This window comes from Amborella trichopoda, chromosome 9 (genome assembly GCF_054954075.1).
Source record: "Amborella trichopoda isolate Santa Cruz 75 chromosome 9, AtrichopodaSantaCruz75HAP2 v2.0, whole genome shotgun sequence".
Lineage (NCBI taxonomy): Eukaryota > Viridiplantae > Streptophyta > Magnoliopsida > Amborellales > Amborellaceae > Amborella > Amborella trichopoda.
The window spans coordinates 34,011,701-34,083,789 of record NC_142344.1 but is presented as its reverse complement, the minus strand read 5'-3'; the positions used below and the strand labels follow the sequence as shown (position 1 = coordinate 34,083,789).

The 72,089-nt window shown below is 35.2% G+C and overlaps 1 protein-coding gene and 4 long non-coding RNA genes across 12 annotated transcripts; 2 read left to right on the top strand and 3 right to left on the bottom strand.

Annotated features, from left to right (window-relative positions):
- Positions 1-23,166: 23,166 nt before the first annotated feature.
- LOC148780492 (uncharacterized) lies at positions 23,167-32,288 on the bottom strand. Its single transcript, XR_016041685.1, has 2 exons — positions 31,902-32,288; positions 23,167-23,544 (listed from the first exon to the last, which is right to left on the bottom strand). It is a non-coding gene; the product is annotated as an uncharacterized LOC148780492 (long non-coding RNA).
- On the top strand, positions 25,605-31,003 carry LOC148780493 (uncharacterized). Its single transcript, XR_016041687.1, has 2 exons — positions 25,605-25,967; positions 30,840-31,003. It is a non-coding gene; the product is annotated as an uncharacterized LOC148780493 (long non-coding RNA).
- Positions 29,780-30,270, top strand: LOC148780494 (uncharacterized). The gene is made up of 2 exons (XR_016041686.1): positions 29,780-29,910; positions 29,997-30,270. It is a non-coding gene; the product is annotated as an uncharacterized LOC148780494 (long non-coding RNA).
- Positions 32,289-35,303: 3,015 nt separating the features above from the next.
- MCM10 (minichromosome maintenance 10) lies at positions 35,304-53,098 on the bottom strand. Of its 8 annotated transcripts, none has more exons than XR_016041683.1 (12): positions 52,889-53,098; positions 52,645-52,810; positions 52,486-52,560; positions 52,060-52,297; positions 51,795-51,919; positions 46,750-46,783; positions 46,613-46,655; positions 45,717-45,857; positions 36,672-36,736; positions 36,500-36,575; positions 36,169-36,386; positions 35,304-35,569 (listed from the first exon to the last, which is right to left on the bottom strand). XR_016041683.1 is itself a non-coding variant. In XM_088848457.1 (11 exons), exons 1-11 carry the CDS (start codon positions 52,995-52,997, stop codon positions 36,245-36,247), a joined length of 1,215 nt encoding a protein of 404 aa, XP_088704583.1. In that variant the 5' UTR covers positions 52,998-53,095; the 3' UTR covers positions 35,873-36,244. The 8 variants fall into 8 exon arrangements, 3 of the variants coding, with proteins under 3 accessions (XP_088704583.1, XP_020518198.1, XP_088704584.1); XR_016041680.1 differs by having other exon boundaries at positions 46,609-46,655; positions 52,889-53,093; XR_016041684.1 differs by having other exon boundaries at positions 35,464-35,834.
- A 14,001-nt stretch (positions 53,099-67,099) lies between these two features.
- Positions 67,100-69,663, bottom strand: LOC148780491 (uncharacterized). Its single transcript, XR_016041560.1, has 2 exons — positions 69,543-69,663; positions 67,100-67,340 (listed from the first exon to the last, which is right to left on the bottom strand). It is a non-coding gene; the product is annotated as an uncharacterized LOC148780491 (long non-coding RNA).
- Between the last annotated feature and the right edge of the window lie 2,426 nt (positions 69,664-72,089).

Genomic DNA, 72,089 nt, shown 5'->3' with positions numbered 1-72,089 from the left:
ATAATTTACAAAATAATATTGATCAAAATACTCCTGAAATCTTTCAGAGGTATTTTGATCAATTTTTTTCATGTAAAATATGTTTTTGATATTTTTCTTAAATTCGCCTATTTTTTATGAATACATGTTTCAAATTTTAGGTCATTCCGATTTGTAGAAAAAAATTGAAAAATAAAACACTATCGGACAATCGTAACCGTACAATAAACTTTGGACGGTGATGAGGGTAGGCGAAAATGGCGAAATCACTGTTCATTTTCGCCTATTGGCTTTGTAGTATCTTCCTATATATATATGTGGGGAATGATTTCATGCAGTGGTTGTATAGTAGTATAATGCAACCATCTTCAAAAATCGTGTTAAAGACATTTGTTTGAAACGAATTTTTAAATATACACTCTTTTAATTCTAAATAACAATCAAAAAAAAGAAAATTTTGAAAAAATGCTCTAGAAAGTTTTTATTCTTGCCCAATTAATATAAGTCGCCTATTTTATTAAGATGGTTAGATATAGGCCTCAAAAGGAGTTTTTTATTCCCAAAATTTCTATATAGTGTTATCATCATTAGATTAATAATGCTAAAAAAGAAAAAAAGTGATTTTGAATTTATTAAGCCTAGATCTTGAAATTCACCAAATGGATAGTCGAGATTCATTGTCGAATGGGTACTATTTTTTACCATATCTAAGGTACAAATTGACTTTTTTTTCCATAGGATTGATTATGAGGATGAAGAGAATGTGTGCAAAATTTGGAGTCATATATATATATATATATATATATATATGGAATGATTTCATGCAACAATCGTATAGTAATAGAATGCAACAACCTTCAAAAACTATATTCTTGCCATTTGTTTGATCTCAATTTTTAAATGTATTCCCTTTTCATTTCATTGAACAATCACAAAAAAAACAAAATTGAAAATACACCCTAGAAAGTGTTATTTTTTCCCAATCAACATAAGCCATCAATTTTCTCAAGGCTCTTAGATATAGGCCTTAAAAGGATTTTTTTCTCCTTTCAAAATTTTGAGATAGCTTTGTTTTCATTAGATAAAAAATGTTGAGAAAGGAAAAAAATGGTTTGAGTTCATAAAGGCTTAGATCTTGCAATTGACCAAATGGATGGTTTAGATTCATTAGTGAGAGCACTCATTTTAACCATATTTATCATGCAAATTCAATTTTTATTTTTTGACAATTGACTATTGGGATGAAGAGAGGGTATGTGCAATTTTTGGGGTTATACAAATGCTACAAAAATGGTTTTTTAGAAGTGTAGTTGCATCATATTATTATACAACCGTTACATGAAATCACTGCCATATATATATATATATATATATATATATATATATATATATATATATATATATATATATATATATATATATATATATATATATATATATATATATATATATATATATATATATATATATATATATATATATAGTTTTTGTATTGATAGAATTTTTTGTTGTATTGAAGGCATTTGTATTTGGTCTTCAATGATTTTATATTTAACTTCTTGTTTAAGAGTACAAAGAAATTTTTTTTTGTCTTGTAATTGCCTTTTGACATTATTTAATTCTTTTAATTTAGGTTTATGTATGAAATTGAAATGTATTGGAATATTTTGAATTGTTGATGAAATTCCGTTTTCATCAATGGTTATAGGATAAAGCAATGTTAGGAATGGGACTCCTAAAATTACTGATTGGCTTAATCCTTTAACCATAATAAATGGTGTATCAATACACGATTTTGACTTGGACAAACCATTTTTGTACAACTATTTTATTTATCAAATTAACCGAAGGATTTGGTATTGTTGGTACTTCTGAGGAATCAATAGTTTCTATTGGATCAATAGTTTCTATTGGGTTATCTGTTATCAGGTCATTGAATTCTATTTCATCTGTCTCAGAATCTTGTTGAGACATTTGTTGTAATTCTAATATTTGAATTCTTCCTTTCAATTGTACGATTTCAGTTTTTATTTCTTTAATCTCTTTTTTGAGATCAGAGATTGTAGGTTCTTTTTGAGAAGTGTGTTGATCACTTACTCTTTTGATTATAGCAGAGAAATTATATTCATCTGGATTTTTGATAATAGGTGATTTTGATTTATTTTTGGTAATATTAATATATTGAGTAATGATAGCTCTTTTTTCATCAGGATCAGTTATTTTATCTATAATATCTAGTAAATATGGGCTCCCGAGGCAATACTCGCCGGGGAAAGCAACACATGCACTCTTTAGTTCCATATGAAAGGGAACCTTCACCCCTGAATATTCGTTCACCATCTCAATCCCCAGTTCATCAAATTACATACCCAGAAGCTCGAACTTCAACTCTTACATTTTCACCTGCCCAATCCAAGTCCACTCTTCCTACCAATATTCCAAGATCAGAATATATCGAAAGGGCCTTTCTAATGGATATTACCATTGATGAACATCAGGTTCACATGGATCCAAGCAAGCTTGCACCATTATACCTATTAAATCATCTTAATCCTATCAATGGGGTTAAGACCAGAGAGACTTATGAAGCCATTCTAATGGAAACAGGGTCCATCTCTATTGTCCACTACTTTCAACAAAATACCCGAATCATAGCCTATTCAAAGGTACAGATAAAAAAGCTTCTTCCTTATACTGAGTGGGGTTCTAATCCCGCACAAGGGAAGAAATTACAAAATCCTGAATTTTCTTATAAATATTTCAAATATGCTGAGTATATAGAAGCTTGGCACAGATTTTTCTACTATCAAAACCTTAACAATACTCATAGCTGGTATTTACAGTTCCGGCTACCAATTTTTGAAAGGTTCCCCACTTGGTTTCAAAACTGGTATTTCGTGTGGGGATCAACTGCTATGATTTTACCTCCTGCTTTTAAGGAGCTGCAGGAGCAATTTATACAATACAATAATATCAATAATACAGTTGACACTCACCTTTACTTTATGGCTTTATACCAAATCCCTTGGATTATGAAATGGGATTATACCATCTCACCCAATATCATCAGAATCAGTTATTTTATTTATAATATATAGTATAAAATTATCTTCCTGAGTGAGTGTATGAACATTATGCTGAGGTAACGGACAACTACAGTCTTCTGATGATTCTGTAGTAGTTTCAGTATAAGAACTATCGGATCCTATAAGATCAAGATCATTACTATCTATTTATTAATATTACCAAAAATAATCAAAATCACCTATTATCAAAAATCCAGATGAATATAATTTCTCTGCTATAATCAAAAGAGTAAGTGATCAACACACTTCTCAAAAAGAACCTACAATCTCTGATCTCAAAAAAGAGATTAAAGAAATAAAAACTGAAATCGTACAATTGAAAGGAAGAATTCAAATATTAGAATTACAACAAATGTCTCAACAAGATTATGAGACAGATGAAATAGAATTCATTGACCTGATAACAGATAACCCAATAGAAACTATTGATCCAATAGAAACTATTGATTCCTCAGAAGTACCAACAATACCAAATCCTTCGGTTAATTTGATAAATAAAATAGTTGTACAAAAATGGTTTGTCCAAGTCAAAATCATTGTTGCCAAAAATTATAGTTTTGAAACATCAGCCCTTATCGATTCAGGAGCTGACCTCAATTGCATAAATGAAGGACTTGTACCTTCAAAATATTTCGATAAAACTACTCAGATATTAAATACGGCCGATGGCAGTAGATTATTTATTAAATATAAATTATCTAATGCTTCTGTATGTAATAATCACCAATGTATTGATACACCATTTATTATGGTTAAAGGATTAAGCCAATCAGTAATTTTAGGAGTCTCATTCCTAACATTGCTTTATCCTATAACCATTGATGAAAAAGGAATTTCATCAACAATTCAAAATATTCCAATACATTTCAATTTCATACATAAACCTAAATTAAAAGAATTAAATAATCTCAAAAGCCAATTACAAGACAAAGAAAAATTTCTTTGTACTCTTAAACAAGAAGTTAAATATAAAATCATTGAAGACCAAATACAAATGCCTTCAATACAACAAAAAATTCTATCAATACAAAAACAAATAGAAACATCAATATGTAGCGAACATCCCAATGCTTTTTGGGATAGGAAAAAACATAGTATCAGCCTACCATATGAATCAAACTTCAATGAAAACCAAATCCCTACTAAAGCTAGACCAATACAGATGAATACTGTTTTGTTGGAAATATGTAGAAAAGAAATAGCAGAACTCCTACAGAGAAAGCTCATACGACCAAGTTCTTCACCTTGGAGTTGTGCAGCTTTTTATGTCAATAAAAATGCTGAAAAAGAACGAGGGGTTCCTTGACTGGTTATAAATTATAAGCCATTATGTGTTCTTCAAGTTGTAATGTACAAACTTGGAAGTCTTGTAATTCTTCTATACTGGGTTCAGTATTAGAAGTTGTAGGATGAGATGATGTATATGTTGGAATTACAATATTATCTTTGGTTCTATGTGTTCCTTGAAATTGTATATCTGAATTGGATGAAGAAGGATGACTATGACTAGGAGGAGGTGGTGATATAATAACATTTGGGTTATGAGAAATTGATTTCCTACTTGGTATGTTTTGTTTAGTATTTCTCTTCCTATTGATGTCAATATCATCTTGGACTTGTAAATTTGTATTTTGAAATTGTATTTCGACATTTCCATCAGTATGTTCTATTATATGATTGGGAATATGATGTTGAGGAATTTCTCGTGGTTGATTGACATTTTGTAATGCCCATGATTGAGGTAGAATTATATCTGACCATTTTATGGTTTTTGGAACTATCATATTAGATTTTTCAATATTTGTCTGGAACAAAATTGTTTGATCCTTTTGATCAAGTTTTAAGGTATTGGGACTTAGTGTATTCATGACTTTATAGTATATTCTATAGATTATAGCAAGATTTTGTGAACCATGGACCATATTGAATCCATGTGTTTTGAGATTTATTGTCAGTATATCTAAAATATTTGGATCGTTTAAAGAAACAGAAAAATTGGGAAAACAGTTAAAATAAATTGGACCGCTACAGAGGCTGGATTCAACCATGCCTAGTAGAGAGTCAGTGAATATATTGTGTCTTGTATCTCTTAGGCATACAAGCACAGAAGTGTTCAACCCTGGTCGGGTCAAAGGTTTTACGGCTATTTGAATGAGGCCAATGTGTAAATATTTGTAATTATTTTCTCTATGTTTTTCTATGACTTTTTTCGAGAGTAGGTGAAAGTCTTCTTGATTTTGCGTGACTGATAGACTTTCTTCTACAATCTTGATGGCATAACCCATCTTAAGTTTAAATGATCCTTTATTATAAACATCATGAATTGGTATCTTTGGAATATTCCAGTTTTGAATATTTTCTTCAATATCATTTATGATAATTTGTTCTTTATTCTTAACCCTATGTTTTGAAGATGAAGGTACAGTTTTACCAGTAAGATTTCTTATGAGATTTGCCATCCGTAGGTTGCGGATAATGACAACCTGGACATTCAGTGGCCTTAGCTTTTTTCCCTAAGCGGCTCTCTTGGCCTTGGCGGTACTTTTCGCATCGGCGTTCACTTGTCTCTTATCTTAACTCTCGGACCAACTTTCTTGGTGGTCAATCTCACTTAATTTCTTATGGTAGAATGTATCTTTATCTTTAACTTATAAAGTAGAAAGAACAGTTTTACAAATTCTACAGGTGTAACTGTTTGCACAGTTCCACTGTGGAATAGTTCTACTGTTGTAATTTGTCAGACAGTGTATCACTGTATGGCTCTGATACCACTTTGCGCCAGGATCTACAGCACTGTCTTTTTGATTTGTTTTGACTAAGTTTTATTTATTGGATTTTATGTTTCAGGTGTTGAAGTTTATTTGGAAGCGATTTTCAAGTCTTATAACAAGTATGTGAACAGTAAGCTGTTGTAAGTTACTATTGATTGCAATAACAGAATAATAGAATTCCTATGAACGGAACTATTGATATATCAAGTACTATCCACTGTGCGTAACTAGTGTTACCTATCTTAATATTGAATAAAATTTTAAACTGCATAACGAGTAAGCATGGAATTTTACAGAAAATCACACTAGCATCTTATTTATATTCACATGTGCTTACAACAGGGAAATATTACAGAGGAAAGAAAGATATGAAATATTACAGAGGAAAGAAAGATATGAAAGTAAAACAAGATATTGCCTGGAAATATTATAGAGGAAAGATGAAAACAGGAGATGAAAAACAGGAAATAAAACTGAGAGTTGACAAAGAGATAACCGGAAGGATAAACAAAAAGATGAAGAACTTACTGAGCACACATACAGTAACTGGAAAACAGTTTCCAGTGATGAGGGCAGTATGATGGTAAATTTGTGAGATTACAATCACACATAACTACAGAGTGAGGTAAAGAGAGAACCTGTTTTGAGCTATGAGGGCGAAGGATAGCTTCAAAGATTGCTGTGATGATGATGAGTATGAATTCAGATCTGGGTGCAGAGGTTCAAGTCTGGGTACAGAGGTTCAAGTCTGGGTACAGATGTTCGGATCTGGGTACAGAGGTTCAGGTGCAGAGGTCTGAGGTTCAAGGTAAATTGCAGAGGTCTGAGGTCTGAGATCTAAGATCGGAGGTCTGAGGTATGAGTTCTGAGATCTTAGGTTCAAGGTAATTAGCAGAGATAGACTGCAGAGGTTTCGGGTAGAGGCTCAGTGGTTTTCAAGTAAGGGCTCAGAGGTAGAGGCTCAGAGGTTTCCGGTAAAGGCTGCAGAGGCTTAGGAATGTTAGGATAGGAGAAGAGGAGAGAAGAGGCCCTCCTCCAGATGAGGGAGGAGCCTTTCTTTTATAGGAGTTGAGGCCTTCGAAAGGCATCTCCATTATGGGCCAGCTGGCACGCATTAAGAAGAGAGGACAAGAGAGAGAGGTGGCAGATGTGGACAAGAGAGAGCGTCGGCACATATGGACAAGAGAGAGAGGTGGCAGATGTGGACAAGAGAGAGTGTCGGCACATATGGACAAGAGAGCGTCGGCACGTCTGGACAAAAGAGAGGGGCCTAGGTGTCGGCAAATGCGACAAGAGGGAGTGTCGGTGGAATACGACAAGAGAGAGAGAGATGCTAGTGGACAAAACATACGAGCATAGGGGGATGCTCTTTCTACAAAAAAATAAAAATAAAAAGTAAAGCATCTAGGCTCTTTTGGCCTTATTACAATGAGTGCAGTGTTTGCTGTCTGTGATGGAAGCTTGCTATTGTCGTTATCATTATTGCTCCTGGATGGTGATGGATGATCAGTTCATGGTCTCTGGCTGAATTCGTCTGGATCATCTTCTTCTGGATCCGTTTCGTCTGGATCTGTTTCTTCTGGATCCTTCTGGCTGAGTTGGAGGTATCTATTGATGTGTAGTGGAGAAGACTGGACTGTTTCTTCGGAAGAGGTGGGTTTTCTTCCTGCTTCAGCAAAGATCTCTTTCATCTGTTTTTCCAGTTCTTCCTTGGAAGCATGTGGGTTGGTTTGAAGCATATTTCTCAGGTAGGTAGGAAAATCAAAAGAAGTGTTTGGAGTATTTGGGTTTTCCTGGTATATAGGTGCTTTGGGCGGTATTCTTTTTGGAGTGGCTTTGGTGAGATCCATTTGGAAGATATCCCACCATTTTACAGATATGGTTTTTCCCAAACGAAGGATGTATGTATAATCGTTGGAAGTATTGGGTGAGATGGTATAATCCCATTTCATAATCCAAGGGATTTGGTATAAAGCCATAAAGTAAAGGTGAGTGTCAACTGTATTATTGATATTATTGTATTGTATAAATTGCTCCTGCAGCTCCTTAAAAGCAGGAGGTAAAATCATAGCAGTTGATCCCCACACGAAATACCAGTTTTGAAACCAAGTGGGGAACCTTTCAAAAATTGGTAGCCGGAACTGTAAATACCAGCTATGAGTATTGTTAGGGTTTTGATAATAGATAAATTTGTGCCAAGCTTCTATATACTCAGCATATTTGAAATATTTATAAGAAAATTCAGGATTTTGTAATTTCTTCCCTTGTGCAGGATTAGAACCCCACTCAGTATAAGGAAGAAGCTTTTTTATCTGTACCTTTGAATAGGCTATGATTCGGGTATTTTGTTGAAAGTAGTGGACAACAGAGATGGACCCTGTTTCCATTAGAATGGCTTCATAATACTCTCTGGTCTTAACCCCATTGATAGGATTAAGATGATTTAATAGGTATAATGGTGCAAGCTTGCTTGGATCCATGTGAACCTGATGTTCATCAATGGTAATATCCATTAGAAAGGCCCTTTCGATATATTCTGATCTTGGAATATTGGTAGGAAGAGTGGACTTGGATTGGACAGGTGAAAATGTAGGAGTTGAAGTTCGAGCTTCTGGGTATGTAATTTGATGAACTGGGGATTGAGATGGTGAACGAATATTCAGGGGTGAAGGTTCCCCTTCATATGGAACTAAAGAGTGCATGGGTTGTTTTCCCCGGCGAGTATTGCCTCGGGAGCCCATATTTAAGGATGAAAGATCCTTATCAGAAAGATTATCTTGGAATAATTGAAGTGCAAGTGAAGTGAGACAAGATTCTGAGACAGATGAAATAGAATTCAATGACCTGATAACAGATAACCCAATAGAAACTATTGATCCAATAGAAACTATTGATTCCTCAGAAGTACCAACAATACCAAATCCTTCGGTTAATTTGATAAATAAAATAGTTGTACAAAAATGGTTTGTCCAAGTCAAAATCATTGTTGCCAAAAATTATAGTTTTGAAACATCAGCCCTTATCGATTCAGGAGCTGACCTCAATTGCATAAATGAAGGACTTGTACCTTCAAAATATTTCGATAAAACTACTCAGATATTAAATACGGCCGATGGCAGTAGATTATTTATTAAATATAAATTATCTAATGCTTCTGTATGTAATAATCACCAATGTATTGATACACCATTTATTATGGTTAAAGGATTAAGCCAATCAGTAATTTTAGGAGTCCCATTCCTAACATTGCTTTATCCTATAACCATTGATGAAAAAGGAATTTCATCAACAATTCAAAATATTCCAATACATTTCAATTTCATACATAAACCTAAATTAAAAGAATTAAATAATCTCAAAAGCCAATTACAAGACAAAGAAAAATTTCTTTGTACTCTTAAACAAGAAGTTAAATATAAAATCATTGAAGACCAAATACAAATGCCTTCAATACAACAAAAAATTCTATCAATACAAAAACAAATAGAAACATCAATATGTAGCGAACATCCCAATGCTTTTTGGGATAGGAAAAAACATAGTATCAGCCTACCATATGAATCAAACTTCAATGAAAACCAAATCCCTACTAAAGCTAGACCAATACAGATGAATACTGTTTTGTTGGAAATGTGTAGAAAAGAAATAGCAGAACTCCTACAGAGAAAGCTCATACGACCAAGTTCTTCACCTTGGAGTTGTGCAGCTTTTTATGTCAATAAAAATGCTGAAAAAGAACGAAGGGTTCCTCGACTGGTTATAAATTATAAGCCATTAAATAAAGTGTTAAAATGGATAAGATACCCAATTCCAAATAAAAAAGATTTATTGGACAGAGTTGCTCAAGCATGTATATTTTCAAAATTTGATATGAAATCAGGATACTGGCAAATCCAGATCCAAGAGCAAGATAAATACAAGACCGCATTCAACGTTCCCTTTGGACAATACGAACATTATGCTGAGGTAACGGACAACTACAGTCTTCTGATGATTCTGTAGTAGTTTCAGTATAAGAACTATCGGATCCTATAAGATCAAGATCATTACTATCTATTTCTTCAGTATAAGAATCACTAGAAGCAGAAGAGGAAGAATCATATGATATTATACTTTTTAATTTTGATTTGGTTGTATCATCTAGATTCAATGAGTCTATTTTCTTTTTTAATTTACATTGGTGTTTATAATGTCCTATTTTACCACACTTATAGCATACTGGGAGTTTTTTCCTTTTCTTTGTATTTGGGGAAAATTTATTGATTAATTTTCTCTTTGACTTTTTATAATATTCTTTATCCTTATTCTTCTTTTTGGTTTTAATATATTTTTCTTTTTTGTATTTTTTCTTCTTCTTTTTTACGTAGTCAGGCATATTTTTTCTGTCTCGGTAATAGCCAAATTGCTCACAGAAATCTCCAAGTTCTTTTTTCTTTGTGAGCTTTTGCTTATCTATTTGTCTTTTTAATTTCATGTCAGTGCATAGGGCTAAGCCTTCTGCACATATTTCTGCGGAGAGTTCTCCGAGTGTATATGATGAATATACTATTATTCCATTAATCTCAAAAAAGAGATTAAAGAAATAAAAACTGAAATTGTACAATTGAAAGGAAGAATTCAAATATTAGAATTACAACAAATGTCTCAACAAGATTCTGAGACAGATGAAATAGAATTCAATGACCTGATAACAGATAACCCAATAGAAACTATTGATCCAATAGAAACTATTGATTCCTCAGAAGTACCAACAATACCAAATCCTTCGGTTAATTTGATAAATAAAATAGTTGTACAAAAATGGTTTGTCCAAGTCAAAATCATTGTTGCCAAAAATTATAGTTTTGAAACATCAGCCCTTATCGATTCAGGAGCTGACCTCAATTGCATAAATGAAGGACTTGTACCTTCAAAATATTTCGATAAAACTACTCAGATATTAAATACGGCCGATGGCAGTAGATTATTTATTAAATATAAATTATCTAATGCTTCTGTATGTAATAATCACCAATGTATTGATACACCATTTATTATGGACTGATAATACTCATTATTCAGATGAATATATAGCATCCTATCTAGCAGCCAAGCTAGAACGGAAACAAAGGAAATTAAATAAAGCCTTTATTAAAAAAGACTATTTATCAGAAGAAAATAAAGATATCCGAGAATGGTATTTAAAAAGATTTCAGCCACCTAGACTTTTGGAATTACTACATAAAAAATATAATAAATTTTTACATAAAGAAAGACTAAATATAGGATTTTTTCACTGGCTAAGAGATCTATGTTTGGAAAGAAACATTACTATTCCTTCATTTGAGAAAAATATTCAAACAATAGAAGAAAAGACATATATAAGTACTGATGGTACTACAACAGCTAGTACACATCCACCTGAAAAAAGTATTATACTTAAAGCAGGCATTCCAAAAAAGAATGAGCATGTACATTCCTTATCCTTTTATGATATAGTGGCTACACCATATAAAGCCATACCCAAGGAGATAAATAAAAAACAAGAATACATACCTCATATTGTAGAACAGAATAATTATACCAACCTATATCTACAATCGCTTGGAAAGCAAACTGAAAGAATAGAGAGAATAGTATCCAAGGAAACACCTACTATATCTCCCATTCCTAAATCAGTATTATTCAAACCACCTCCTGAGTTAAATAAGAATAAATTCCACATTGGAGAAAATAATAAATCCCTTATGGATCAATTAATCTCCAAATTATCCCAACTAGATCTTAAAGGAGTACCTTCACCTCAAATCAATATTCCTCCACCAACCATCACTTCTCAAATACCTGAGTCATCTGACAAAGGCAAAGCTGTCATACCTGAGCATGAAACCATGATGCTCACAGAGGAAGAACCCATAATAGAGGATACAATCCAAAATCAGGAAAAAGCTTTTATGGATACTACACCTCTAATGGATACCATCAATAAAATAGCTTATGGGAAATATTGGAAACCCATAACAGCCTTACCATATCATAAGAGACCTACTCCTGTTGATATTCAAATGGAAGAAGATTCAATACAACAGGCAGTATCTTATTCTGGAAGATCAATAGTTAATTGGCAAATAGATGGTCTATCAGAATTAAAAATATTAGATGTCATGAGACATATGACCATGTATGCCTCTGCAAATAAAATGGCAGGCAACCATGATCAAGAAGTTGCCAAAGCAATAGTAAATGGATTTACAGGATGGTTAAGAGGATGGTGGGATTTTTATGTGGACGATGATACCAAACAAAGAATTTTAAACAATACTAGACAATGGACAGGAAGGAATGAACAAAATCAAGAAGTTATCTATACAGAAAGCGATGCTGTCAATACCTTAATATACACAATCACTTTACATTTTGTAAGCAGTACTTCATTACTAGCAGCAAGATCAGAAGACTTGCTATCTAATTTACGCTGTCCTACTCTTTCTCATTATAAATGGATAAAGATGTATTCTTTTCAAGACTATTAATACGTGAAGATTGCCAGCTAGACCATTGGAAGGAAAAATTCATAGCTGGTCTTCCATATCTATTTGCAGAAAAAGTCAAGGAAAGACTTCGCAAAAAACATAATGGAATAATAGTATATTCATCATATACACTCGGAGAACTCTCCGCAGAAATATGTGCAGAAGGCTTAGCCCTATGCACTGACATGAAATTAAAAAGACAAATAGATAAGCAAAAGCTCACAAAGAAAAAAGAAATTGGAGATTTCTGTGAGCAATTTGGCTATTACCTAGACAGAAAAAATATACCTGACTACGTAAAAAAGAAGAAGAAAAAATACAAAAAAAAAAAATATATTAAAACCAAAAAGAAGAATAAGGATAAAGAATATTATAAAAAGTCAAAGAGAAAATTAATCAATAAATTTTCCCCAAATACAAAGAAAAGGAAAAAACTCCCAGTATGCTATAAGTGTGGTAAAATAGGACATTATAAACACCAATGTAAATTAAAAAAGAAAATAGACTCATTGAATCTAGATGATACAACCAAATCAAAATTAAAAAGTATAATATCATATGATTCTTCCTCTTCTGCTTCTAGTGATTCTTATACTGAAGAAATAGATAGTAATGATCTTGATCTTATAGGATCCGATAGTTCTTATACTGAAACTACTACAGAATCATCAGAAGACTGTAGTTGTCCGTTACCTCAGCATAATGTTCATACACTCACTCAGGAAGATCAATATTCCTCCACCAACCATCACTTCTCAAATACCTGAGTCATCTGACAAAGGCAAAGCTGTCATACCTGAGCATGAAACCATGATGCTCACAGAGGAAGAACCCATAATAGAGGATACAATCCAAAATCAAGAAAAAGCTTTTATGGATACTACACCTCTAATAGATACCATCAATAAAATAGCTTATGGGAAATATTGGAAACCCATAACAGCCTTACCATATCATAAGAGACCTACTCCTGTTGATATTCAAATGGAAGAAGATTCAATACAACAGGCAGTATCTTATTCTGGAAGATCAATAGTTAATTGACAAATAGATGGTCTATCAGAATTAAAAATATTAGATGTCATGTGACATATGACCATGTAAGCTGCACAACTCCAAGGTGAAGAACTTGGTCGTATGAGCTTTCTCTGTAGGAGTTCTGCTATTTCTTTTCTACACATTTCCAACAAAACAGTATTCATCTGTATTGGTCTAGCTTTAGTAGGGATTTGGTTTTCATTGAAGTTTGATTCATATGGTAGGCTGATACTATGTTTTTTCCTATCCCAAAAAGCATTGGGATGTTCGCTACAGTATAGCATCCTATCTAGCAGCCAAGCTAGAACGGAAACAAAGGAAATTAAATAAAGCCTTTATTAAAAAAGACTATTTATCAGAAGAAAATAAAGATATCCGAGAATGGTATTTAAAGAGATTTCAGCCACCTAGACTTTTGGAATTACTACATAAAAAATATAATAAATTTTTACATAAAGAAAGACTAAATATAGGATTTTTTCACTGGCTAAGAGATCTATGTTTGGAAAGAAACATTACTATTCCTTCATTTGAGAAAAAAATTCAAACAATAGAAGAAAAGACATAATATATATATATATATATATATATATATATATATATATATATATATATATATATATATATATATATATATTATACAACTGTTATATGCGAATTATTTTTTTTATATTTTTATTAGATTATACTATTCTTGAAGAATAGACACTCCAAATTTCAAGTAATTTGGATTTACAAAAAAAAAATTAAAATACAATTGTGATCATATGATCAGTCCAGATTCAACCTGGGCAGTTGGACTTACATTGTTCCATGAGCCCATGGGTCGGCAGGAGCTTTATATATATATATATATATATATATATATATATATATATATATATATATATATATATATATATATATATATATATATATATATATATATATATATATATATATATATCAAGTTTTCTTCTTTTCCTTTCCAATTTGGCTGCCAAGTATGTTGCCATATATTCATCAGAATATTGATCATATAGATTTATTTCTTCTTCTATATCATCTTCAATTTGTAATGTTAATATTTGAAATTCTTCTATACTAGGTTCAGGAGTGTAAGCTATATTTGATTCAGGGGTATATGTAGGAATGACAACATGATCAGTTGTTCTTCTTGCTACCTGTAATTTTAAATCTGAACGAGATATTGATTGTGAAGAAGATTGGGAAGGAGGAGGTAGTATAATAACATCAGGGGTAGTAGAATAAGATTTTCTACTAGGTATTAATGGTTTTTTATTCTTTTTTTGATTAATATTTATATCATCCTGTACTTCCAATTGTTGGAACTTTATTTCAATATTTCCTTCTGGATGTTCTATTATTTGATTTGGAATACTATTTCTTGGAATTTCTTGGGGCTGATTTGCACGTTGCAATGCCCATGACTGTGGTAGGATAATATCTGACCACTTAATTGTTTTAGGTACTATTGTATTTGACTTTTCCATATTTGTTTGAAATAATATGGTTTGGTCTTTTTGATCTATTCTCATGATATTTGGACATAAGGTATTCATAACTTTATAATATATTATGTATACTATGGCTAAATTTTGAGAACCTTGGATCATATTGAAACCATGTGTTTTGAGATTTATTGTTAATATATCTAGGATATTTGGGTCAGTTAAAGAAACTGAAAAATTTGAAAAACAGTTAAAATATATTGGACCACTACAAAGGCTTGATTCAACCATGCCAAGTAGTGAATCTGTGAAAATATTGTGTCTTGTATCTCTTAGGCATACAAGCACAGAGGTGTTCAACCCTAATCGGGTCAAAGGTTTCACTGCTATTTGGATTAAACTAATGTGCAAATATTTGTAATTATTTTCTTTATGTTTTTCAATAACTTTTCTGGATAGTAGTTGAAAGTCTTCTTGATTTTGAGTTACAGATAAACTTTCTTCTACTGTCTTGATGGCATAACCCATCTTGAATTTAAATGATCCCTTATGATAAATGTCATGTATTGGTACCTTTGGTATATTTCAATTTGAAATATGATCTTCAATATCATTTATTATAATTTGTTCCTTATTTTCACTCTAAGTGTTTGAGATGAAGTTGTACTGTTACTTTTAAGATTCCGAATTAAATTTGCAATCTGTAGGTTGCGGATAATGACAATCTGGACGATCAAGGATCCAGCGTTTTCCCTAAGCGGCTCTTCCTGGCCTTGGCGGTACTTTGCAATAGACTCATTTTGTCTCTTGTCTTAACTCTCGGACCAACTTTCTTAGTGGTAAATTTAAATAGGTTTCCCTAGTAATAGTATAACTTGTACTCTAACCGGACTAGTGAACTATTGGGACAGGTTATAGTTTACTTGTTCATGTACTATATAAACAGTTTCCTGTTTGCACAGTTTTTACTGTATGGCTCTGATACCACAAACAAACGCCCAGGATCTACAGTATGATCCTATTTATCGTATTTTTGCAGGTGATAATTGAATCTAAAGTAGATATGTAAATATGAGACTATTGTATTTAATTAATTCTTGCAGAATTCTATAGTAATTAAGAAGGAACAAGATTAAGCAAATAAGAGGGATAACTGAGACATCTATAACTAACCATTGAGCATAAGTGAAATCTCTAATTTTTATGCTAAATAGTATTTTAAATTGCATCGTACAATTTATATCATTCTAAAAACAAACTTTATTACAATCAAGCATTGTTACAAGACAGGATAATTTGTAGCACACTATTACAAACTTGTTTACAGAAAACAGAAAGCAAAAAGCAGAAAACAGAAAACAGAAAACAGAAAAAAGAAAACAGGAAGCAGAAATCAGAACGACTTACTGGGTGCATATATAGTAACTGGAAAATAATTTCAAGTGATGCGGGCAGTATGATGGAAGAGAGGTAATATTGCAGTAACACATTTAAATATAGATAGAGAAGAGATTGAACCTGATGATTGAAGGTTATTGAAGCTATGAGGTCAGGATAGCTTGTATTGCTTAGAAGATGAGGGTCTGAGTATTGGGCTCGACTCGAAAAGAGAGAGAGGTGGAACAGAGAAGCTTAATGAAGAGTAGAGGAAAGCATGAGAGGTAGAGCAGAGAAGCTCAGAGGAGAGTATGAAGAGAAGGAGGAACTTGAGTGTCCTTCGGGATGAAGTGAGCGACCTTCTGACCCCGGAAGCAACCTGGGAGCGACCTTCGGAACTAAGGGAATGGAATGAGAGACCTCCTTTGAATGAAAGGGGAGAGTCCCTTTTATAATGAAGATTGCTTCATAAGGAAGCAACTGGAAAGAGGAAGCGGACAAAGGTGATAAGATTCGAAAGAGAAGACGACAAATGGGGATGAGACTTAAAGAGAAAAAGACAAAAGAAAAAGCGAATTAAAACAAAAAAGGATGCTTTTACGGGCATCTTGTACAGTACAACTTTTGTCTTTTATAATCGTGGCTACAGTGAAATTCTGTCGTATATGTCGGTGATCACTATTCATGATCCTTTTTGTCGGTGTTCACTGTTCATGATGCTTTTTGTCGGTGATGCTTTTATTTGTTGTCGGTGATGATGGTGACAGCGTCGGTGGAGTGCCTGGAACATTATTGTTGGTACAGTCATCTGGGCACGTGTATGGTGATGGATATTGGAATCTTTATCAGCAACTATTTTGATTCTTTATGGAATATTCTTCAGGGTCTCTGACTGAATTCGTCCGGATCATCTTCATCTAGATCAGTTTCTTCATCCGAATTTTCTATAGGGAGATTGAGATATTAGTTGGTGTGTAAAGAAGATGATTGTACGGTCTCCTCAGAGGAAACTGGTTTTTTTCCAGCTTCAGCAAATATTTCTCTCATTTGTTTTTCTAATGTTTCTTTTGAGGCATTGAGGTTTGACTGAAGCATATTTCTCAGATAGGTTGGGAAATCAAATGAAGTATTGGCTGTATTCTGGCTTGGTTGTTTTTCAGGGGTTTTCTAAGGTATTCTTTTGGGAGTGAGTGATGTAGGGTCCATATTAAATATGTCCCACCACTTGACAGAGATAGTTTTTCCAACTCTAGGGATATAAGAATAGTCAGCAGTGGTATCAACTGAGATTGAATAATCCCATTTCATTATCCAGGACATTTGGTATAGGGCCATGAAATATAGGTGTATATCAATGGTATGATCAGCCTGGTTATATTCTTTGAATTGTTCTTGCACTGTTTTGAAAGCAGGAGGTAAAATTTGAGATGTTGAACCCCACACAAAAAACCAATTTTTAAACCATGTGGGGAATCTTTCGAAAATATGGAGCCGGAACTGAATGTACCAGCTGTGTGTGTTATTCGGATTTTGGTAATAAAAAAACTTATGCCAAGCTTCAATGTATTCGGCATACTTATAATATTTATAAGAAAAGTCTGGGTTGTGAAGTTTCTTTCCTAACCCCACTCTTCATAGGAAAGTAAGTTTTTAATTTGGACCTTTGAATATGCAATGGTCCTTGTGTTTTGTTGATAATAGTGGACAACGGAAATGGATCCTGTTTCCATCAAGATGACTTCAAAGTATTCTCTGGTTTTAACCCCATTGGAAGGGTTATATATATATATATATATATATATATATATATATATATATATATATATATATATATATAGAAACTCACACATAAGCGATATGAAGCAGTGATCTCACCACACTACCAATGACCGTTCGTTTAATTTTGGCGAAACTCACAGTTGTGATTGGCTTGAAACCAAATCGGGCCGCAAAGCAAAAAGCTTCAAACAGATAAAAAAATTCACCGTATACCCCTCTCCTCTCGCACTCTCTGCTAACCTGCCCTGTCTCAAATTTCTTGAGCTCGCCTTCTTCTCATTGCTGCCACAGATGCCACCCACGTGAGAAAGGCTGCCTCCAAAGCTTCAAACCTAAAAAAATTGCACCCGCTACCCCTGTCCTCTTGTTTATTCTCCATTGCTTTGCGAACCTACCCTCTCACTCGCTCGCCTTCTTCTCTCCTGCTGCCATAGATGCCCCAAAAGCCCTATCAAGCTTCCTAGCAGCTACAGATACCACCAAAACCCTCTCAAGCTTCCTAGCTGCCACATAAATTGTACCCCCACCCCACAGAGTTCTTCGACACCAATCCAGGTTAGTGCACCTCAAATCTTATCCTCATTTGTATAATTTCTTTTGCTTGAACTCAACCCACAATTTCTGAAAAAACTCCAACCCTAAATCAAGAATAAAACCTAATTTTTTCCCAAAAACCAACCTAGAGTTTTTCACTAGACCCCAAAGTGAAATGTTCCAATAAAACTCTACGTTTCTTTTCTTAATAAATCACCGAAAACGAGAGGATCAGGCTATAAATCATGAATTTTTACAATGGCATCAACTTTGTGAGTAAAAAAACAAAATTTTTTGTTTTAAATCACCAAAAAGGCCACACTTAATCTAAAAATGGTCAGTAAAAAGTGAAAATCCCAGAAAATCCGAATTTTTGTGGTTTTATGTTTTATCTTGTTTTCTGATTTAGATTTATTGCAAGATTTACGTTTTGCGAAGGTCTGTGATGCTCATTGCTTTGTTGCATTGCTAAATTGCTTTTGTCAAATACATGTTTATTGGGGTCCTATTCATATTTGATCTTATTTATATTATTTTTACGTGGAAATTATCTATTTTTATTTGGGAATTATGTATAAATCTTTTGATAGCATTTTTTTTTTTTTGTCTAAAGAATATTATTTCCTAGAAATAATTTTGTTTGTGTGATCAATAAGGTACTTGCAAACTATTTTATAGGACAAATAAATCATTGAAAACCAAACACTATCTATTCTAGTAATATCATTGAAAACCCAACACTATTTATTCTAGTAACATTTGGGAATTAAATTAATAACTTTGAAACAATAACACTATTGCGAAAGCATACACCACAAGCAACAAAGATAATTGTAATAATAAGAAGTCGGATATTAATTGATTCCCACAATTTCTGTATTTTGACCGCACACTATTTTTGTAATTTGACCACATAAACCTAAAAGGTATACTATGCGTGTGTCATGGATACCTCATCATCTTATCCTTCCTCTCCCTTCAACATTACTAATTCAAAAAATGGGCATGAGTGTGGTGCTTAGGCTATGGTGGATGAAGCTTGTCATGATTCTCCGTCCGATGAGGACATAGTTGCAATACATGGAGAAGGAGATCTTATACTTATAGATGCAAAGGCAGCCCTAGCAAGAGGTGCAAGTATCGAATATGCAATAGGAATGCCATTTAATGACGAAGATGAAGTTTATGATTATTATAATAAGTACGTAAAAAATTGGTAGGGTTTGGTATAAGAAAGGGAATGACCATATGGAAATATGATGGAAGAATTAGTCGGATTTTAGAATGTTGTAGGCAAGGTTTTCATAGTGAGATGTATGATGGGAGTGAAAATACTCGCCCCCACACAAACTGTGTATGTCAAGCAAAGATCTGCATTAAGAATGATGAGAAGAATAGATGGGTTATTGCGAAAGTTGTAAAGAACATAATCATATTCTCACAACGCCCAACAAAACTAGATTCATTCGAAAGATACCAAACACATTGAAAAATGTGATTGACACATTGGAGTCTTCTATGGCTAAGTCTAGGGTTATGATAGATTACTTTACTGAAGAGGACAGTGGGGCAGAAAATGTCTCTTTCATTGAAAAAGACCTTGAGAATCACATAACCAGAAAGTGAAAACAACTAAAAGGGAAAGATGGTAATGTTGTTATGAATTGGTTGCATACGAAGAAAGAATTGAACCCTAACTTCTTTTATAAAGTTCGACTTTATGAGATGGGGAGGTTGTTTGGTGTTTTATAACAAAGTGTATATTGTCATACCAATTTTTTAATGACGTGGTAACTTTTAACATCACGTACCAAACAAATGAATACAGTATGCCTTTTGGCCCAATCCTTGGAGTTAATCATCACACTAACACAATTTTCCTCGGACGTGTTGTCATCTTCAATTAGACTACAAAAACCTTCATTTGGTTATTTGAGAACTGGTTAGAGGCAATGGGAGGCCGCCAACCAAGTACAAAATCACTGATCAGGCTTTAGTTATAATGGTTGTACTTAAGATAGTTTTCCCGAATACTAATCGTCACTATTGCAAGTGCATATCATGGGAAAGTTTAAAATACATCTAAGCCATGTTGAGCGTGCGCATCCATTATTCCCAGAGGTATTCAATAAGTTTATTGCAGCCTACACAGTTGAGCAGTTTGAGGCTAATTGATTGGCTATGATTTAGAAATATGATCTTCAAGAGGAAAGTTGGCTCAAACGGTTATATGGTTGTCGCACTCAATGGGTTGATGCATACATAGCTGTTAGGTTCATAGCCGGCATGAAAACGACGCAACGAAGTTTTGCAAAAATTCATGAATGCTATTGAAAAGTTGCAAAACAAGAAGTTCATAAAAGAAAAAGAGAAGATATTACATCCACGCCTATTCTAAAGACAACATTCCCTATCGAAGAACATGTGGCAAAGACATAACTCGTAAAGTATTTGGAAAGTTCCAACAAGAGGTGGTAAGGTCCTCAAATTGCCTTAGCAAGTTAATATAAGGAAATGATGAATTTGCCAAATATAAGGTGGAAGACATTCGCGGTGTCCCAATCCCTCGACGGTACATTCATCGAATCAAGGAAGAAGTGTACATGCACATGTTTGTTCTTTGAGCATGTTGGAATGCTTTGTTCATATATGCTCAAAGTGTTCAACATGAGGATTGTGTTGAATATTCCATCTAACTACATTTTGAGCCGGTAGACAATGGATGCGAAGAAGGGTGTTAAAGACAAATGTGGTGCTAGTAGTTCGACTATATTTAAATTTCTAAGTTTCATTCGATATCAAGAGCTTTATGACCTTGTAAGAACAATTGTAGAGCCAGTATTAGAAAATGATGATCTATTTGAAAAAGTAAAGTTGAGTTTCTCCAAGTTAGCTGAGGAGGTCAATGCAACAAGAATGTCTTTGTCGAAAACTCATGCACTATCAGGCTCAACTCATTGCAGTGCCACTAAAGATAAAGTATGTTGTAGTATTAGATCAGTTGATGCCTCCCTCTTGTACTCGATCCACCATGTGCACGAGTAGTCGGACGACCAAGGACTAAAGGATAAAACCTTGATGGGAGGAAGGGCCAAAAGCTTCTACAAAAAAAAAAAACAAAATAGCTAGAGGACAAGCCACCCACTGGAAAAAGTATAAAGTTTGCAATAAGAGTGGACATGCCAGGCATAACTGTCCGGTGAGGGCACGTGGGATGTAAGTGCTTGTTTGCTTTATGTATTGAACATAATAATCATGATTGTTTTTATGTAGCTTTTCATTTATCTTCTACTTTACGTATTGGACTTACAATACATCTTTCTCTTATAGAACTATTGAAGACACCTCGAACCGAGTTGAGGCCATGACAAACGAAGGGGCTACAATTGCACAGAGGATAGTGTAAATTGTGAGATTGCATTCGCATCGAGGATATGGCAACTTGCAGGGTGTTCATTTGCACATATATTTATGTGAATATTCAATGAATTTTGCGGCAGGTAAAAGACCTATTTATAGGGCATGTAAAGGGTGACTAATTTTTTGAATTTTAGAGACATATAAATACCCCTTTCTGTAATTGATTTTGGGGGTTATGTGAATATTTAATATTCATGTAATTTTGCGGGCATGTAAAAGACCTCTTTATGGGGGGCATGTAAATGACCTTTTTATGGGACATCTAAAGAACCCATTTTGTGACTTTTTGGCAACACGTGTGACATTTCTTTATTTTCCATGTATGTCATTTACGTGTGCAATGTGGGTTTACTTGGATAGTAAAATGCATTTATATCTTTATGTTGAGCGTTTAATACATTTGTAAAATTTGTATTGGAGACCACTAATTCAATAACTCATAAAATTTGACAATTGGGAGTGTATTAGAAATCACTTATTCAGTAACTAATGAAATTTTGTTTCATCATGCACACACAAGAATGCCCATGACTTGAGAGATGCCTTAGCTCGAAGCACGAAATTATTAAGATGGTGTGTGACTATCTTGTGGTTGCTCACCTATTTGAAAGTTGCTAGGGAATAAGCTAGTTCTAATGTATTATGTCGTGTAACAAATGACGCTTTAGGAAAAAATTAAGATATATAATTGATATGTTTTTCAGAATCAGCCCAACCTGTGTTGTTAAACTAAATATGCTAATCTGAAGCCATTTCACAGGAAATAGCAGAGCCGTGGAGGCTTTGGACCCCTTTTCATCATAAGAGCTTTGTGCCGTCACAAACCTGTTATGTCTGTGACGGGCGCCACGGTTGTAACAGAGCCGTGATGGCTTTGGGCCCCTTTCCCGCCTTTTACCACAACTAGAGAACCACCATAAGAGCTATGTGCCATCACGGACCTTCTATGTTCGTGACGGGCACCACGGCTATAATAGAGCCATGGCGACCTTGGGCCCCTTTTCCCACTTTTTCTTTGGGATGAATGCTGGGCCTGGGCTGATAAGGGTCCTTTGGACAACTCTAAGTTGGTTTTAAATTATAAGTCTATCTTTTATTGTTGCATTGGATTTGAATAAAACATGTCTCTCATGGATCTTGGTTTTGAATGATCCCTCTCTCTATTGTCTCGACCCAAAAAAAAAATGTCATAAACTGAATAATACCAGAAACCAGAGAATTTCATTCACAAATAATTACCATTAATTAAGCAACGACCAATTACAATCATTTACAAACCATTGAAAAGATACAAAGAGGTTTAACACCTCATGAAATAGGAAAAAACCAGATACAAATGAAGCTTCAAAAAAAGCAACCCAATTGTGCTTACTCAACCACCAACAATTTTATTTCTTTTTGCTTCTTCAAGTTTCATGAATTGGTAACAAGAAGAGCTGAAACTGAACTGAAGCTATTACACTCCCCTATTTGGCATCACTCTTCCATTCGAATGATGTAGCGAAGGCCACCCCTTTGAGCATGCATTCAAAAGCCTTATTGATCTCTGAGAACGGGACTGAATGTGTGATGAACGTCTCCATGTGACGTGTACCTTCTTCTTGTATTTGAATATAACCGAGGGAAGATCAGAATGTGGCTTATAATTATCAACATGATGCGCAAAGCAGTTGACTGAGAATTTATTGTTGCCAAAAAGAAAAAGGAAATGCATTTTGTAATCTAATCTGATTTATATTATAGGGATCCTATTAAAGAGAAATCACCATTAACACAATAACTTATCCATTCAACCAGCAGTAACCATTCACCATTAGCATAATCAAACTATTGAAAAAAAATGAATGTAACAACAAGTCCTTTCAACCAGTAGTAACCATGAGAAATTAATAATCCATAAGAGAGAAATTATCAAATGAGGCCCATGAATATAGTAGAAATCTACAAAAAACTCAATACACAAATCCAAGGATGACACATTGTACTATATGGGAAGGTGCAATATAAATGCAAGTACATGATTAATAGTTGGAGATCTATCATTGCTAAAATTTTGAAGCAAAAGTGCTGTGTAACCTTGGATTTGAAACCCGTTGAAATAAAACTCTACATGGTATTCAATAAAAAACATCAGCTGCATTACTAATATTAGTCTCCCTGGATTTGAAACTCACTGAAATAAAACTGCCAAAAGAAGAACGTGGGGTGCTCTGAAGATTGAAAGAAATACATATTGCATCCTTGGATAAAAAATCCAGTCATAATATAAGCAAGCAAACACAATCTTACAAAATATTAGCATGTTTTCTTTACAACTAACTAACATTGATGACCACGTGTTCAAGACCAACTACCAGACATAACGGAGCGAGTACAATCAGGGCATGTATACATAGCTAGTAATTCAGAATGATGAAGCAAAATATCCAATATTCAATTTACAATGGATGTGTCCTGAGTACTGTATGAATTTACAATACTTTTTGTATTCATGTATGTTGGCATATTATAAAGGCCAGTCCCCATGTTGTCATTTATCATCATGATACATCATTTCCTATATATGTTAGGTAAGGGCAGTATGGTACTTTGTACATGCACCACAAAAGTAATTTCTCAAAATTATCCGGCATAATTCGAGAAAAGAAAATTTATCTCCAATCAGAGTGAATGAGATTCACTGCATAACTCATGTTTTAAGCATCGAGTTTTGCAACACATTAGAAACTTGTGATGACTGCAATTTCAATATTGTTGTATGAGTAGTGTTGGTTGACTCATGTTTCCCACATAAGAGTTTAGTACATTTACTATACATGTGGCTACCATCTGTTAACAACTAAATAAAATCATATTTGATCTTACCCAACTTCATGAATCATAGCAAGCCAACATATCAAACCATGACAGTTGTACATCAAGATTAAAGGGCCCTATGGAATGAGTCCTAAAAGATCTATCATCTACCCATACATATGCAGAGCTCCTCTTGACATAAAATATCATATTTGATACAATCAATCAATGGTCATCATTCTTGATTTGTATAGATTTCTACTTAATAAATACCATGTACGAGCTTTGATTTGTTAAAAACCTCTGGTATGGCACCTTCATTTTCATGAGCTCTAAAAAGCTTAAATCAATACTTGCATTAGAGCAACACCAATTCTGGTTTAGCATGCTTGTTGGGTACACTTATCTCATCAGCATGATCAATTGTATAAAAAGTGACTAGGATCAACTAGGCCAACAGAAATAGAAGTGCATAATTTGTTTGACTTAAAGACATGGTCATTATATACCAATATAATGGTGACCAAATTACATGAAACCTTAGCAACTCAAGTTTGATGCACTGTTGCTTTCATTTTCACTTTTTCTTTACCTAGTTTCCTCATACTCTTCCAAAAAAAGGTATAACTTTCAAGAACGAACTAAAAGATACAGCGGCCACTTCATTGGAATGTCTCTTGAGCTAGATGAGGGGACCATAACCCGAGGTTGAAACCTTGAAATCAGCGTTTTAAAAAACGCCTTCGACTCGGAAATCGCGAAAAGGGACCGGATCAGTTAAAAAATCGGAAATCGTCCGGTTCTAGAGAGAACCGGACGATTCCGTACAGTGACTCGCCGATTCACCGTACGGAATCGGCGAGTCCGTAAAAAACACGGGTTGCACAGTGTTCTTCAAGGGATTCTTTGAAATTTGTCATTTTTTTATCATTTTTCTTGTTTTTTTTGGCATGTGATCTGATTAGCAGGCTGTAAACAGCTTTATTCAGCTTTTTCAAGGATTAAATGGTGGAAAAATTTGTTGTTTTTGGATCACGAAAAATTTGGTGTTTAGGGTTTCCGCCTTTTCTGAAAGTTTCATGCCAAATAGGGCATGAATCTTTCAAAATTTGTAGGCATTTTGATCTTAAAGCTGTGAATCAAAACCTTTTGTTACTAATTTGTGATAATCGTTGAGAAAAACTGAGTTTTTTGGAGATTGAAGGCTTCGGTTCACAAAATCAGGTAAGAAATTTGGGTTTTTTTTTTTTTCCGCCATTTGATTTATTTCACGGCATATTTTGAACATAATGAGTTCAATAATTAGGGTTTTTAATCTTTATTGTGTCGAGTATGATTTAAAATTTTCAATTTTACGTAATCTGGTCAATTACAGCAAGAAATTTGAGATGAACACTGAGATGTCTGCGGAACCAAAATTCCGCTGTTTTTTTTTTTTTTTTTCCGCCTTTTGATTTTGTTTTCATGATCTATTAGAAATAATGTGTTAAAAATTTAGGATTTTGATTCCTTATATTGTTGTTTATCAGAAAATATACTCAATTGGATGTAATTTATTCACTTAGAGGTGAATTTTTTAGTTAAAATCGCTTATGTAAAACGACTCTGTGAAGAACAGAAATTTTTTTTTTTGTAACCCATGATAGAATTTTTTGTAATCCATGATTGAATTTTTTGTAATCCATGATCGAAATGTTTGTTTTTTTTTCTTGTAATCCATGATCGAATTTTATTTTTTATTTTTTATTTTTGTAACCCATGATAGAATTTTTTGTAATCCATGATCGAATGTCTTGTAATCCATGATCGAAATGTTTGTTTTTTTTTGTAATCCATGATCGAATTTTTTGTTTTTTGTTTTTTATGTATCCCATGATAGAGTTTTTTGTAATCCATGATTGAATTTTTTGTTATCCATGATGTAATTGTTTTTTTCTTTTTTTGTAATCCACGATCGAATTTTTTGTTTTTTTTTTTTGTAATCCATGATCGAATTTTTTGTAATCCATGATAGAATTTTCTGTAATCCATGATCGACTTTTTTGTAATCCATGATCGAAATGTTTGTTTTTTTTACTTGTAATCCATGATCGAATTTTTTGTTTTTTTTTTTTGTTTTGTAACCCATGATTGAATTTTTTGTAATCCATGATCGAATTGTTTTTTTCTGTTCTTGTAATCCACGATCGAATTTTTTGTTTTTTTATGTTTTTTTTTTTTTGTAATCCATGATCTAATTTTATGTAATCCATGATCGAATTTTATGTAATCCATGATCGAATTTTTTGTAATCCATGATCGAATTTTTTGTAATCCATGATCGAATTTTTTGTAATCCATGATCGAATTTTTTGTCATCCATGATTGAATTTTTTGAAAATTTGTGATTTTTTTTTTTAATCCATGATCGAATTTTTTTTTGTAATCCATGATCGAATTTTTAGAAAATTTGTGATTTTTTTTTTTTAATCCATGATCGAACTTTTTGAAAATTTGTTAATTTTTTTTTTTAATCCATGATCGAATTTTTCGAAAATTTGCTGTACTTTTTTTTTTTATTTCTTTTTATCCATGATCGAATTTTTTGAAAAATGATGATTTTCCGAAAAGATGTGAAAATCGTGATATAGTTTTGATTATCATGATGTATTAAACCCGATTTTTAATTTTTATTGTTTGAGTTTGCTGTAATTTTTTTTTTTTTTTTTCCATGATTTTATCTTTTGAAATATGATGATTTTCCAAAAAGATGTGAAAATCGTGACAAGGTTTTAATTATCATGAGGTATTAAACCATATTTTAAATTTTTATTGTTAAAGTTTTTGTTGAAAAAATTGTATGTTGATGGATTATTTATGCAAAAAAATGCATGTTATTATAATTTTAATACAAAACTGTATTTTTTTTATCTGTTGTTCATGGATTTTTTAGTTGGAATGACTGATGTTAGCCGGCTCTTTGAAGAATTGTTTTTATTATTAATTTTTTAATACAAAAAATGTATGTTCTTGATAATTGAGTTGTAGCCATGTTTGGAGCTTGCATTTTTTATTATTCTAAATGTTTGTAATTGATATGTACGAAAATATTATTGTCAAAAAAGGTATTTTGCAATAACAAATAACAACGAATATGACTACATGAACTACCGCAACATATTATCACTACACATGGTGATTATTTTTCTTTTTGAACTGTCAGGTTAATTTAAACTTTTTACATCTTAAAACAGTTGAATCATGTCAAGATCTACAGAAGACCCTGCATGGCAACATGGGGTCAGACTTGATCCCAACAAGAAAAACAAAATTATTTGTAATTACTGTCAAAGAGTGATAAGTAGTGGGGTACCTAGGTTCAAGCAACACTTGGCAGGGGTTAAGGGAGAAGTTTCTGCATGCACTAGTGTCCCTAGTAATGTAAAAAAATAGATGGTGGCAATTCTTAATGCTAGCAAAGGTAAAAAAATTGCCAAATATAGGATGAATGAGGAGATAGCTAGTTTATATACACCATCAAGCAGGAATGATACAGAAGAGCAATATAATTATGACCTAGAAGAGCAATATAATAATGAGCTGGACATGGCCACAAGATTGAGTTTACATGAACAATATCAGAGGGAACGTGGGTTTAGAATGCCCGGTGGGTCTAGCTCAGACATGCATGGTGGGCCTAGCTCCGATATGCATGGTGGGCCTAGTTCAGATATGCATGGCGGGCCCAGCTCGAGCATGTATGGCGGGCCCAGCTCAAATATGTATCAAGGAGAATCAGTTGTTGAAGAAATTGTTTCTAAGTTACCTAGGAGTGCCAGTATAGCAGGTCATGGTCGTAAAGACCCATTTCTCTCAAAGCCTAAGTCACAACAGATGACCCTAAAAGGCATGGTTAAAGGTACAAGAAACATGTTAGGGAGATATGTTGGTAAATGGTTCTACGATAAAGGGATTCCCTTTGATGCAGCCAATAGCCCATATTTTCCACCTATGATTAGTGCAATCCAGAGAGTCGAACCCGGGGTAAAACCCCCGACGGCATATGAGCTCAGTGGGCCAATATTAGATGAAGAGGTAGAGGAAGTTAAAAAGTGGATTGAAGAATATAAACAGAGTTAGCCAAGGACGGGAATAACTCTCATGAGTGATGGTTGGTTGAATAAAGTTAGCAAAAAGGAGTTTTTAAACTTCTTGGCCTATTACCCAAAAGGTACAGCTTTTTTGTCTAGCAAAGACGTATCAGGGACGAAGAAGGATGAAAACTTCTAAGTACGACTATATGATCAGATAGTGGAGGAGGTGGGAGATAAGCATGTAGTTCAGTTTATTACGGACAATGCGCGTGCATGTGTTTCTGCGGGCAGCAAGTTGATGGATAAGAGGAAGCATCTAGTATGGACCCCGTGTGCTGCACACAGCATCGATCTTATGTTAGAGGAAATCGGTGAGATCAAAATTGTGAAGGAGACTCTAGATGAAGCAAGGTTGGTGTCGAGATTTATATATAACCACTCTAAAATATTATTTCTGTTTAGAGAACACTCTAAGAAAAAAGAGATATCAGGCCTGCCATAACCCGCTTTGCGACCGATTACTTAGCTGTGGACTCCATTCGACAATCTGAAGGTGCATTAAAGAGATTGTTTACTTGTGAAGAGTGGTTAAATGACCGCCTCTCGAAGTTCAGTACCGGTATAAAAGTGGACAACATAATCTCAAATAGGTTGTTTTGGTCTCGATGTTCCAGTGTTGTAGAGGCCACTGCCCTTTTGGTCATGGTGTTAAGAATGGTGGATGCTGACAAGAAAGCTACCATGGGTATCCTTTATGAAGGTATTGAGAGGGCGAAATCAGCTATTGGGGAGAAGTGTAATTTTGCTAGCAAAGTGATCGAGATTATAGAAAAGAGGTGGAACACCAAATTTGGACGTCCAATTCATTATGCTGGTAAATATATATTTATATCATTACAATGTTTCAGTTTAAATCATTTTTTTATGAAATTGTAAATGACATTTTTCTACCTATATATTTTTTTGGTTACTACTTCAACCCAAAATTTTTCTATTTGACACCTGAACAACCCCACAAGATTATGGAAGGGGTCAGATAGATTATTGCAAGGTTGAAGAGAAGCCATCGAAACCAAGTAGCAGCAATACAAGAGGTATTATTTAATGTTTGGGTAAGAACTTCATTGAATTGTTATATTTGTGAGGAATAATGCACTAAAACGTAATATATTTGTTTTAGCTTGCTATGTATAGGGATGCTATAGGATCCTTCGGAACTAGACTTGCCAAAAATTCTCGAACTATGATGGATCCAGGTTATCCCCTCGCTAATATTTTGTTTATTCATATATTTAATCTTATGAATTTTTCTTGCCCTTACAATGCTTTTTACATTTTAATCCAACTGAATGGTGGGAGATATATGGTACTGATGCACCTCACCTAAAGAGGATAGCAATCAAGGTGCTCTCCCAGACATGTTCTGCTACTGGCTGTGAGCACAACTGGAATACGTTCCAATGGTTACACACTACTAGGAGGAATCGACTCGCTTCTGAGAAGCTTCATAAACTAGTCTACGTTCATTATAATTTAAACCTCAAAGAACGACAAATAAGAAGGAAGCTTGAAGACTATGGGCCGATAGACTTAGACACAATATTTGTCACAGACACAGCAGATCAATGGGTAGTAGAAGAGGAGGAGCCAGTGTTGCACAAGAGAGCGTTCCTTGAGGCTATAGGTGATGAAGATATTGAAGAAAGTGATGAGCAGCATGAAAGAGGAAGCAGCCAGCCAATGTATCCACAATATGTCGGTGATATTGCACCTAATGAGGGAGAGTGGGAAGGGGGTCTAAGAGAAAATGAGAGAGATGATGATTCTGAGGCCACCCTATCCCAGCCATATTATTCACATATCGAGTCCCAACAGCAACAGTGTAGGGATGAGCACGACAGTGCAGGTGAGCATGAAGGATGGACAAGCTTCAGGGATTTTGGATTGAGAACACAACAAAACACTAACACTCAGGGATTTGGGAATAGTCAGACGCCCGCTAATATCGATGATTCGTTTTTAGATCGAATCAATGAATTGTCAAACGAATTCAATCAATGGCACCAGCGTGACCAAGAAGAACAACAACGTCGTCTATCATTTTATTTTTAGATCGTATGTTACTAATTTTATGCTTTATTGTAGTCCATGTATATTGATATACTTATTCCATGATAATTCTATGTTTATCCTTTTGTGTGATGTAAATTAAATGCTGAATGGCGGTTCATGCAGGGAAAGAACATATCAATATTCGCATATTCATTCAAAAACATGAAAATTCTTAATGGAGTACCCTCATTTCTTATTGAATTCCTAAAAAACAATATTTATAATGAATTTTAATAATTTTTTCGGATTTTTTTGAAGCTTTATTCTGACCGATTCACCCGATTCCCGATCCGGATCGTCGATTCGCCGATCCGGATCGATTTTTTGGGAGCCCAATCCGGGTCACCGATCCGTTTTTTAAACCATTGCTTGAAATTCTTGAGCCATTTTCAAAACAATGTTAAATACCTAGCTTAAGGTGTACAACTACTTTTGGTTCTTTGTTTCTAGCAAGTAAATCAAACGAGAAATGGAAAATCAGCATTAAACAAATAAGGCCAATTAAAATTCCGTAACTTCTAAATCTAAGAGTTAATATCAAGTATCCATAAATTGGGCCCTAATAAACATGTATTTGACAGCATCACGGACCTCCATAAGAAGTAAATCTTGCAATAGTGAGTGAAACTAAATTTATCAGAGAAATCTAAATCAGAAAACATTCGAGCTCAAAATCGCAAACCCAAAATTGAATCCAAACCCAAAATAAATCACCTAAATATTTTTAATCCAAACCCAAAATTTCCTCTCCCGTATGTAATTTTCTCATCCATTTTCTGTGTCTGTGATTTCTCCCCCGTTTTTTGTGATTTATTAGGAAAAAAACGTAGGGTCTTATTTGAACATTTCATTTTAGGATCTACTAAAAACTTTTGGGTTCTTTCTTGGAAACAAAATCGGTTTTATTCATTATTTGCGAGTTTATTCAGAGATTGGAGGTTGGTTTCGAGCAAAAAAAATCACACAAACTCACCCGAATTGATGCCCTAAACAGAGCCGTGTGTGGCGTCTGTGGCAGCAGCTTCGCAGAGAGATGAGAGGTGTGTGTGGCGTCTGAGGCAGCAGCGCAGAGAGATGAGAGGGCAACGGGAGCTTCACATAGAGAGAAGGGAGCAAGCGAGAGAGGGGACCTTCGCAGAGCAGTAGATAGGGCGAGCGAGAGCAAAGGGACGTTCGGAGCTTAGAGGCGGCTAACGGGTGAAATTTTGGTCGGTTTGAAGCTTTTGAGGCAATCGCAGCCTTTCGTTCACATGTGGTTTTGGAGCTGATCTCAACCGTTCTTTTGATTTAATTTGAGTGGAGGGATGGTAGTGTGGCGAGATCACCGTTCTCTATCGTTGGGAAGGCATTTCCCACTCATGGAAAAAGTTATTATTAATAAGTTAATAACGTTATCACTCGTTCACGTTAATGAGTTACTGGTTATTAACATTAAAGTTATTAACGTGTTGTTAATAAAAATAAAAATAAAAAAATATCTCCTTATCTTCTATTTTTAACTTCCATATTTCATGAGACCTAAAAATTGAAAATATTATTTATAAGCCAAAGGCTTCAATTTTATCTTTCCTATAAGCCCCTGAACCATTTTGACCATAAATTTTTTACCTAAACAAACACTAAAATGATGCCTTATTCAAACTCCATCTCTCTCTATCTAAAATTCTATCTCTCTTCACTTCTTGGTGAGTTTACCGGCCAAAGGGTTTAGCTTGAGCTCGAATACGAGCACACCTTGTTATGTGTGAGAGAGAGATGGAGTTTGAGTTTTAAAGAGAGAGACGATGATGTGAGAAAGGAAGACAATGATGTGAGAGAGAGATGGAGTTTAAAAAAGAGAGAGAGAGAGATAGAGTCATTTCATAAGTTGTTGAGGTCAATAATACATGGTTAAAAGGGTTTAGGAGATTGGAAGATAGAAAAGATGGAATCTTTTTGCTTACAAGTAATATTTTCAATTCTTACGTCAGATAAGATATAGAAGTTAAAAATAAGGGATAATGAGATATTTTCTCAAAAAAAAATTGCTCTATTATAAAGTTAATGGGTATAACGTATAACTCATTAACATTAAAGTTATTAATGTGTCATTAATAGCACGAAAAAGTTAATAATGTTATCACTCATTAACGTTGCACCCATAATTTATACTCATTGAAATAGTTATTAACGTTAGAACAACAAGAAATAAGATCAATACTAGTTGAACATTAAAAAAGTTACTAATTTATGGGACATTTAAAAATAATAATAATAATAATAACACTACCCAAACCACTTTAAAATCTATTTAAAAATTATTTTTTCAATTATCCCACATTGCAAGTATGATAGTTATATATATTTTAAATTTTATTACAATATAATTATAAATTTACGTTTTTAAATTCTATACTTTTATAGATTTATTTATTTGTAAGGATCATACTTTTGTTTATTATTAATAATTATACATTGATAACCAAATCTTGTATTTTATTTGTTTATTTATTTATATTATAAATTATATAATGTATTATTTTTATTATAGCTGTAAATATTTTTTAAAAAAATTAGATGATATTATAAGACAAATTTTAAATTTATTCATACAGGGAAAGAACATCTCAATATTCACATATTGATGAAAAAATGAAAGTTCTTAATGTAATACCCCCATTTCTTATTAGATTCTTAAAAAATAATATTTATAATGATTTTTAATAATTTTTTTGCATTTTTTTTAAGGCTAAATCTGATTTATTTACGATTCAAAAGGCCGATTCACCGATCCAGATTTTAGAGTGCCCGATCCGAGACACCGATCCATTTTTTAAATCACTGGCGTAAATGGATGACACGTTATACCCATTTGCAAGTCGATGAGTGATAACAAGTATTTGCCCCACCTTGAGAAGACGAGGGAGCACTACACAGAGTAAAAGACACGGCACAAGGCGTAGAACTTAAAATATTCTGCATAGGGGGGAAAGACCACTTGGCATGGAGGATGGCGAACTTGAAGAAACAAGTCAGATTGGTTTTGGTCACGTGTATAACGATGCATCAAAAGCGAGGTTAGGTTTGCCACGTGTAAAACGATTCTGCAAAAGCCAGACGTTAGGTAGGTGTGTTTGTTGATGGTGAGTGATGATGCCTCAAGATCGTCCGATTTCATATCGGATCGATGATTTTTCAAATACTGGTCGGTCTAGTGTGTGCTTCAAAAACCGCCAAGTCTAACTTGAAACTGCCTGAGTGGACTTGGAGCCGGTGGGGTACATGTCTTGGTCTTAAGACCTAGTTCTTACCTTTTTTATTTATTATTATTTTTGGTTTAATAAAAAGTTTACCGCAGAACAATGCAATCGGCATGATGATTCGGGTTTTATGTAATCGGAAAAATGCTCACAAAAAACATTAAAAAAAAAAAATCACAAATTTGGTCTTTTAGCTCTGCCATTTAACCAAGCCTTAAAAAGAAGTGATATCCTATTGTACTTTTGGTAATATTTATTTTGGCCAAAGCTAAGAAACAAATTATCATGATTCTACAAACTCAACTATTACTATGGATTCTCCCCATCTCCCACATCTATCCACAGACGCATGTTCAAATAATATTGGAAAAGAAAACAAAAGTGTGGCCTCAGGTGTACCATCTTTTTTTTCTTTTTTTTTCTTTTTTTTTCCCTCTTTTTTTACTTTGGAATAGTTCAATGGTAGGAATCGTGGTAAGTATGATCTATATGGTCATATAACATGTTTACAAGGGTTATCATCATCCAAATATTAGGCTGAACAATGAAGGAAGAATAGCAGATACAATTTTACATTGACATGGTTCGCAGGACTAATGTCCTTCCATGACATGATTGTCCAACTCATTGATGTGATGATCACTCTTATGACCATGGGTTCTTTTCTATTGTAATGTTTATGTTGGGACATTGGTGAAATGGAAACATCAAGTTGTGGCACTAGACCACCTCTACCTATATCCCCTTGTAATCACGACCATATAAATAAGGATGAAGTTTCTATAAGGCCTAGGCTCTATGGAAATAATATAAACAAATCCTTGTCGGGAAAGCACTTTGGGCTATGGAAATCTCCATGATAGCTCTAATATCAATTTCTAAAAATAACAATAAAATTTGAAATTAAAAAAATAGTACAAATCTTACGGATCTATGAACACTTAGTTTTAGAGCGAAATGGATGGCCTAGATAACTTGTTGCAATATACACTATTTTTAGAGTTTAAATCCTAATTTTTTTCACAAACATAATATTCGAGCCAAGATGATCGATGTAAAGGTTTTTCAATGCTTGAATTGTAATTTCCAATGAGTTATGAAGTGAAGCTTTACTTATTTTCATAAGGCTGCAGTCCTATCAAACCATTTTCTTTCCTATAGATAATACTGGTTGTTCATCTATCTTCAAACAAGGAAGTCCAAGACTGTAATGTTTGGTCAGTTCAAATTAAGTAACTCACCATTCATGAAGATGCCTACCATATTCTTATACTAGAATAAGCAGATTTGCCACTGTTCGAAGCAAAGTTGTATTTGGAGCTTTTTCATAATTCATAGAACTTCAAAGTGCTCTCTTCCAAAAGTAGAAGGCTTGATTTTCCAAAGCATTACCACCATCAACCTGTCACAGATTTTTCAGATGTGCAGTTCTTTAATTATGTCTAAAAATATGACAGATTTTTAATCAAGTCAAACTGTCATAGAGGACTTGAATTATGACCACTATCAGACATCCTCAAAGATTTTGCATTCACCACAGCATTTTCAATGTTTAGTTCTTTCATTTTTGTAACTCCATTGCAGAATTATTTATCCTTGGCATCCAAATATTCAGGACCAGCATCTCTCTCAATTCTTCAGTATGATTGAGACATTTCCACTGCCATCTAAAAATAAGAAAAGGCAAGTAATGACACAAAACCAGTGCTCAACATGGATGCTTTTTCATACAGAAAATTTAAGAAGCAACTTCTACTTTGAATGCTAGGATGTTACTTGAAATGAAGAACTACAAAAATTCAGAAAAACAGCCATCACTGAATGAGCATACGTTGGCTACAAAACTGACATAATTAAGGCTAGCTATAATCACCAAGCCCCACATCTTGGTAGAGCGATCATAAATGCAAGTAATTAAAATTTTGATATATAACAGCTTCACACATGATTTATTTACAACTTTTCAACCTCTATCACAATTAGGATTGATGAAACTTTTACCCTTTTAAGCCGCAATGCTTGTTCACAGACCGCCAGAGAGATTTGTGGTGAAAGATGGCCATGATTCAGGCTGCTGCTACATTTCTTCATCTGAGCTTACAATATGCAACTCAATCATATTCTCACTGCTAGTAACCTGCTGCACTTTCTTCCTTTTAGGATCAGGTTCACGGGCATTCAAAGGTATCCTTGTGGCCATTTTCACGCTTGAACATGGCCTGAAACATCAAAACAACTCATTGTGTTTTATTACAAACACTGGAATTCAACACTGAAGATTGACAAATAATAAATGTGGTTAGTTATCTCCAGTCAATGTCCCCATCTTTACCTTTTCTGGGGAACATTTCTTTGTTGGGGATTTTGCAACATTCCTCTGCTTGCTTCCTTTTGATGATTCATTTTCTCTGTCATTTCATAAAAGATGTTTTTTGAGTGTCCACTGTGCAAGAATGTCAGCCAACATTAGAGAGAGAGAGAGAGAGAGAGAGAGAGAGAGAGACCTGTTATCTCTGCAAGGAACCTCCTTCCTTGAGATTGGACAACAGTTGTAACCTTATCCGCTTTACTGCTTGTCCAAAACAGTAACAAAATATCGTGTTGTGGCACACCCAGATCAATAACTAAATCATGACAAGCACTAGAAAGAAAGGAAAAGAAAATAAAAAGAGAAAGATTCAAACAGAATATAAAATTCTTCCATTCAAGTTATGTGACAGCACCACCTTAAAGTCTTCTAGTATACAAGCCTACAAATTTTGAATCTATGCAAACACAAATATAACATGCTTATAAGAATTCTTATCTCAAGACATGGAACCTTTGATGAAAGGAGGATGTACACGCATCCTCGTTTTATGGATGCCGGTGATTCAGGTAAAAGGCAAGTGCCATTTCATCACAAAATTCATAATCGACCAATAAATCAAGTTGTAGATGAGACACCACTCTTTGTTGATAAAGATGTAGGCAGAAGTGGTGAGCAAAACAGTCTTGAGGGAGAGATATGTTGGGGTCAATGGCCTTTAAAGCCTGTGAGAGCATCATCATCATCATCTCCAGGATTCATGAAAAGATGTGGCAAAGTTTTACGCTGGTTGCCTTACATAACACAACCCTCCTTTATCCGGGCTTGGGACCGACATGAATGGCTTGGGAATGGCCCATCAGAGCATATAAAATAATAAATATAGTGAATTGTGTAATTGAATGGGATTATATGATTCCTTGACTGACCCAAAGTTGGGCGGTCTATGGCCTGGGTCATGTCTAAAACCTTTTTTCCCCTTAGTATTGGCACTACCGCTGAGGGTTTTCAGGAGGATCATCCCTTGTTGAGGTCGGAGAGATAGAGATGGTTTGAAGGTTAGAAGAGCTTTGTAATCTCATGTGTGTGGATGTAGGCATGTGAGAGCGAGGGCTAAATCTTCAAGAAAATCTTCACACAACAATTGCATATGACAACAGTATTTTGATAAGCAACGATATAGAGGGATATATGTACATGTGCATAGAAAGAGTCCCCTTGTACTATAGTGATATGTGCATGTGACTTGCTCTTAAAGGGGAACATGTAATCCACATACTAGGACTATGGTTCAACTTTTTATTGGTCAACTTTGACGAGCCAATCATTAACCCCTACACATGACTATGGGTTATAGGCCCCGTTGGTCTAGTTTAAGAAGATAGTTGTGAATCATGGTTATTGGCACAAGTGCAGTGCCCTAACAATCACTTTTCCTGATCCATTGGTACCAACCACTTCTAGAGGTATTCTGAATGTTTTAAAAATTTTCTAAGAACTTCATAAATCTTGTTTAAACTTTATTTATTTTTGGTGATATTTAAATATTTTTAGAATTTTTAAGTGCTATTTTATGCAATACAACCCTAAAAGAGGTATTTTGGAAATTTTTAGAAATAAAAATTAATAGGGGCCTGGTGACCCATGTGGGGGGCCATAGGTGCAGTTCCCACACGTGGGGGGCCCACATGGGCCACACGCCCCAAATAGGGGGGAACCCCTTTGTATCCAAAATCTTATGGAGTTCACTTGACCGGGAAATCTTCCTAAAAGATCTTAAATTATTTGGTTGGAAAAACATTCTTGTCGACTTTGAATTTGATCTTCATATTAACTTAGATGTCCAAAGATATTAGAAGTTGTTTCTATGCAAGTAAGAGTCCATGACTTATGGGACTTTAGGAGATATATTTCTATTGGAAATGGATACAGGTGGGGGTGAGAATTGACCCAATCCGGATCCAAAACCCAAATTTTGGACCCTATTCAGATCCGGGTTTGGACCCAAAATTTGGATCTCAAATTCAGTGTACATCAGATCCGAGTGCAGGTGGATCCGATCGGGATCCAACCCAACTTTTTTAAATAGTAAATTTTTATTTTATATATATAATTTTTTTAAATAGTATATATAATCCGGATCCAAATCCAGATCTGATATATACTATTCGGATACAAATCCAAATCTCTAGGATCCAATTTGAACCCAGATCCGATGTACACTATTCGGATTCGGTCGGATCCATCCCCGATCCGACCCGTTCTCACCCCTAGATACGGGTTAAAGGTTCAGGGGACAAGGTCCCTAGATTTCCTTCCTAATCATGATAGCTGATTTTAAGAATGGATTGCTCTGATTTATTTCTCTCACCTCACAAATTACCTAGGATTCCTAAGGTCAAATTGTTCTTAATTCAAGTTGGAATACCCTCAAGTTTAAGGCCTATATAAGGTGGCGTCCACCCCACGTTTTCTACACCCTTGTTTCTCAAACCTCTCTCTCTCTCTCTCTCTCTCTCTCTCTCTCTACGATGGCAGCAAGCAACACCCATATGAGCCTAGGGTGGCAAACCTTGCCTAGGTCAGGGAGAGGAGGCGTGCCTAGACCCATCTTGGTTTAGGGGGGGTGCCACATAGTGACATGCCCCAAAAAGGTTGATTAAGGGTCTAAAGAAATTTCTAGTAGCCCATGCTCTTAGCCCCCTAGAACAGATAGAAGGTATTCCATAGGTGCTTCCCAAGTTCAAAGGATTCAGCAAGACCTAAAGATCAAGTGTGGCATCGGTTCGGCCATCGGGTGAGGGGTGTTCTTGATTCATATTTGTTATAGAAGTCCTAATTGTATTAGGAGTCCTATTTAAATTAGGATTCCTACTAGGACGAGGACTCCTGCTTAGTTAGAATTCATAATTGTATTATAATTCATATTGTAAGCGTCCAATATTTTTTAGCTTCAAATTTTTATTTTGGTAGTAAGAATTAAAATCCTATATTGTTTTAGGTTTACTTCTGCATTGTAGTGTCACAATCGTAAGTAGAGATTCATGTTACTACAAAAGAATTTTTTGAATTTTTATCTTGGAATACATAGCCACCACACCTTTCAAGACAATTGATAAACTCCTCCAAGACCTGGGGAAGAGATCGAGGAATATATGGACCAAGATCAAAATGAGGACTTTCATAAAATTGAAGCCCCTCATAAATCAGCCAAGGATATTATAGCATATCAAACAAGAAGGCATGAATGAAAGTAAGAAGATAGTCCAAATGAAGACTCTCATAGTCCAAATGAAGACTATCATAAAATTGAAAACCCTCAAAATCAACCAAGGATATTATAGTATATTAAAGAAAAAGGTGTGAAGGGCAACAAGAAGATAGGCCAGTTGAAGTTTAAGAGAGCACCCAAACCTACATAGGTCAATCAGAACAAAGGATCCAATTATCAATGTGTAAGTTATGATACCTTCACTCATAGTTTTCAAGTTTTTATGTGTGAAATTCTCAAAAGCAGAGAGCCTAGAACTTATTTTGAGGGAAGAAAAGATTGGTGACAGATTGACGCTATAGCTAAAGAGATGAACGCTATGTACATAAACAAGTCTTGGGAGATATTTCCTTGACCTGCAGATAAAAAGTGGGTCTATAAAGTGAAGTACAAGTTAGATGACAATGCGACTAGGTTTAAAGCAAGGCTGGTTACAAAAGGGTCTAATAAACAACATAGACCTGATTATGTGAAGCATTTAATCATGTGTTAAGATGGTGACAATTCGTGTAATTATTTCCCTTGCTTTAGCCTGCAGTTAGTCTCTTTTTCAGTTGGACGTTAAGAATGCCTTTTTGCATGGAAATTTTGTCGAAAAAGTCTGCATTGAACAACCACCGGATTTCCATGAAGTGAATCCAGAGACTCATCTTTCCAAGCTGAAAAGATCTGTATATGGGCTAAAACTGGCTCCAAGAACAACGTTTCAATGTTTTCATAATGCGTTAAAATAAAAGGTTTTTATCATGGCAACATCAGATCATTCGTTGTTTATTTGTCAAAATAATGAAGGTGATATCATCATACTGTTTTATGTTGGTGACTTAAAAGTTCTAAGAGTTTTATAGACCTAATTAATGGTGTCAAGATATTTTTGCATGATAGATTTATGATGAAAGCCTTAGGTCACTTGAGATACTTCCTGGAAATTGAAGTAGATCGAAATGAGAATCAAATATGTTTGCCTCAACAAAGTAATGATCTAGACCTTCTTGAAAAGACCTTTAAAAGGCAAATATGATTGCAGGCCATTATCATATACCAATTACTCTGAATAAAAAATCAAGGATATCTGAAAGACAATCTTTAGATAATCTAGAGAGATACAGAAGTTTAGCAAGGGAATTATTGTATCTCACTCTCATCAGGCTTGATATATCATATGTTAACCAAGTGTGTCAATTTATGTGTCCTCCCACTGACACAGATGGAAACAATGAAGAGAATAATCAAGTATATAAAAGGAACAGTAAATCACGGACTGCTCTATGAAAGAAATGACAATAATAAAATGAATACCACTTATGTAATTTGGCACTTTGATGCAGACTAGGCTGGAGATCCAGAATCTTGAAGATCATTTTTAGGTTATTGTTTCTTTCTTTGAAGAAGTCTAATTTCATCAAGTAAGAAACAGAAAATTGTTGCACGCTCTAGCAGTGAGGCTGAATATCAAGCACTACCTAATGTAGTTTCTCAGATTTCATGGATGTGAAATCTTCTTTCTTTTCTTGGAAAAAAAATATGCAAGTCAACAGTTCAATGCGACAACAAGAGTGCTTCGGCAATTTCAGCAAATCCAATATTTCACGATTGCACTAAACACATTCAAAATAGATTACTATTTTGTTCATGAGAAAATTGAAGCTAAGGAGATAGACAAGACCGAAAATCAAATAGTTGTCTTCACAACGAGCTTGCAAAAGATAGGCATGAGTTCTTAAAGAATAAGTCGTACATGTTCAAACATGATGTACAACTTGAGGGAGAGCGTTAGAATGCAAAGAAAGGCAGTTCTGTAATCCGTATGTATTTTAAGTGATTTATATATTGTAAATCCATTTAGTGTAATGTATAAGAGCAAATATGTCCTTAGTCAAGGTGTAACATTAATATATGATATAACACAAGACCTAGGGCATTGCCCTAGTGTGTGTGTTTTCATGGGAGAATAGTGTGTGCCTCTTTTCTCTCTTCTCTATGTTTTTCACCAACTAGATCTTGTTAGGTCAATAGTTTGGTATACCAAGTGGCTCCCGGTGAAAGAGGAAGTTATATTTGGTTTGTATGTTAGTTGGTAAGTATTTTAGGTTAAATATTTACTTTGGGATATTCTTAAGAAAAGCAAAGGTCAAAAAACATAATTATGGCTAATCAAATTTCCCTAATTTAAAAAAAATGATTCACCACTCAACTGATTTAATAAATATTATTTTATTCTTAGAGAAGGAATTAATTGCTTCTCTAAGGATTTGCCTAAGCTCAAGATTCATGCCTCGGATATTTGTACTAAAGTAAAGACTAAAGGCACTGGATTGCAATTCTGTCAGGACTAAATTAGAACAAATTGGAAAAATAGAAGGAAATGATTTTACACAGATTCCTACTTGCTCATGTTACAAGTCCATCAAGCGAGGAAGAATTAAGCTCACTTCCAAGTACAACCTTTAGTCGCTCTTGGTTAAGATTTATCCAACAATGGACACTAGTTTGGGGTTAGAATTCACCAATATAACATGCTTTTCTGTATTGGGAAGAGGTCTTAAAACACTATAACGACTTAATGCTATTAATATAGCTACAAAACTACTTTGGATCCCATATCAAAAGATACTGTGCTGGAAGATTTGTAAGACAAGACTTGCAAAGGTAGCTCCTTGTTTGGATACCAACACAATTTCTTCAAGCAGCGGTCAACGAACAAATGGAAAAGGAAGTTTTGTGATAGGGATGAAAAATTTATATTTCCAATTTCTATCTCACTCATAGAAACAGTAGCATTGTGAGTGTGCTAATACCTAATTGGATTCTAAAATGGCATCCGGGGGAACCACTTGAACCACAATCATATCATCACGAAAAATGCCACTCCAACAATGCTAAACCAAGCTTTGGGGTGGCATCCAAGTGGTATAACAAACAAAACTTTCAAATGCATAGAACCCATTTCGAAACAAATGGGAAGCATTAAAATATTATCTAGAATGGTATCACATTCCATCGAATGTTTGTTTTAATTGGATGATACTCATCCATAAATACAATTATGACACCTCCTATGTTCTTTCTCATTGACAAAACCTACTATGTCCTTTCTTGTTGACTAATAGAAACCACTAATTTATCAAACAATAAGAATCACAAATAAAGTGGCACCCTTGTTATACACAATAACAAGTGCCACCCTTGTTATTGGGTTTAAATGATTCATGAACTTCTCTTATTATAAAAGGGCCCACATAGTCTCTCTTTCTCTGTACAACTTCTTTTCCTCCATTCCACTATTGCTCTTTCACCTACCCATTTTCCTCCGTTCTTTTCTCTCCTAAAAACCCTCCCACATTCCTCCCTTAATTTAGAACTCGCAACCCGTACCATCCCTCATCTTTCTAAAACCCTCAACCCTGACCAAATGTTGCCAGAATCGAACCAAAGGTCAAACCAATGAGGCCAGTCAAACCAGACACATCATCACTCAAACCAATCAAACAAAATATAAAGAGAAAAAATACAAAAAAACTGAAAAATAAGAGAAAAATGGAGAAAAACAGAAAATCCAGAAAAAAAATTAAAAATAGAAAACTATTTGGAAATACATAGAAAATTGTAAAACACAGTATACACATATCCCATGATACACTCTAGTAACTCATCAAGCAATAAAATAAAATTAAAGGCAAAAAGCCTCTATGAAAAATTGCACATAAGCAAACATATAAGAAAAAACTTACAAAATAAAACACTATTAAAGCAAAAGAGCCATAAAATTGAAGATAGGAAACATAACATGAATATAGGAAACAATCTATTGCCTTGATCTAGGAAAAACATCATTTTTTATAAGAAACCCAATAATCCAAAATTTCTTTCCATTTTTCTAAAAATAAATCAAACAAAATCCAGAAAAAGGTGCAATGAACATGGGACTTGAAATAAGGGTGGATTGGTGCCCGGACTCCTATCCAAAAATTGTTGGATTTTCATAAGGATTTGGGGGCTTATTGGGTGGAGAGAGAGAGAAAGCAAAAAGAGCCAATCTCTCTCTGTCGCTCTAAAAGTTAACTTTTTAAACCCCCAATCCTCCCAAATATTAAAATAGGTCAAATGCCCCAAATCTATTTAAAAAAGGACAAAAAATTGAAAAACAAAAGGAAAAAAGAGATTATTTTGTATTTCTTGACCTATATCAAAACGGACCAATTCAATCTAGACCGACTTATCCAGCCAGTCCACCAGTTCAGCCTAGGTTCGACAAACACACCAATTCAAAGGACTCCAATTGATAGGAATAGCTTTGGTTTTGGCAGTTCCCCATTCGAATAAGGCTCATATAGACCGTTTTTAACAACATTGCCATTAATCTAGTTCATTTTAGAACTTTCATTAACTGGTTCCAAGAAAACCAGTTAATAAAATCCCAAAAATAACTTAGAAATTTTTAAGGCTACGGTTTATAGAGATCATAAAGATAGAGAGAATAAGGATGTCACTTGAAGGAAAAGAAGAAAGAGGGAGATTATGTAGAGAAAAAGAGAGAGACCTGGAGAGGAGCTGGGGGGGGGGAGAGAGAGCCCGGTTTAACAAGTTTTCTAAGAATAAGCTCCAGGTATAAAAAGCTATTGTATTCCCCCTTCTCTAGGGCCAACCTAAATATATGGAATAGAGACCACTATAAATGCAATTCATATACATAGCAGCTCATGAAAATATGATTTCTCTACATATCTTATCACTTATTTTGAGAGATTCAATGACCAAATGAGCTCCACCAAGGCTCCTCTATTGACTCAAGAATCTAGTTCAAAAACATGACATCAAGAGTAAATCTTAATGGAATGTCATTTTAGTAGACTGATATATTCTAAGAATCATTGGAAGGAATGGAGTTTGTATTACATTTAAATTCGTTATGCAACCCATCGATCCTTTGAACATAACTAACTGCTGTTTTGATCAATGTAAATAAATTATACAAGAATTTCTTTGTTTTTCTTGCTGTATTCATGTGCAGTTTTATGTAGGATGATTGGGTTCTTTTGAAATTTCTCTAGATCTCTAAGTGATAAAATTTGCACACAAGTTTTTAGAGAAGCCACTCGCCAGTCTATATGTCTAAGTTAACTGTTGAGATCAGTCACACAAGATTGAACAATAACTTTTATGTTATGGAAAATGAAAGGATGTGATTTCTATAAGGTTGCAACCTTAAAAAATCCAATTAAGGTGCACCTTAAAATTTTATCATAACATGTAATTTTGTTGTAAAAAATTCTTAGTATTATCTTAAAATCTAGTTTCATACCTAATTAGAAAATTTTAAATTCCAAAAATGGTTAAAATCTAGTAGATTTATAAATATATGAAAATCTTGAAAATGGACGGTCTAGATAATTGTTGCAAGATGCACTATTTTTGGGACTCAAAAACTTTTTATTTTCATATTCATATATCTCAATGTCGAGATGATTGACTAGAGTGTTTTTTCAACATTAAAACAACATTTCCGATAAATTTTTGAGGTGCATTTGTGATTCTACATTTTAAGGTTGCAACCTTATATAAACTTTTCCCAAATGAAAATGTTATATAAAATTCTTAAAGCTTGATTGATACAATAAAAGAGCCCCACAATTTAGTGTTTAGTTAACAAAAGAAAGATAAAGCCAATTGTTACTGGTTTATTCACAAACATTCAACTACGGATCTACAATTATACTTGATTGCAACAAGACTGAACCAGAAACAGAAACCAGCATTTCTTAACAAACCCTGGAAAACTTCTCTCGACAACGGAGAACGAATAACTAAAATCTAATCAAGCATGGCCAATCTTTCTGTCATTTTAAAGCAATATATTTTTGGATATTTTTTATAGGAAATTGATGCCCTAAGCATTACGCCAATTAGAAGAACTATTTTGAATCTTTGATAACACACAGTAAGAAACTTGTATGAAATAATGAAGCATACCATAGAGCCCTTTTTAGTGCATCAACTGATAGAACTTTCACAGGCTTCATAGACTTGTTCAAATTTGTTTTGTTTGACAGAGGGTCTACCAAGTGAATTCCTCTCAATTTGAGAGGGTCCCGAAACGCTGTTTTTATATTTCTGTAATGCCAAGAAACATGTGAAACATCAAACTTGTGAGATAAAGCATCAACGTCGTACTCATTTATATATGAGTATGTGAAGAATAAATACAAGTGTGACTTTCAAATTTCTCACAACTCCTATTTTTCCCACCAAAATTTCTCAACCTTTCGTTCTCGTTCTCGCTCTTCAAACTTCCATTCATAAAATCCCTTCTACTTAAAATATGTTTGATTTGTTATCTAAATCAAATGGTCAATTTGCCAAAGAAACCATGCCCATATCTCCCTAAAAATATCTTTTATGTTAAATCCTAAACATGATTTTAACAACATTATCAGTTATGGAGAAGAAATAGTAGCGAGTAAAAACAGAAATTTAATGAAAAAATAGAAAGTCAATAGCTATGCTTATTATTCTTGCTGAAAAAGAGTCCCTACAAGAGAATTTAGCTCCAAGAAAGAACTTAGAAATTTTATAGAAGGTTAGAAGAAAATTCAACAGCTATAAATTTAACATTACAAACTAAAAAAGAAATAAAAGTAAAAAATATTAAATTTTCAATTGAGTAAAATTGTTTAAAAATTATTTTTTATCTACTCTCCTGATGTGAGCAACATGCAACACTGCAACGAAAATGCCATTAGCCAGTTTTCCATAAATGATGAAAAGGAAAACTGTGCAGCAAACTGCTTCTAACCAAAAGGATCTATGTGCGCGAGTATCAGAGTGAAGATGTGATTTTATAATCTGAAAGCCAGCCACTTACCCACCCTTAAGCTCTGATCGCATGTTTACGAACTTGCGAGATGCTGCCTGTCATGAATAAGAATCAAATATCATCTGATAGCCAACAGCCATTTGTCAGAAAGTTTGGACCACTCAAAAAGTTGTAGAAATGATTTCTTACCGAAACATGGTAGCTGCAGTAGACTCCCCGACTTCTGGAATTTGGATGCAAATCAGTGGACATTACATGCAAAAGATTAGATGTCCAAATCTAAAACAGCAGGCTACCAATATGGGTACCACAAAAATGATTGTATAAATCAATTTCCAAAATGAAGATGAAACATGAGGACAACAAGATCAGAACCAATCTAGACTTAAGCATTGGCTAATAACTTAAACTAGATAAATAGTCCCTGCAGCAAAGAGGAAATCCAGCAATGAGAACCAATCTATCCTTTCATCCATTCATCTATCTGTACAGATAGAAACACAAACAAACAAAACATCAAAAGAGGAAAACACAAACATACATAGGAATAATATGGAAAATTGGAATGATGTACTGGAAGAGAGAAATTATATGCCAAAAAAGAAAATGCTGTATGGTGTCCTCATCATTGAAGCACTTGAATATCAAAATATCTCTTATTAGACCTTTCAGATGGTAGTTAACTAAGGGCTATTCTCTGGCAACAGAAAACGAAATTTGGAATTTTTAGAAATTTAACTAGATCATCACACCCAACAGTGAGTAGGAAATAATCAAAGAATTCAATATTTTCTAAATGTGTTCCTTGAAAGATTATCGATAGCATATCTGGCGAGGTGTCATTCAGCAGTAAACAAATAGGCTCATGCAACAGGTGTCTAAAGGGTACATCTTTTTTTTGTGAGCAAAGTCCAATAAAAGATCATGCATAACTTGTTATAGACAGATCCTAACTGTCCTATCATGTGATCTGAGGAAGTGGAGACAGTAGAATGCCTCATTTGGGCAGTTAATTCTATGTAACCTTCTTGCTAAAGCTACGTGGCATAAGGAGACTGCAAACTTTTCTTCCAGCTCTGTTTCAAGTCAGCACTCTTGAGGGGGTGGCCATTTTGAGGAGCAGCTCAAGCCCGTCATTCATCTTTTGTGCCATCTAGCTTCAAAATAATAACATAATGCTTCGGCGGATTCCCAGGAGGAATGGATGCCAAGATGTATGGTTGTCTGAGATCCAGGTTGACCAGAGAGGAGGCTTCTTCAGGAATCAGTCCTTGGTGCCTGCTTCGCTTTTGACCACTCGGCCACTCTCCCCTTCCCAGGCCGGGGCCCCTCAAAATCACCTGCACTGCACCTACCATTTGGATACAAGTCCTATTGATTTTGACAAAAGAGAACTCACTGATGTGGTCAGCTAGACGAGTCATAATTCTCTAGTTCAGTGGTGGGAAGCCATGGTCTTCAGCCCTGTAAAGGTTGAAACACACTCAGCATGGCTGACTTAAGAGGCCAATGGCTTGAGAGGGGCAGTACACGCCAAGCCTTTGTGTGTCATGGAGATGGCAATCGTCAATGCTTTAGCCATCACTTTGCAAAAAATCATTAAGCTGTCATCATATTGGTTTCCAGATCTTTTGTGATTTCCATGTTGTGTTCACGGTTGCATATGATGATTCGTATCACCCTCTTAATTTACAACAATGGTTATTTACTATAAAACCAGAAACAAAAGGGAAATCGAACAGAACCTATAGGAAAGGATCAGGGTAACAAACTAGTACACATTTCTGAGTAGAGTACAACTTTTTATTACACAATTAAATTACATATTGATAAATGATGACAAGAAATCAAGTTACATTAGCTCTGTCAATTGCTCTCATCAAGATGAGAAAGGGACAAGCCCAATTCAATTTCTTGAGGGACAAGAACTATTGGAAAGATATTACCTAAAATTTCACAGGACAAAATACTAAAACGCAAAAGAACATGAACTCTGTTGAAAATTCCCCATCAATGCCACAAAGAGGGAAACTATCAAAAGCTTGCCAACTAGCTATCGGTAACTAGAGAAATTGATGAGTTCAGTAAAAGTAAGTGGACTTATCTTTAATATCTTTAAATTAATCTAAGGAGTATGAACTATGAAGTATTTTCACCTACCCCAACATCAAAATTTGACTCCAGATGGCCATAAAGGCCTCTAGACAATCATGGAGAAACTGCTTACAAACATGAAGTTCTAGAACATAATTACGAATGACTTGTTAGGTTAATAAACAAGCTACGACAATATTTGGAAACATCATGGTCAACCAACAAATGGCATAAACAGCTTTGATATGATTTTTAGTTTGCAATTAACCATTCTCACTCAACTTGGAAATTACACAAGTGGTGGAGAGCCAACAAGAACAACAGTGACCTTCACATGCTAAGCTTAATAAGCAATGAACATGATTGCAAGCACAACCATAGCACATTTGAAGAAGTTGTTGGTATTGCAAGTTCAGATTATTTGACTATTTTAATGTTTAAATAACAAATTTACTAGGATCTAATTTTCTCTTCATATGCAGATTCACCAAAAAGTGAAACACGTGAAAGCAAAAGATATTAAATGATCTAGTATAAATGGGTAAAATCAAAATCTAAGGAAGCAGAAACATCATCAGTTTGGAACATGTATATAATGGCAACAAGCGAATAGAGAAGCTCAATGCTAGAAACTACCTTGAGGGAGGTGACATGAGTTAGCTAATCTCACAAAGGCAACTGGAGCCCTTGTAGAACCATGCATAGGTGTTAGGACACAAGATACTCTAGAATGAACCCATAGAGGACTACGATAAAGGAGGTTGAGAGGAGAAAAAGCATGCCAAGCAAATATTACTTATATGGCATAATAATGTGGTTAATAGGACGAGGGTAATATTTTTAAGGACGATTCAACATTAATTTGCATTTCTTTTGAACATATCAGAAGAGATATGTTGTATGCTACACCATTCTGTTTAACTTTTAGATGTAGGGATGGTAACGGACTCAAATAGTAATCGGCAGTGATTTAAAAAGCGGGTCTAGAAGGCCTGGGCGCATCGCCCAGGCCTAAGCGGCCAAATTAGGCAAGATATCCCTAGGCACCCAGCGCCCAGCCCTAGGCGCTCGCACAGGGGCTGAAATGCCCCTTGGTTAGGACATTTTTTTGTCATTTTATTAATACTAAAGGGGCAAAATTATAGGTTTTAGGTTCATTTGAAACTTAAAACCCATTAGTGCCTATTTTAGAAAGAAAAACCCCAAAAATTAGCTTTTGGTGATTTCCATAGGATCGAAGGGTTTCTCAAAGTTACAAGAAATTGATCTAAGCATCACCCATTTATATTAGAATTAGTTTTTGATGTTTTATAAATCTATTAAAAGGTTTTTTAGAAGATTTGAGTCCTTAGAAACATCTTAGAGGTGGAAGTTTGGAGATCAAGCATCAAAGTTAGTGATTTTTTTTTTTTATTGCTTATATTATTTTGAGGTAAATTTAAGTTTTAACTATGTGTGAACTATCAGACTATGGATAATTGGATATGGACTTCTGGTTATAGAGTATGGAGGAGTGTGTGCTATGTGGACTTGTGTACTATACATTCAATGTGCCTTAATCCCTAATTCTTATGTGCTATACAGTTATACTTGCATTGTTAGTCTATATAGACATTTTTCTTTCTACTGGGCCACCCAAGTTCTGGGCGCCTGCCTAGGCATTGGGCGGCTTGGACTACCCCAACCGCCTAGCGCTTCTTGAAACATTGGTATTTGGGTCCAAAATTTGGACCCATTCCGGATACGTCTAATCTCGGGTTTAGCCGGATCTATTGCCATCCTATGACTATGAGCTTATTATTATTATTTTATTGGCCTTTTTTTACCATCAGATACCCTATGACTATGAACTTCTTTTTTCGTCAATAATACTGTAAATGTTGCCAATATTGTGACAATATGAACACCTAATGCGCATCTAAAGACACATGATTCCCATCATATACCCTATGACTACAGGTACAGGTTGGGTCCGACGGGACCCAAACCCGAATGACATTCGGGTCCAAAATTTGGACCCATACCCAGACCCGAGGTCGGGCCTACCAGTCGGGTCCTAGGTCTGATCAAGTCCATAGCCACCCTAAATAGATGTGGATTAACATTTTATAAATTTAAATCTAAGAAGTCTTTCCCTTTCTTGCACAAATGTATCATGTATAATATAAAACTCAAGCAAAGTTTTTCCAGATTTCGTTTCCCCGTTTCAAATAAGTATGTATAATGAGGAACCGGAGTGACGTTTAAAAGTTACGAACTATTAATAGACATAAAGGTATCCATCTTTTTAGTTGGAGTTGATCCATTGGATAAAATCAGTTGTTCATTTAGCGATTTTGTCTGTTGTTTATCAAACTTTCATAAAGTATATTAAATATGAATATGTGAATAATTGTTGTGAATTATTAATTTTTTAAATAAATTTATAGTTTACCATGTGATTACACATATCAGTGACTTAAAAATCACCGAGCAGACTCAATATCGCCCAAGCAACTCGGGACTGGAAGCCAAAATGATTCCAGGCTGAACAAGCATGGAATCAGCTGTCTCATGATTTTTTCATAATCTTTCAATTTTTCCTATTAAAAATTGTCTGGTATGACTTGGACTCACCGAGTCAAACAGGAAGGACTCAGGCTAGGACTCTTGGTGGTTTGGAGTTCGAGTCTGACTCATTAAACAATGGCACATATAAATCATCATCTTTGCTACAACTGCTTGCCACTGCTTCACTCAGTTGAAGATGGTGCAAGTTTCTGACTGAAGCTTGAGTTGAACTATAACTTCCAGAACAGATCATTTTTGTCTACAATAAAGTTGCATTGAGTACTTCCAATCTTTACTCTGGAAATTTTCATTGACAATATCTGAGTTTTAGAGCATACACCATGGCTAAATTGGCACAATGGTGAACCAATGGGTTGAAATAACCCATTCAGTGCTCCAACCAATTCTTCAAATTTCAGGGGAGTTCTCAATTCAGGCTAAAGATATTACAAAACCCGCAATGCACCACACGAAACCATGGAATAACATGAGGTCCTAATTTAATATCCTGATCAGAATATATTACTTGGAGGGAAATTGCAGATGTAAGTTTTGTACAAAAACATGTGGAAACAATAAAGCAATAATACCTATTTATAGCCATTGAACAAGGATTTCCATCTTTTCTCTTCCCTTTACAAATTCCAAAGTCGGCAGAAGTCCCCAGCTTCAGAATTTGAGAAGCAGTGTATGCACTTAGAGAGAACCCACTACCCTACAAATAAAAAAAAGGGACACAAAATAGTGAAATTAGCCCACAGGGAAACCAATCGAAGTGTTGAAAAAAATGAGGACGAATTAATAGAAGAATCATATGTTAGCATGTGTCCTTTTTTCACAAATTCAATAACATACTTTAGGATCCTTCCGAATGTTGCAATTGAACAGAGCAAAGATGGAACCAACTGACTCCTTGGAATTATTGATGTAAGCATCTCCAAACAAGAAGACAGGGACACTCTGCTCATCCAAGCACCCAAGCTTCCAAACACAGAAGTTGCTCCCTGTAGAACTCAGTTTTGGGTTTCCCTTCTCTGTTAAGACTCCAGCAGTTGCCCAGCAACCAGAAATATTATCACCCATCAAACAAGTCCTAAGAAAGTACAACCCCACAAAACACATTAAGACAGATAAAACACAAGATAATGAATGCTATGCCATCCATTGCGATAAAATTATCATTCTTAAAAAGATAAAATATACCATAATGAGTGAGTTCCAGTGTTGAGATACAGATAAAGCAGTAAAAAATCAAATAAGAGATGATGAGAGGGTGCGTGCCTTATGGCTGACAATCGAATGAAGCGCATGTCCGAAAAACGATCGATGAGATAAGTTGCAGATAAGAGGAGACTCCTGAGTAGTCAAACAATCAGTTTCCTTCTAATGTTAAGGATAAAACACAAATCAGTGCGTCATGATAGAGGACGGTCGAGGTACTTGACACGCAGGCCCGAGAACTTCTCTACATCGACCGACTGCTGCTTTGGATTGGAATCAACTTTCTTTGGAGGATCTTCAGCCAACAACTTGTAATCCCCCACTGTGTCTTTGAATACGGACATGTCCACATGCTGCTGAAGCAGGCCATCATCGGAATCATAACCTGAACAGGACATAAAATTCATCCTTAAAAGGTCAAGCAAATGAAAGGAATGAGAGGGGTGTGAGAAAAGAGAAAGACCTGGTTGCTGTTGCAGGGGAGCGTCTGAAGTGGGAGAAGCGGGTGGGGTCTCCAAAACCCTTTCGTCAAGAGAGAGAAGCAGCTCCAAGTCCTCCCCGTGGTTAGACATATCTCTCTCAGTCTATAATGAATGAATCAATGGCAGAGCGATAGTGGAAAACAGAGGGCGGTGTGCGGCGTGGGAGATGGGGACCTACTTATAGTTTTTCTGGAAATTGGAGGGAAACGGGAAAGTTAAATGAACGAATGTTGAGCGGAGGGATATAGAAATTGCGGGAGATTTGACTTCTTCATTGCAAAATGCCGAGTCAGAACTTTGGACCGGAACCGTTAACCGGACATGGCCCGGAAGCGGTTCGTTAGATAGGAACCGGGGCTAATTGGGTAACTAGAACAGTTTGGAATGGTATTGTTTTAAATAAATCGGTCACATAAAAATAAAAAATTATGAAAAAATTATAGATTAAGTGTATACTATCTAATTATCAATATTTATCTTTAAAAAAGTAAATTTAGAAATTTTTTAATCAAATAACAAAAATTAGTAATAGATAGCTAATTTATAATTTAATCTATGAATATTATATTTCCATAAGGGTACATATTGTATAGAGCCAAGGCTCAAAACAATCAAATTAGAGCCCACCTTTAAGTAGTGTCAAGAAATATGGTTTCAACATTGAAAATCTTCGTGATAGCCTTAAAATATATTTTCATCTTTAATTATAAAATTTAAAGCTTTAAAAATAGTGTGGATCGAGCAGATCTATGAAAACTTGAAAATTGATAGTCGATAAATATTTTACAAGATGCACTATTTTTAAAATTTAAAATCTATTTTTTTCTCATTTCCATGCATGTTTGATGTCGAAATGATGAATTTTAAGATATTTGGACATCAAAACAACCTCTTCTAGTAAAATTTTTTAGGTGAGCTCTAATTTGATTGTTTAGAGCCTTGGCTCTATATAAACTTTTTCTTTTCCATAATAGAAAGTTAATTTATAAAACTATATCATGGGAAAAAAAACAAATTTGTTTCAAAGATTAAGAACACACTAGGTACATTGGAATTTTTTTTCTTTTTTAATTAGTACAACAAACAAATATTATCTAGTAATTCAGATGTCATATTTGCATTATTCTAGGATTTTCTATTTTCATGTGAGCCACTCATCAAAGAGATATGCTATTACAAAAATAGAAGAAAACCTTAACTACAATTAAACAGGCAAAAACTTAATAAGAGCAAAGATAAACAAATAATAGCATAAAACATGAAAAAAGAAGAAGAAGAAAGGAACATACTAGATTATTAAAGAAATAAAAATAACAAGCAAATACATATACGTATGCATTCAAGTCTAAATGTTATAAAAATAAAATAAATATATATAAAAAACTGCAATATTAAAAAACAATATAAAATTAAAAGAAAAACAAATTTTATAAAGTAAAATAGTTGTTTTTAGAAAAAATTATAACATTGCAATAAAAACAGAAGATAATTAAAAACTATAAAAAATAGACATAATTTTATTAGGCAAAATAGTTTTTTAGATTAATCGATTTCTGAAAAACCCTTAAAATCAAGCAACATTTCGAGCAAAAAACGACCCTTGTTCTTTTGATAATTGAACATAACAACGCACATGCATTGTAAAAGCTTCTATCATCTTTCAAACGCCCCAAAATTCATAAAAAAATGATTGAGTATTGAAGATTTAATTGAAAAAACAATGGAAATTTCAAAAACTGATGAAAAAGAGCCGCTTCAATCGACTAAAACTCCGTTTTTATGGATCTTTTGCTCCCAAATTGTTGTATTATTGATAAAATATGATGATTTACATCAAAAACATACTGAAAAATGCCAAAACATGGCAAAAAAATGAATTGAAAAAGTGATTCAATGGTTTATGCTACAAATAATAGCCTTTGTTTTAAATAACGGTTCGTGTTATAAAACGGCCATTATAACGTCAATAATGCTATTTTCAAAAACCGATCCAGTTAGCTAAAAAACCACCCGGTTGGCTATAAAACCAGTCGGGTCGTGTATATTCCAGCTGGTTTTGGTCCGAACATTTTTTGGGAGCTTGAGTATACCTATTAGAACCCCATAACTAGGGCTACCTTGAACCGAGAGGGTCCAAGTTCCAATCTAACAGTTCGATTCTGGTTTGAATCGACCTTTTTTTTTCCATTAGTGATGCCAAGGAAATAAAAAAAGAAGCAGAAAGCTGCGTCCGTACCTTTTTTTTTTACTGTTATTAAGGTATGGTCCCAAATTATGCAGTATTTATGAGGAGGTCTTTGCGCCCTTTTTTTTTTTTTTTCCAGTTTGCCCTTGGTTCAAGGTTTTAAACCTCAAATTGCATATTAAATCTATTTTAATTTTTTTAAAATATTTATAAGTCAGTTCGATGTTAAAAACATCAAACCGCGACCTCCATACACTTTTTAGTCGGTTCAATATTCAAAACATTGGACCGCCTTAAACCTTCAAAAAATGAGGTTTAAAGGCGGTTTGGCGTTTCTAACATCGGACTGCAATAATTGGTGAAATCTTAATTGGTGCATGTTAAGGGAGCTATGTTACCAAGTACTAATATGTGTACAATCTTAATTGGCCGTAATTATTACATGATAAGGAAAACATATTACTAGTACTAATACATATACATCAACGAGACACATACCATGTTAGTGAAAAGACGGTCTCATGTTACTAGACACATTTGACCGCATTTAGACTTCATTTTTTGAAGATTTAAGGCAATCTAATGTTTTAGACATTGGACCGACTTAAAATTATAGGTTGGTCCATTTTTTTTAACATTGGACCACCATACGAAATTGGAGTTCGATGCTTTTGACATTGAAATGATTATAAATATCGTAAAATAAAAAAAATTCAAAAAAAGAAAAAAAAAATCATGCGGACAAGGACCTTCGCATAAATATCATATTTTTTTGACTATCATGTAATAACGGTCGAATAAAATGAAACGAATTTAATTTTCCCATAAAGAAACCAATGTTGCTAGGTTGTAGCCAGCCTTTCATGGACATTAATATGGGTGTCCATGTCCGCAAGTGCTTCACTGTTCAGTTTGCTGCCAAAAGAACTGATAAGCTAAGACGCGTTTATACATTTATTTTTTATTAGTAATTTTTTTTTATTAGTAAAATGTTATATTTAGTGTATATATATATAGGAAAAAGTTTATATAAGGATGCTACCTTATAATGTAGAACCACGGATGGCCCTCAAAAATCTATCGAAAAGTTAGTTTTCATGTTGAAAAGCCTTTTGATTGATCATCTCGACATCGAGATATTTGACTATGAAAAATAAAAAGACTTTAAGTCTCATAAATAGCACATTTTACAATATATTATCTACACCGTCAATTTTCAAGATTTTCATATATTTATAGATCTACTTGATTTTAACTATTTTTTATATTTAAAATTCTATAATTATATATAAAAATAGATTTTGAGATAATCCTAGGAACGCTTTATATCAAAATTATATATCATGATAAAATTTGAAGGTGCACCTTACCTCTACACCTACGGATGCATCCGTATGCAAACTGCACCCATATATATATATATATATATATATATATATATATATATATATATATATATATATATATATATATGAATGATGCTCCTATAAGACCCTCTCCACCTATGTATGTAAGACCCCAAAGTATTACCATTAAAGTTGGCACGGATCTCTATAAAAGTTATCACAAGAGTGTGGGACTTGACTTTTTTATGGATCCGTGCCATTTTTAATAGTGATTATTTGGGGTCCTACACACATAGGTGGGGTAGGGTCCTATAAGATCATTTCTCTCTCTATATATACACACACTATAGTTTTTCATATTGCCAAGTCGTTGAAGTAGCGGTAGAGGAGTGCAAGATGGGCTGGGTTCAAATCCTCCCCATGTTGATCTTTTTAGGTTTTTAGGTCTGGTGGAGGAGTCACTCAAGGGTCGTCACGTGTCAACAGTCACGGTCACGTGTCTAGATATAGCTTGTTTTGAGTTATTTTTTAGATGTTAGTGGCTGGCCATTTACAGGCCTTTGTTTTTTTTTTTTTTTTAAATCTATATTTATTCTACATTAGATATTATTAGATGCTATAAGTGGTTTAAAAAGTGGATCGGTGCCCCGGATCGAGCACCCCCCAAAAAGCCATCATCGATCGGTAAATCAACATTTCGGATCGGGAATCGGCTAAATCAGTCGAACTCGGTTTTAAAAAAATATATTAAAAATTATTATAAATGTTGCTTTTTAGAAATTGAATAAGGAAAGAGGGTACTACATTAATAAATTTTATTTTTTTGCATAAATATGCGAATATTGAGATGTTATTTCTATGTATGAAGATTCTCATCAAACATTGATTAAAACCTAACTAAATACAATATTATATTGGTTTGTATTTTATTATTTTATCATCATTTTACTATACAAATAAGACTAAATTTGAAATCTCCTATAATATCATATAATTTAAAAATCTAAATTACAACTATAACAAAAAATAATACATTGCATAATATACACAATACAAGAGTACCTAATATCTCACATTGCTTGTCAATATAGGGTTCTTGCCTACTTATTTATTATTTTTCTTTTTTTGAAATTTAATTTAGTATTTTTGGAAAAATAGCTAAAAATAACTAGAAATCACAAAAACAAAAAAAGGAAGAAAATTCTAAATAGAAAATTAATAATATACATAATACAAGAGTACCTATATCTCACAAAATTATTTTAGATAAGATAATCTATTCAAGATAAAATTAATTATCATCTAAAGAAGCTCTCAAATAATTAATACTGCATCAAAGTTCATTTAAAAACATTAAACTTTTAGAGTTGGTGTGGTACCTTTATGTCAAAAATAATAAATTGAATTTTTTGTAGAGATTGAACCTTGATTCCAACTCATTTAATAAACTCTACAACCATTGTTTATCCCAACATTTATGGAGTCAATCTAACGCCATTTAATAAACTTTTCAACCATTATTTATTCCAACACAATTACCATTATTTATCCCAATATTTATGCACTCAATCAAACACCACTTAAATAACTCTTTAACCATTATTTATCCCAACACAATAGTAGCGGCTAGAGAGAGAATGATAAAGATATCCCACATCGAATATTTGTTGGAGGAAATCATAATATGAACTTAATAGGATGGGCGAGATCAGGCATGCGTGGTGGGGATTGAGGTGGCATGCGATGTGTTAGAGGTCATTTACAAGGAACACGATGGATGGGGGTACACATTTTATTACTTCTTTGGCGGAGAGTGGGGAGACATTTAAGGAACTTTTCAGAAAAAACTCGGCGATCCAAATGGGTGAGTAGAGATAAGTCCAATGGTTTAAAAAACGGATCGGTGATCCGGATCGGGCTCCCAAAAACCGATCCGGATCGAAAATAGGGTGAATCCGGTCATAATAAAATTTAAAAAAAATCTGAAACAATTATATGGTACTCTATTAAGAAAAATCCGAAAACAATCATATGGTACTCCATTAAGAAAAATCCGAAACAATCATATGGTACTCCATTAAGAATTTTCCTGTTTTTGAATGAATATACGAATATTGATATGTTCTTTCTCATGAACCGCCATTCAACATTTAATTTACATCACACAAAAGGATAAACATTTAATTTACATCACACAAAAAGATAAACATAGAATTATTATGGAATAAGTATATCAACATACATGGACTACAATAAAGCATAAAATTAGTAACATATGATCTAAAAAAAAAATGATAGACGACGTTATTGTTCTTCTTGGTCACGCTGGTACCATTGATTGAATATGCGAATATTGGTCACGCTGGTACCATTGATTGAATATGCGAATATTGATATGTTCTTTCCTGCATGAACCGTCATTCAGCATTTAATTTACATCACACAAAAGGATAAACATAGAATTATTATGGAATAAGTATATCAACATACATGGACTACAATAAAGCATAAAATTAGTAACATATGATCTAAAAATAAAATGATAGACGACGTTATTGTTCTTCTTGGTCACGCTGATGCCATTAATTGAATTCGTTTAACAATTCATTGATTCAATCTAAAAACGAATCATCGATTATTTTCAAATCCCTGAGTGTTAGTGTTTTGTTGTGTTCCCAATCTAAAATCCCCGAAGATTGTCCATCCTTCATGCTCACCTGCACTGTCGTGCTCATCCCTACACTGTTGCTGTTGGGACTCGATATGTGAATAATATGGTTGGGATAGGGTGGCCTCAGAATCATCATCTCTCTCATTTTCTCTTTGAATAATATGGATTAAAAAAAAACAAAACAAATTTTCAAAAAAATCGATCATGGATTAAAAAAAAAAATTACAAATTTTCAAAAAATTCTATAATGGATTACAAAAAAAAAAATCGATGATGGATTAAAAAAAAAATCACAAATTTTCAAAAAATTATATCATGGATTACAAAAAAAATTCGATCATGGATTAAAAAAAAAAAATGACAACTTTTCAAAAAATTCAATCATGGATTACAAAAAATTTGATCATGGATTACATAAAACTCGATCATGGATTACATAAAATTCAATCATGGATTACAAAAAAAACAAACAAAAAAAAACAAAAAATTCAATCGTGGATTACAAAAAAAGAAAAAAACAATTCGATCATGGATTACAAAAAATTCAATCATGGATTACAAAAAACTCTATCATGGGTTACAAAAAAAACAAAAAACAAAAAATTCGATCATGGATTACAAAAAAAAAAACAAACATTTCGATCATGGATTACAAAACATTCGATCATGGATTACAAAAAATTCTATCATGGGTTACAAAAAAAAAAACAAAAAACAAAAAATTTGATCATGGATTACAAGAAAAAAAAACAAACATTTCGATCATGGATTACAAAAAATTCGATCATGGATTACAAAAAATTCTATCATGGGTTACAAAAAAAAAAAAAAAACAAAAAATTTGATCATGGATTACAAAAAAAAAAAAAAAAAAAAAAAAAAAAAAAAAAAAAAAAAAAAAAAAAAAAAAAACCCATACGTGACTCGCCGATTCACTGTACGGACTCGCCAATTCCGTACAGTGAATCAGCGAGTCACTGTGCCGAATCATCCGGTTCTCTCTAGAACCGGACGATTCCCGCTTTTTTCGCCGATTCGATCCGTCCATGGCGATTCCCAAGTCGAACCGGGCAAGTCCGGTTCGACTCGGCGTTTTTTTAAACACTGGATAAGTCACATTGGGCGATTGATGAAGTCACATTGGGCGATTGATGAGTCACACTCGGCGATCCACGTGGGTGAGTAGATAAGTCACATTGGGCGATTGATGAGTAACACTCGGCGATCCACGTGATCCATGACATCATGTTTACCAAATCTCATAATCCCGTTTGATAGTCGAATCTGAAACGGGTTGGCCGATTCTCGATCCGGATCGTTCGATTTTGGATCAAATCGTTGGTTTTGTACACACTGAATACTATATTATACTATTAAGAGATGATGTGACGTAGGTAACTTATTATATCGGAATTGCGTGAGTAGATAAGTCACATTGGGCGATTGATGAGTCACACTCGGCCACCCATGTGGGTGAGTAGAGAAGTCATATTGGGCGATTGATAAGTAACACTCGGCGATCCACGTGATCCATGACATCATGTTTACCGAATCTCAACTGAATCCCGTTTTATTGTCAGATTTGGAACGGGTTGGCTGATACTCGATCCGGATCGTTCGATTTTGGATCAAATCGTTGGTTGTTTACACACTGAATACTATATTATACTATTAAGAGATGATGTGACGTAGGTAACTTATTATATCACTATATAGAGAGAGAGGTATCAAGGAAGCTTGTGAGAGACAGAAGGAAAAGGTCCATAGTTGAAAAAGAGTAGAGAGCTTTTTCAAGATTTAGATAACATGGTGATTACGAAAAAAATAAAAGTAAGGTAAATTCTGAAATTTAAACAATAGAAAAGGTGATGCAAGGGTTAACCGTCATTTTTTATTTAACTTGGGGGTTCTATGGTGTTTTTATAAGACTAGAGGGCTATTTGGGATTGCACTTTTAAAAGGGGGTATATTTCTTTTTCCCTGATATTCTGATTTTTTTGGTTTAGTATAACTCACTTCTTTTAGAGTACTGAAGCAACACGTGGATATCTCTTATCTTTTCTGATTTCCAAAAATCACTGTCATAAAATATTTTCTCCCTTCACAAATGCATCTCTGCCTCTCTCCCTTAAATTTAGGTTTATATTCCCCTTTCCCATAACTCTCTCCCCTCTGTTAGGCAGAAAGATCAGGCTCAATGTACATAGCACTATATTTTTTTTGATCAAGGCATATAAGTACATATTTATTTTGTGTACATTTGTGAGTAAAATTGCAGCGAACACGGACCGACACACTTTGAACTCAATTAAAAATGCATGGAAAATATATCCAATACACCCCATCGTGGCCCCAACACAATTTCCATTAAAAATTACACTATGACGAAGCTTTGGTATAAGACAATTCCATAACCAAATTTCAGCCGCATGCACTTATTAATCAATTACGTCAAACGCTTCAACAAAATACATCGACTCTAATCAAAGCTATCGCTCATATTTATAATTCAAAGTATAATGCAAATAAAGTGTCTTAGGCCATGGGAAACCGATTTTACGGAATACCCAAAATCATCTCCTCGAGAGAGTTCTTACACTCAATGCCTGATGCCCCTCTTTGATAGAGCGGATTCAAAGGCCACATGCAATTTCTTGTGATGGGAATCAAAAGAAACTTTGTCACTGGTAATTCAAACTCTCTTAGGGCTCTAGGATACACTTGGATTGTGGATTTCAGGACGCACTACTGTGGGTTGCACAAAACAGTGTAGAGAAAACTTTGTACGATGCAAGGCAACAGTTGGAGTATTGGACATTACGAGGGCTTGTAAAATGAATATTTAAGTTTTAAACACACCAGAAGAGCTTATACCATGTTGTAAATTGCTTAAGATGAGCTTGTTGCAACAGCATTAGGGGTGGAGCATTGATATACGAGGTGTATGGTGAAGTATGGGCAAAAAGAGGAGGCTATCCGGCGGACGTATACCCCGAAACCTAGAGACATGTAAAAGCCCTAGCTTTTAGATTTTCCCCAACTTTCTTGGCCTTCAACCCTAGAAAGCCTAGGTCATAAACACAAGATCTTGCCACATCAGCCATTAAATGCTAATTTCATTACCAACAGCCATTGAAGCTTCTAAAAGGTATAGAACCTTAGATTACAAATCCCTAAGCCTTAGCGCACAAAACCCCTAAGACTTTCAGTTCAAGTAAATTAGATCTATAGGTTTGCCTATTACTTGAAGGAGAAGACTTGTAGCCTTGAAAGGCCGCTGTGGAGAAAGAAAGAGAGAGAGAGAGGAGAGATACAATGGCCTGCTAATGGCGGATCTGAGAGGGACGTGGAGGAAAGAAAGGTTGTATTGATGAAAAGGATATTCTTTCTCTTCTTTTAGGGAACGACAATGTCCTTGAGTCACCCAAGCGTGGGACCACTTTGGCCTGGGAGATTGGGCAAAATGCATGGTCACTTTCTTATATCCCAGGTGTAAAGTGGACGGACAATATTAAGTTTTTATTTTGTTTGCGTTTGGACCTTGACGTTAAGCATATTCTGAGTACTTGACATTGGAGAGTGTGAGAAAGACTGTTTTATTTATATTCTTGGAAGAGTGTGGACCATGTTTATTTAGTCCAAAAAATTACTTTTTGGATCAAATTTTGGGTGGTTCCTTTGCATGTTTGGAGTTTTGAGTGTTTTTCAACAATAAGGGAATATTTGTGGGCAATTTTTAGGTGTTGGGAGGCATTAAAGAGGTGATGCTTTATTTTATCTTAGAGTAACGGTGAATAGAAATTATTATTTACCATTACCAAGGAGTATCCATCTCGCAATCAATTTTGATGATTTTTGGTTTGATGTGTTGGTGGAGCGACCTAATGGAAATGGAATTTCAGGAAAGAATCCTTCTTGTTTAATTCATCAATCTTTAAGCTCTTGCCCAAAGGATGGTCCTTGAACTCAAGTGTTGTAGGGTATTTTTGACATGTTTGTATCCCTGGGACAAATAGTAGAGAAGCCAATGGCAACTTAGATTCGCAGGTACAAAAATGCCTAAGGACTATGGAAGCCCCTGACGAAATAAGTTTAATAAAAAAAAAAATCTGTTATACGTTATTTTTGACGTACTTGTATCCCCAGCACGCATAAGGAGAGAACCGATAGTAACCTGATCCCGCCGGTGCCCAAGAGACCACGTGAATACTATAACAATAAGCCTGATATAGGGCGACCTCTGAAGAAGTGTTTGAATGGCCTCAAATTGCATGAGGGGGTAGTTTTGAATACCCTAAGGACACTCGTAAAGTTTTATTGCATTCTGACAAATTTTGAATTAATCAGGATGAAACTTAGTTTTCAAATCCAGTTTCTATCATGCTGAAAATGGCCATAACTATAGCCTTATTTTCTAGGTCTTAAAATAGTATCAGACCACCGCCATTAGATCTAGAATGTCAAAAACCCCCAGGTACCAAAATTTGGCTCAATTAAACCCTCGGGGACCATTTTGGGCCTAATTTACCAAAAAATGGTGGGTTTTACACTATTGCAGTGCGGCCTCGGTGCACCATTTTCCATTTATAGAAACTGTGTTTTCTCATTTCGGGATGAACTTTAAATACTCTTAACTTACTCAGTTTGGGTCTAATTAAGCTCAAATTCAGATACAAGCTAGATCTCGATGATACACTTGTTTTGACATAGGCACGCACCTTGGTGTGACCCAAACGAGAGAATTCTTAGACAGTAGATGGGCTCGAAACATAAAAATTCAGATTTTAGAAAGAGGAACATCCAATTCTTTGAGAGGCTATAGCTCAATATCTCAATATCGGATCGTCACAAGTATGAGTCCATTGTGACTATGCTTCGAAGAGCTACAGTTTAATAAAATTCTATAGAAGATCGAAGGTTGGATGACACCTAATTTTGAGGTCGAAGATGGCATACTTTTTCGGTTGTCGGAATCTCATTTTTTGGCGACTTCCCAAAATTGGAACGTGCTCAAATGGAGACCAAAATGGACAAAATTTATCACAAAATGATCGTGATAGTATGTTCTTCAATTTGTGATAAAAAACGAAGTCTTGGAACATTATGGATTGTGCCGGATCGGTGGTCGAAGAATCACAAGTTATGGAACTTGGCCAGATTTTGGGTTCTTCATTAAAAATCCGTTTCAAGACAATCAAAGGGTATCAAAACGTGTGTAATAGTTCAAACATCGATTCTACAATGTTTGATCGCTCGAATTACCACTGTAAATGTCTAAAAAGGCTCCCGAGGCCTAACAATGGCAAGAGGCTCCTCATGGAGGGATGGTTTGTCATTTGTTGAAAAGTGCTAAAGGGTATTTTGGTCATTTGGTAAAAAAACGGGATTAATATTTTAATTCATAAATTGTGCATTATTTTGATAATTTTGGTTTTTTTTGAGCAAACCACCCTTGTTTTGGGGTTGCTCTATATAAAGAACTTAAGTCATTTGTAACAAAAGTTTTAAAGTATAATAAAAAATTTGGGTTTTTGTATCTTCAAGCCTTTGCATGTCTATAGCTTCAAACTTCAAGATAAAGGAGAGAGAAAACTTTACCACATTGGGTAATTTCCCTTGGACCTCCCACTTCCAACTCCCAACGTCCCTCTACTTCCAACTCCCAACTTCCAAATCTCCCACTTCTAAACCTTCCACTTCCAAACCTCCTACTTTCAACTCCCAACTTCCAACCCCCACCCCCCCCCCCCCCCCCCCCCCCCCCCCTCCCCATCCCACCCCACCCCACCCCACCCTCACTTCCAACTTCCAACTCCTAACTCCCAACTCCTTAGAACGTCAAACTTCCTACTCCTTAACCTTCACAACTTCCTACTCCCTACATCATACACCTCACCTTAGATCATCATATACCCTATCTCATACACTACCTTAACCCACTTAGGTCCATTCATCTTAGACCTAGACTCCAACCTTAACCCCAAAGGCCAAGACTTCTCTCCAAGGAGCGCTCAAAAGGGACCCTCAAAGACTTGCATAAACCCAAATCGGACTAGGTCCATTCTCTCTCATCCTTCAATAAAGGCGTGGTCTCGAAGGAACGACCTTAAACTCGCCTCCATTAGGTCTTGGTGGATGACCTTAAAATACACTAACCCAACGATCATGATGGCATGACCTTAAATATGTATCCCCTGATCATGGTGGCTTGACCTTAAATTGGCTCCAAAAAATATGAACATGACAAAAACCCGAACGGGCATCATGGGTAAAAGAGTTAAAATAAAAGAAAAAAAAAAGAAAAAGAGAGAGAGAGAGAGAGAGAATGAGGGAGAGAGAGAGAGAGAGAGAGAGAGAGAGAGAGAAATAACGGACATGGTGTGCACCCCAAAAGCCACTATAGCAAAAATATGTCAAAAAGAGAAAAGAAAACAACGACCGTAGTAAAAACATGCAAGGGAACTATGAGAAAAAATGTCAAAATAAAGGACGTGTGATGAAAACCCTTCAAGAAACTCACTCTCAAATGATGGATGTGTTGATCTTATCTTATTGGTCATCACGGGTAAAAATGTCATGGTCTTACGTCCTTGTGGCATGACATTAAACTACACGACATATAGTCTGTTTGTACAACTATAAACTACTTCCCATTTATACATATCCCCATGGGGTTGCCACATGACACCTCGCCCCTTATAGCCCCTATCTTGTCACCTCTTCATAACACCATAGATGGAGGAGTATCGTCACTCCAACAACCCCGTGGAGAACTACCATCTCAAACGCAAGCTCAAAGTGCTCTCGCCAAATGAGGCATATTGCAGTCCTGATTATGTGCCCTTAAAGCATATAACCACCACTTAGTGTGAAGAAACAATCCCCCTAAGTGAAGCATACCACAGTCCCGACTATGTGTCTTTAAAGCATGTAATCGCCTCTTTGTGCAAATTACCAATATCCCCAAAGAGGCGTACCACAGTCTCGACTATACGACTTGCAACCATGCATCCCCACTTCATAAATACCCCCAATGGAGGAGCACCATCATTCCAAATTCAACACCACAAAATTCTCTCCCTAATTAAGGCATACCACATCCCCGACTGTGTGTCCTTAACACATGGAATTGCCTCTTCGTGTGAAGTAGCAAAATTCCTAGTGGAGGCGTACCACAGTTTTTATTGTATGTATTTGAAGCATACAAGTGCCTCTTTATGAAAAGTAGACACATCTCTAATTGAGGGATATCACAACCCTGACTGTGCGACTTTTAAAGCATGCAATTGCCACTTTATGCCAAGCAATATCCCCAAAAGGAGGCGTACAACAGTCTCAATTATGCGGCTCAACACCTCTTCATAAACTCCTCCAGTGGAGAAGCACCATTGCTTTAAACCCCATCATTTCCAGTGTTCCCCGATGGAGGCATACCACTGTCTCAACTGTATAAGCTCAAAGCATGCATTCGCCTCTCCATAAAGCCATATACCCTGTGGAGAAGCACCATCACTCCAAACTCAACATCCCAAAGTGCTATTCTCAATTGAGGTATACCGCAGTCTCGACTGTGTATATTTATATCACGCTGCCTCCTCATAAGAAACAATTATATCATCCCCAATGGAGATGTACCACAGTCCTGATGCGTGACGTTTGAAAGCATGCAACCGACTCTCTATATGAAATAACAATATTCCCAGTAGAGGCATACCACAGTCTCGGCTATGTGACCAAACCATACCACTATAAATGATAGCGCGCTCACATCACTTAAAGTGCCCTTCGCTTTTTCACGAAGCCACAACATTCTCCATGAGTCAATCCATCACCCTATCATGACCCCGCCCCCTGACCCCTGCCGTCCCAAACCAGAGGGCGATAGAGTGCGGGATCGTGACCGGAGGTCGCGTATGTCACTCAAGTGGGAGTGTCATCAACATGTGTTTTAAATGCGGAATCAAAGCAAACCACGAAAGTAAAAAAACTCTAACATAAGCACATGAACTAGGTAAAAGGAGAACTAAGATTTATGTCTTTACATAAACATCTTGAAGTAGTACATAGAAGGCCTAAATTACAAAAATACATAGTTCCAAAAAGACAACCCAGAACATGGCCCATTGCCGAGATAAACACATACAAGCAAGAGGTCTTCTTCACAGGTACAAGCCTTCGTTGACCAGATTGATCTCCCCCAACCGACAGTCCTTTAATCTGCAACTTTTACGCTACAGGAATGGAAAAAGAGGAATGAGCTATAAAGCCCAGTAAGTAGATCACAACATCAGGCTTCCCTTCTTATGGATACTATCTCACAACAAAAATAAAGATTCTAAGCCATGCTCATAAAACAAGAGTCATGCATCACAATTATAGGATGATACTTTTCATGGTAGAGCAGGCACAATATAAGATGTCAGATATCATATACATTAGCAATCTATCAGATTTCAATAGATCCACACAAATAAGAGAGCATAACAAAATCAACAGACACAATCCACTCTCTAGCCCTATTTATCAGGCCACTCCCATATCTCGCAAATCGATCATATAACTTAGGTAATCATATATCTCAAGTCAATTTCACATCTTAAGTCGATTACATATCTCAGGCGACTACCAATCTTGGGTGATGCAATTTGCACAAAGCATTGACAGGAAGTCACATTTCACCTTGTGTGCACTTCACTGGTGTCAGTTACTAAGGCAGGCCCTGCAATATGCTCAAAGCAGGCACCTTAGAATCAGATATCAGTCACAGAATCACAATATCCAACTACCAATGGGTGACCCATTGCATAGTAGTTAGTATCATAGTATAACAGTCTCAATACATATCACCTCATGCGCACTTAGAAGTGACATATTCCAGTCAATGCAATATACCCAAAGCATATCGAGAAATCCCATATCATCAAAGATATCACCATGTCAATAGCCGGCCGTACAATACGCTTAAAGAACGCCAATATCTCAGTATGGTCGTATATCATAGTACATTTATATATCACAGTATGGTCATGCAATACGCTCAAAGCATGCCATTCAATCACATATCACAATATTACGAATCATAGTATCACATATCTTAGCATGATAATATCCCACTACTCAGAGCATAGTGTTTCACATCACATCGTAGCATATCTCATCATAAGCATTCTCTGACTCGGAGCATTCATGGTATCATAAGAAGATATACATAGCTCCTGATTCATCAGGAGTCTCAACTTAGTCACAATATGACAATTGCCGCAAACACAAGGTGGTATGAAGTCAATTGATAGCCATTTGATCAGTCAACATTTAGGCACAACATAAATATTGGTGTTGGAATTCCTACATTCTACTACAGTGACATGTCCCTCTTATTAAAGGCATAACTCTCAATCTAGAGGGCGTCTCAAAATGATTTCAACATGCAACTTTAAGAAAACACACATATATATATATATATATAATGACAGTAGTTTGGGAGCAATCATGCTCCATTTGGTCAATCAAATCCCATGACAACAGTGATCAAATTTGAACTTTCCTAAAATCTGCTAACAGTGACAGATCCTCAAAATTTGGAACATAACTTCTAATCTAGAGGGAATTTCAAGATAATTTATCATGTAACTTTAAGAAAACATACTGATATTTCAAATGGAAGAGGTTTGAGAGTAATAAGACTCTATTTAATCAGTCAAAACCCATGGCAACTGAGGCAACAATTCTACATTTCAGTGAATCTGCTAACATAGACATGCCTTCACAATTCAGATCATAGCTCCCCAATCATATGGAATTAGAACTAGGTTAAAACACCAAAATCACAATAGACTCTTGTATGGTTGTGATTTCGTGTCATTTGGACTTCAATAGGTTAGGCAAAGTCTCAGTGCAACAGAAGCAATGTTCCTAAAAATTATCACAGTCTACTAATAGTGACATACATGTATAAAATGAAACATATCCTCTAAACCATCAAAGATCTCAACTAGACATAAACAGAAAACTCAAAGTAGACTCAAATATGTTTCCAATGGTGGTAATTTGAGGTCATTCTGAGATCATTTGGTATTCTAACAGAGAGTCAGAAGAACCTCAATGCTCCCTATAATTTCACAGTCCAGCCATAACATACTTCAAAGATCAAAGTATAATTCTAAACTACACAAGATAACCACATGAACCAATTCTAGCTTAAATTAGACTCACAAGAGCATTAACCCACAAATTTTCAAGCTCAATAGAAATTACAACAGTGTATAGCATATCTTACAAACAAGACCCACGATTTGAAAAACAGAACACAAAACATGCATACAATCCTACTCATTCACACAATGTCTATACATGCCCAAAACCTGACTCATGCTTAATTCAATACTTCATTCATGCTTAAATCATTCTTTCACATAATAGTATGATCCACTTACCTTAACAACAAAGGTGCCTTCTCCAAACCTTCTTTCACAGCCTTCTCTTGCTCCAACAATGGCTGCCTCCCATAGAAGTTCTCCAAACTTTTGCCTTAGAGAGAGAGAAGAGATGAGAGAGAGAGAGAGACGTGAGGGAAATGAGAGAGAGGGAGAGGGCTGGGGTTTTAAAGAGAAAATGAGGTGAGGGGTGAGGTGGCAACAAGCCACCTCCAAGTGGCATGTGTCATGGCATGCAAAGCCACGTGTAAGGGGAGAGAAAAGGAGGAGGAAAAAGAAGGGGTAGTCCCTCAGGGACTACCGTACACCAGCTGTCCCGACGGTCCAACCCACTCTTCTTTCTTCACAGCGGGTGACACACAGCTGGCGTTAACCTCTCTCTCTCTCTCTCTGTCGGCGTTACCCCTTCACTTCACAGCAAGCATTAGTCCTTTTCACGTGCGGCGTTCCTCCATTGACGAGCGCAGTGTCACCTCTTTTCTTTGTTCACGCATGACACTGCCTCACTATCCCTGCCATCCGTGTCCTTTCCTTTTCTCGGATTTGAGAAAAATCTTAGGTCATTACACACCTTCTTATGGGAGCCATGTAACTCTCAATTTCCTTCAAACCATGGGACCATCACCCTAGTCCCGAACAGTGTGACCCCTCAAGTACCACGCATGAGCCAATTGCCCAGGTGTCAAATTAACCCCAAGGGATTCCCAAAACTGCATGGCTCCCCCATGGAGTCTTACCATGAACAACAAAATCACAAACACCCCAAAGGGGGCCACATGTTTCACAAAACCTACAGTTGTCCCTTGGATCCTACTCCTTATGGTGCCCCATGATCCTACTTCATGTCATGTGTGCCCCTACCTAAAAGGTCCAACATGGGTGAGGACTTTAAAAGCAACCTTCTTTTCGGTCTACAGTGGGTGAGGACCTTAAACTTTCCCTCAAAACATCCAACATGGGTGATCACTTTAAAGGCACCCCCATTTTTGGTCTAAAGTGGGTGAGGACCTTAAACTTTCCCTCAAAGGTCCAACAAGGGTTACGATGTTAAAGGATCCTCGGTCACGTCCAATGACAATGAAGATGTTAAATGCCTCTTTATGTCCGATAAAGGTGAGGACTCAAAAAGAATCCCTCAGTTCGTCCAACATGGGTTATGATGATTAAAGACTCCCTGCACATGCCTAACAAGGGTTATAGCGTTAAAAGATTATTGATCACGTTCAATGAGAGTGAAGACGTTAAAAGCCTCTTTATGTCCAATAAGGGTGATGACTCAAAAAGCACCCAACAGTTCGTCCATCAGGGGTTATGATAATTAAAGAGCCCCTGCACATGTCCAACAAGAGTTATGCTGTTAAAAGATCCTTAAGCTCATCCATCAAGGGTTATGACGATTAAAGAACCCCTGCACACATCCAACAAGAGTTATGACGTTAAAAGATCCTCAAGCTCGTCCATCAGGGATTATCGCTATTAAAGACCCCCTGCACATGTCCAACAAGTGTTATGACGTTAAAAGATCCTCAAGCTCATCCATCAAGAGTTATGACGATTAAAGACCCCCTGCACATGTCCAACAAGAGTTACAACGGTAAAAGATCCTCGAGCTCATTTATTAGGGGTTATAACGATTAAAGAGCCCATGTACACGTCCAACAAGAGTTATGATGTTAAAAGATCCTCAATGAGAGTAAAGACGTTAAAAGCCTCTTTATGTCCGATAAGGGTGAGGACTCAAAAAGCACCTCTCAACTCGTTCAACAAGGATTATGATGATTAAAGACCCCACTGCACATGTCCAACAAAGGTTATGACATTAAAAGATCTTCAATCATGTCCAATGAGAGTGAAGATGTTAAAAGCCTCTTTATGTTCAACATGGGTGAAGACTTTAAAAGCAACCCTACTTTGGTCTAAAGTGGGTGAAGACCTTAAACATTCCCTCAGCATGTCTAACATGGGTGAGGACTTTAAAAGCAACCATATTTGGTCTAAATAAGGTGAGGACCTTAAAATTTCTCTCGATGAGGAGGTCACCCCTACGTGAGCGCTCTCATTCAAGCACCCACTCCCTAATGAGTCGATCCATCCACAACCACCATGAGGTTACCGCTCTCATGCGAGCCCATCACCGATCGTAAGAATAAAATCCCCATTCCCCACCAAAATCCCAACTCTTGAGCCTACCACTCCCTCACAGAGTTGTATCACTCATCATCCTCAGGGAGTCCTCACCTCACCTTAGGCACCATTAAACCCTTGAATGGTCGCCTCTGTCTGACCATCATTTTACCCGTTATTAAACAAACCCTCACCTCCATGTTTAGTCGCAACTCACAAGCCTACACTCCCCTCAAAGAGTTGCATCACTCATCACCCCTAAAGAGTCCCCATCTCATCACCTCATGGAGTGAAATACTACGTCCCTCAGTCAGATTAGATTGCCTCAGCTCAGGTACCATTCAAACTCTTGAATGGTAGCCCCTACTTGACCATTCCAGCTCATTTTTGTCACATATGAAGCACCATTCACCATCATGAGTG

Excerpts from the sequence above, each read along its gene's own strand:
- MCM10 (XM_020662539.2), bottom strand. The coding sequence starts at position 52,997 with ATGTCTAACCACGGGGAGGACTTGGAGCTGCTTCTCTCTCTTGACGAA. Across the intron at positions 52,561-52,644 it reads TTCTCGGGCCTGCGTGTCAA|GAGTCTCCTCTTATCTGCAA; the intron begins GTACCTCGACCG and ends TTGACTACTCAG. Across the intron at positions 52,298-52,485 it reads ATTCGATTGTCAGCCATAAG|GACTTGTTTGATGGGTGATA; the intron begins GCACGCACCCTC and ends GTACTTTCTTAG.